This window comes from Zingiber officinale, chromosome 10B, assembly GCF_018446385.1.
Source record: "Zingiber officinale cultivar Zhangliang chromosome 10B, Zo_v1.1, whole genome shotgun sequence".
NCBI classification, from domain to species: domain Eukaryota; kingdom Viridiplantae; phylum Streptophyta; class Magnoliopsida; order Zingiberales; family Zingiberaceae; genus Zingiber; species Zingiber officinale.
In genome coordinates this window covers 31,184,636-31,256,724 of record NC_056005.1, presented here as the reverse complement: position 1 = coordinate 31,256,724, position 72,089 = coordinate 31,184,636, and the positions used below count along the sequence as shown (strand labels likewise).

Sequence of the window (72,089 nt, the reverse complement as noted above, 5' to 3'; positions counted from 1 at the left end):
ATTCATGGGAAACACATTCCAATCGATCGGCTGATCAATTGGGTCTCTGATTTCTTGAAATCTAATTTCAGCAAAATTCAGAAATGTCCTAAAAATTCTATAAAATTCTAAAAATCATGAAAACTCATGTAGACATTATTTAGGGTGTATACTTTCATGGAAAAATAATTTTCTAAGAAAATACTTCGTATTTTCAAATATTGACACAAACATGGAAACTTGCAAAAATTTCAATGTTTCTTCCAAGTTTTTGCCTAACTATTTAATGATGATTACTATCAAAAGATAGCCTTCACCAATGTTTTTCAAAAGCATTTTAAAATCATTTTCAAAACCAATTTTCAACCATGTTCTTTGGGCTCAATACACATGATTTGTACATTAGCATTCCCAATAATTGGAGTACACATAACTATGTGATTTGATGAAACCAAAACTCAAATATGTTAGGGTCGAAATGTGCTAGAGGGAGAGGGGGGTGAATAGCTCATCACGCTCGCCGTAGCTTGCTTCTTGATGATGATATGTAGCGGAATGTACAAGAAACAAAAATACAATGCTAACACAAGGATTTACTTGGTATCCACCTCAAGAAGAGGTGACTAATCCAAGGATCCACACGTGACACACACTCCACTAGTAAAAACACTCCTTTACGGTAACGACTGAAAGTGGAGAAGCCTGTACGAGACTCACACACAAAGCTACACTAGAAGAACAAAATACAAGTTGATAAAATAGTAAACCTTACAAGATTTACACGGTAGAAACCCTAGCTTGCCTTTCTTCTTGCTTGTTATTGCCTCTTGAACCTTGGAAGTGCACCAACACTTGTTTCCAAGAGCCTCCAAGAACTGGCTGTGAGCAGTGGAGAAATCACTGTAAAGATCTGAGATGAATCGGGTCAGAGATCTACTGAAGAAGACGCTCGTAACGGCTTTATCCAGCACCAACGGTCGGATCCCAATCAATTGAATTGATCTCAATCGACTAGGGAGGTTTTGGATCAATCAGTCAATCGATCCAGAGCACCTCTGTGCTCTCAGAAATCATTTGAATCGATTGCCCAATCAATTCAACATGTCTTGCACGATTTCCAGGGCTATCGCTCGATTTTTCAGCCTCCCAATCGATCGGGTGACCGATTTGGAGGGCTTCTGTGCCATTACGTCGCTCTCCCAATCGATCACTTGATCGATTGGGAGAGGCTTTTGTCACGGCACCAGTCCAATCAATCAGCCGATTGATTGGACATGATTCAATCGATCGATTGATCGATTGAATCAATTTGATTTGCCCTAATCAAGTCCCAAGCCCCTAAAACCCAACATCTGGTCAACCATGACCTGTTGGGACATCATGCCTAGCATCTGGTCACCCTCAACCTGCTAGGACTTCCTCACCAAGTGTCCAGTCAATCCCTTTGACCCACTTGGACTTTTCTCCTCGTGCTAAGTATCCGGTCAACCCTTTGACCTACTTGGACTTCTCAATACCAAGTGTCCAGTCAACGTTGACCCACCTGGATTTCCACGTGCCTTGCTTCACTCACCAGGTCTTTCCATCTGTCTTGCTTCACTCACCAGGACCTTCACCTAGCTTCACTCACTAGGATTTTCATACTGCCTAGCTTCACTCACTAGGTCTTTCACTTGGCTTCACTCACCAGGATTTTCCAACTACCTAGCTTCACTTACCAGGACTTCTCCTCTGCCTAGCTTCACTCACTAGGTCTTTCACCTGGCTTCACTCACCAGGATTTTCCAACTCCCTAGCTTTACTCACCAGGACTTCTCCTCTGCCTAGCTTCACTCACTAGGTCTTTCACCTGGCTTCACTCACCAAGATTTTTCAATTGCATGACTTCACTCAATAGGACTTGCTAGTCAAGTATCCAGTCGGTCTTGACTTACTTGACTCTACTTCACATCTAATTGGTCAACCTTGACCAGAGGAGAATTGTACCAACAATCTCCGCAAATGAACGATTGCACCTGCAATCTTCATGTCTTATCAATCTCTATGTATTGTCAAACATCGAAACCCAAACATTAAGACTCAAGCTTGAGCCTTCTCAAGCTTAGTCAACCAGGTCAACCTTGACCCAAGGGATATTACACCAACAATCTCCCCCTTTTTGATGTTTGACAATATCTTTAAGTTAGGCTAATCTCATAGCCTCAACTTCATTTTATGCTAAGGCATGAATGAAGGTTTCCTTCGTTCTCCCCCTTTCCTAGAGGGCAAACTCCCTCTTTAGGTAATGAAGGTCTAACTTAAGCCCTACAAAATAGATGCACTAAATCAACATCTTGAGTCTTATTCATCATCCTAACATCTCACTTGTATCTAATGTGCACTAAAATACATACAAGTCATCTTATAGTCTTTGTGAGATGTAGATTTTGGTTTTGTCCTAAACTAGAGATCATGCATATCTATCTAGGCATTTTAAGAATTATGAATATCCACCTAGGATGTCACTTGTTAGTAAATGTCATTGTCCTTAATTGCAAGGCAATTAAAATAATGCATGATGATTTGATGGCATACATCAAAAAGAAATAATTTTTTAAAAGAAAATATGCTATTACTACATGATGTATGTATGACATGTCATGTTATTTTTGTTGTTTTTCATAATAAGCATGAATGTAAAGTATGATGTCATGTCATATGATGGGCAAACAAAGCATGACAATTAGCATAAATAATATACCTAGATTATCTATCTAAGTATCTTAAATCCTTAGCTAAGCCTAAAATTAATCTTAGATTTACCCAATTTTCTTAACAAAGATGCCAAAACCCAACTTGGTATTTCTTTAACTCTTGATTAATTGTGCCAATTAAAATTAAGTACCATTTCTCATATTTTTGGCACATTCTACTCTTCCAAAGAGTAAACATTTAAATGAAGGCTTAAATTTACCCTTAACTCCTTAAGAAAATGTCAAAATCCCAACTTGGCAATTGTTGTGCTTTTCTTATTTGTGCCAATTAAAATTAAGTCTAATTCCTCAAAGCATGGCACATTTTACTCTTCCAAACAGTAAACAATTAATCCATTTTATTTTCAAAGGTTAACTATAACCTTGAAAATGCTCTCCAAGTGTCAACTTCATCAAGGTTGGGTTAACTACCCTTCCAATTAGAGTTGACACTCTCTAACCCATCTAAGGGGTGGAGAAAATGCTCCTAGGAACCCAACATCTATTGGTATTCCTTGAATGCTCTAGGTACTCACTAGGGATAACTTCCCTAGATACCTTCCTAATGACTTTTTTAGGCTTCTTAGAAGCCTTGGTCACTTCCACTATGTCAACTCTAGGGATTGCTTCCCTTGTAGCTTTTTTGGTGATTTTCTTAGACTTCTTAGAAATCTTAGTCATATTTGTTGTTGCAAAGATACTCATAGGGATAACTTCCCTTTTATCCTTGACTTGACTCCTAGACTTAGGATTTGTTCCATAGGTGTATGGAACTCTATGATAAGAAGCTACATCCTTCTTAGCCTTAGGTTTATATCCCAAACCTCTATGACTATAGGATGACTCTTGTTTCTCTAAACCTAGGTTTTGATTCTTGGACCCTTGTGTTTTATTTGTGATTTTTCCATGGGTCCTCTCCAATTTATCAAGTCTTGACCTTAAGACTTGATTTTCTTTCCATAACACCACAACCTTAGATTTTTCACTAAAACCTTGATTTTTCTTTTTCTTAGACAAATACTTAGAATCCTTAGGGTTATTGCCTAAATTATTTTATACCCTTCTAACCTTAGGTTGAGTGGTTTTAGCATGATAGGCTACATAATTTTCCTTAATTCTATCATGCTTCCTATTTTTTATGGTAAATAGCATTAAAATGATATAAATTAGAACTAGCATCCTTTTTATTATGATTTAAAGGGATAAGCTCAATAAATGATACCTTGGGTTTTACCTTGGAAGCTCCCCCTTGACTTGTGCTTCCTCCCTTAGGCTTGACCGATTTCTTCCTCTTAGGGCATTGAATCTGATAATGTCCTTTTTTATTACAAGAAAAACACACAATGTGCTCCTTGCTCTTCTTTGTTGTGAGGGTGGTATCTTTGGGCTTCTCCTTTCCCTTAGGTGTCACTTGACCCTTCTTCTTGGCTAATTTAGGACACTTACTCTTGTAGTGCCCATGTTCCCTACACTCAAAACATATAATATGATTTTTATTTTTTAATTGAACTAATTATACCTTCACGTGTAGGGATGACACTTGATCCTCTATTTGATGTCTCTTGATTTTTGGAGGATGCACCATCTTCTTCTTCACTTGATCTGGAGGTAGAAGCCTCTTCTTGCTCCGGTGTTAGTGAATGACACTCCCCCTCAATCCTAGAAGTGGAGCTCTTTTCATCTTCATCTTCTTGTCCATTGAACAAAGAGTATGCTCCCTCTTTACCTTTTTCATTGTGCCTTGTTGAAGATGAAGCTTCTTGGACTTCTTCTTCAAAAGTTGAGCATCTTTCAACTTCGGAGTCCTCTTCCTCCTGGTCTTGATCCAATGAGTCACCCTCTTTGGATTCTTCTTAGTTTGGTACAGCGGAGGGGATCTCATGAATCTTTGCTAATTTTCTCCAAGCTCCTTGGCATCCTTGTATTCTCCAATTTGAGTCAAAATGTTGCTCGGCAATATGTCGACCAATACTTTGGTCACTTTGTCATTGGCCTCGCTTCTTTGGATTTGTTCTTGAATCTATTTGCTTTTCTTGAGAATCTTGCCTGTTGACTTAGTTGGAGCTTCAAAGCCTTCCATTAGAGCAAACCATTGCTCTATCTCCATCATGAAGAAATTCTCGATTCTTGATTTCCAAGAATCGAAACTTGTCATTGATGTGAATGGTGGAGGTACCCTTGTGTCGAATCCAAGTCCATCTTGGAATTCCATTTGAAGTTACGCTCTTGATGAATTCTTTGACTTTGAACTTGCTTCAACTTCTTCTCCCTCTAGCTTGTTGCCCCTTCTGGCAATGATTCCGGTGAAGAGATACCTCACTCTGATACCACTTGTTAGGGTCGATTTGATGCTAGAGGGGGGGTGAATAGCTCGTCACGTTCGATTGCTTGCTTCTTTAATGATGATATGCAGTGGAAAATACTCAAGCAATGCTAACACTTAGGATTTACTTGGTATCCACCTCAAAAGAGGTGACTAATCCAAGGATCAACACACGACATGCTCTCCACTAATAAAATAACTTCTTCTTGGTCGTAGCCAGAGGTAGAGAAGCCTTGTACAAACTCACACAACAAAATACAACACACGCAAAAAGAAAAACACAAGAATACAAATGAAAACCCTTTCTTCTTGCTTGCTTGTTGCTTGTTGTTGCCTCTTGAACCTTGGAAGTGCACCAGCACTTGTCCCCAAGAGCCTTCAAGAACTGGTGGAGAAGTAGTGGAGAAATCGCGTGAAATTGTCGGAGAAGAATCGGGCGAAAGGCTCCTAAGAAAAATGCTCGCAACGGCTATATAATGTGCGCTCCTGCAGCTCCCAATCAATTGGGCTTCGCCTCAATCAAATGTCACGTCACATCCCAGCCATCGCAGCCGTCCATCTCCTGCATCCTACACAACGGTCGAATCCCAATCAATCGGCTGATCGATTGGGGAGGCTTGAATCAATCAGCCGATCGATTCAACCTCCCTCGTGTCCACGCACGAGAAACAACCCCCAATTGATTAGCGTTGACCAATCGATCGACTGATTGATTGGGCAGCTCTCTGTGCTCACGACATTTGCTCCTAATTGATCCGTCGATCGATTAGGGTCATTGCTTGTCGCAGCACTCTCCCAATCGATCGACTGATCAATTGGGCTTGGGTAAATCGATCAGCCGATCGATTGCCCCAATCTTGACTTTCCTAAACTCAAGTCTAAGGTTCCCAAACCCAACATCCGATCAACCGTGACCTGTTGGGACTCTTTGTGCCTAGTATCCAATCAACCTTGACCTGTCAAGACTTCTTCATCAAGTGTCGGGTCAATCTTTTGACCCACTTGGACTTACCATCTAGTGCCAAGTGTCCGGTCCTCCATGACCCACTTAGACTTACCATCTCGTGCCAAGTGTCCGGTCCTCCATGACCCACTTGGACTTTCATTAGATGTCTGGTCACCCTTGACTCATCTGGATTTCCTCGTGCCAAGTATCCGGTAAATCCTTTGACCTACTTGGGCTTCCCAACACAGGTGTCCGGTCAACCTTGATCCACCTGGATTTCCACGTGCCTAGCTTCACTTACCAAGTCTTTCCATCTGCCTAGCTTCACTCACTAGGACTTTTCATCTGTCTAGCTTCACTCATCAAAACTTTCACCTAGCTTCACTCACTAGGGTTTTCGCCTAGCTTCACTCACCAAGATTTTCCCACTGCCCGACTTCACTCACCGGGACTTTCACCTACCTAGCTTCACTCACTAGGCCTTTGACCTGGTTTCACTCACCAAGATTTTCCCACTGCCCGACTTCACTCACTGAGACTTTCACCTGTCTAACCTCTAGTTAGGACTTTCCCAGTCAAGTATCTAGTCATCCTTGACCTACTTGACTATTCTTCACATCAAACTGGTCATCCCTTGACCAGATGGAAATTGTATCAACAATCTCCCCAATCGGAGGATTACACTTGCAATCTCCATGTATTGTTAAACATCGAAAGCCAAATATCTAGACTCAAGCTTGAGCCAACTTAAACTTAGTCAACCTGTTCAACCTTGACCCAGGGGATATTGCACTAACAATGTACTCTACATCTTTCGACCCAACGAACTTAAGCAATGGCCTTGAGAAAGCCCGCTTACAAAGTTGATCCCTGATCAACGTAAATCATTCGACCATCTTTTTCAATAGGTGAGCTGCTTCCTGATCGAACAGTGTGCTTCAGGAGCGGAGGAATTCGACCAATGACGTCCTCCAGTCATTTGGAAAGGAAATTCCCTTCATTCGGTTGATATGTGCCATCAGTAAGACTTGTTCGATCGGATGGCTTATCACGACCGAGGATAATGAACTAGCTAATTTAGCTAGTTTGTATGCTGCTTGGTTGTCTGATCGAGAGATTTTTTGTATAATGACTTCTTGGAAATTTGCTCTTAGCTTCTCAAAGGCTTCTGCGTACAATTTGAGTTGGGCACTGCTTATCTCAAACGTCCTTGATAGTTGTTGAGCGACCAACTGAGAGTCCGAGTGAATGAGGACTTTTGTGGCTTCGACATGTCATACTGCCTGTAAGTTGGCTATCATTGCTTCATATTCAGCTTTATTATTGGTGACCCGATAATCCAACCTAACAAAAATTTACATCCGATCCTCACCTGGTGAGATCAATAATATATCAATCCCACTACCATGCTGAGTGGATGAACCGTCGACATATATTCTCCAAGTTTCTTTCAGCTTGGCATTCTGGACATCTGTGACGAAATCAGCCAAGTCTTGAGCTTTGATCGCCATTCAGGGTTGATATTGTATGTAGAATTTGTTGGTCCCTTTGGAGGCCGGCAAGAGGGGAGGGGTGAATTGCCCTACAAATTAAAACACGAACCTTTCTCGAATTTCAACTATATAATGAACACTTGTAATAAATAAATAAAAGAGACTAAGTAAAGAAAAACAGACACCAGAGTTTTACTTGGTTTGCAATCAGGGGATTGCTAATCCAAGGAATGTAAGCGCACTATCTGATTCTCCTCTGGGCGGAGTAGCCTCTTACAGCGTTGAACGTACAAGAAGAAAAGTAAAGCACACAGAAGTTGATTACAAGTTCGTCGTTCTGATTAATTGATTTGCTTCTGGACCAAGGCTATATTTATAGCCTTGGTCGGGGCGCCTGGAAGGGTTCCGGGCGCCCTGGGGGATAAAACTTTATCCCCCAACGTTCAGATCGAGTTTGACTCGATCTGGTCAAAAATCTCATTCCGGGCGCCCCGGATGGTTCCGGGCGCCCCGGAGGGGTCCGGGCGCCCCGGACCCCAAAAGTCAACTCTGGTTGACTTTTTCCGTCTGGTCGCTCCGCTTCGGTTCAGCTCGTCTCGGTCCGGGTCTTCTGTTCCGGCTCCACTAGCTTGGGTGATCTCGGCCATCCGGAATAGGGCTCACCCGAACCCATGTTCCGGCCTTCTCCTCGAGCAGCCTTCCTTCCCGGTTTCTCGTCCCTCGAACGCCGCGCACGTTCTTCTCGTCCACCGGTGTACTCTTCCGCGGACATCTCATCCCTCGGACGCACCGAGCCCGTCGGCTCTCTCCCGTGTCGTCCTTCTCGCTAGCCGCGTCTTCCGCTCGACTTCCTGTGTTCCCAAGTTCCTGCACACTTAGACACAAGGGTTAAACAACGCAGGACCTAACTTAACTTGTTTGATCACATCAAAACACCTCGGGGTTCCAACAATCTCCCCCTTTTTGATGTGAGCAACCCAAGTTAAGCTAGGGAAAAACAGATGCAATAAAAACAATTTATTTGTAATTAAGTCCAAAGATATTTCATAAAAAAAAGTTTATATACCTCCCCCTAGACTTAACATTCTTCTCCCCCTTTGATCACATTAAAAATAGAGGTTCTTTAAACAAGTCTAAAAAAAATTTAAGTGAATTTTCATAAAACTTTCTAAGGCAATTAATATTAATTTCTAAGGCAATGTTTCAAAAGAGAATATTTAGTAAAAAAAAATTCTAAGTCAATATTCAGAAAATTTTAACGTGAATTTTTATAAAAGATTTCTAAGGCAATTTTCAAAGGAAAATGTCTAAGACAGTATTCATAGAAAAATTCCTAAGTTAAAAAAAATATCTAAGTTAATTTAAAAAGATTTAAGTCAATTTCCAAAAAGAATTTCTAAGTCAATTTTCAGAAAAATTCTAAGTCAATAATTTTCAGAAATTTTCTAAGTCAATTAAAAAAAATTTAATTTCAAAAAAAAAATTATTATAAATTATATAAATTGAATAACTCTTTTAAAGCATTAGGTAAATTAAATTAATGCTTTTTCAGTTAGTCAATTAAACTTTTCATTTCGATACTTGGCTTCCAGGTCGTGGCGAGGCACTAGGCCTTCTTGATTAATGGAGCAACAACCACTTCCTTAGACAAAGCCTCATAATGAAATTAGTCGTTTAATTTCCATGCTGAAAATGCTAAGTTAAATTAAACAGGTTTTTGGAACCCAGTAGAGGTTCCTACCTACAGGGTTAACCAAGTATTTCCTAGGTACATAGATTTTTGATATATTTCTAATTTGACTTTGATGAAATCTATAATACCAATTTAAACCTCTATAATTTCTAAAAGTAGAAATATTTGAACTTTTATATTTTTTCAATCTTTCTATTTCTTCTTTTAGTTTTTCATTGTGAATTTTCAATTTATCAAAATCCTCTATTAGACATGATTTTGCTAAAATTCCTTTTGTTTCCAAAATTTCATTTTTTAATTTGGCATTTTCTTTTTCTAATTTATACATGGATTTAGTCATTGCCTTAATGCCAGAGTAAAGTTGATCAGGGGGTAAGAGGCATACCTCACTTACCATGTCAGACTTAAAGCCTGAATCTCCCCCTGCTTCGCTGCCTTCATCCGAGGTCGCTCCCTCTTCATCGTTGCTCGATTCTGATATACTTTGTCCATCGTAGCTTGCCATCAGTGTTATACCGGCGTATTCTTGAGCTTCTGATTCAGATGAAGAAGTGTCATCCTAAGTTGCTTTTAGGTTGTGTTTCTTGGGAGACTTCCTTTTGTCCTTTTTGAGTTCTGGGCAGTCTTCTCTTATGTGTCCCTCCTTCTGACACTGGTAGCATCACACCTTTCTTCCTCCTTTTTGATTCTTTTTATTCTGCATTTTAAATTTATTAGACCTAAAGAATTTTTTAAAATTTCTTACCATGTGCGCTTCTTGATCGTCTTCGGAGTCTGACTCGAGTTCATCCTTCTGAGTTGTGTTCAACGCTATAGTCTGGGTTGTATCCTTTTTCGTTCCTGCACATCTAGTTTCGTGTAATTCAAGAGTAGAAAAACATTCCTCTAATGTACTTACCTCCAGGTCCTTTGAGATGTAATAGGCGTCGATGATTGACGTCCACTCTGGAGTTCTGGGAAAGGCGTTGAGTGCGTAGCGTAAGGCGTCCCGATTTGTTACCGTTTCACCGAGGTTCTCGAGACCAGTAACTAGTTCTTTTACCTTTGCATGTAGACCGGCTACTTTCTCACCTTTCTCCAAGTGGATGTTCATTAGTTTGTTTCGGAGGATGTCCCTTCTAGCGAGCTTCGCTTCGGATGTGCCTTCATGGAGTTCTAGAAACTTCTTCCAAAGTTCTTTAGCTGATGAGTAGCTTCCGATGCGGTTTACTTCCTGAGGCGGTAATACACTTAGCAGGTGATGTTCCGCACGGCTGTTTGCTACAAACTCATTCTGCTCTTTTTTTGTCCAATTGCTTTCTTCTTTTTCTTCACCGTTCTGATTTGTTGGAGCTACAAAACCGTATTTCATAATAAAATAAATTTCAATCTCGGTTTTTAGAAATACCTCCATACGACGCTTCCAGTCTGTGAAGTTCCCCTCGAATTTTGGTGGAACGATGCTTGGTCCGGCCATCTTTGTTGCTTCGATCGGCGGTTAGTTCTCCTGAAGCGTCCTTGCTCTGATACCACTTGTTGGTCCCTTTGGAGGCCGGCAAGAGGGGAGGGGTGAATTGCCCTACAAATTAAAACACGAACCTTTCTCGGATTTCAACTATATAATGAACACTTGTAATAAATAAATAAAAGAGACTAAGTAAAGAAAAACAGACACCAGAGTTTTACTTGGCTTGCAATCAGGGGATTGCTAATCCAAGGAATGTAAGCGCATTATCTGATTCTCCTCTGGGCGGAGTAGCCTCTTACAGCGTTGAACGTACAAGAAGAAAAGTAAAGCACACAGAAGTTGATTACAAGTTCGTCGTTCTGATTAATTGATTTGCTTCTGGACCAAGGCTATATTTATAGCCTTGGTCGGGGCGCCTGGAAGGGTTCCGGGCGCCCTGGGGGGATAAAACTTTATCCCCCAACGTTCAGATCGAGTTTGACTCGATCTGGTCAAAAACCTCATTCCGGGCGCCCCGGAGGGGTCCGGGCGCCCCGGATGGTTCCGGGCGCCCCGGACCCCAAAAGTCAACTCTGGTTGACTTTTTCCGTCTGGTCGCTCCGCTTCGGTTCAGCTCGTCTCGGTCCGGGTCTTCTGTTCCGGCTCCACTAGCTTGGGTGATCTCGGCCATCCGGAATAGGGCTCACCCGAACCCATGTTCCGGCCTTCTCCTCGAGCAGCCTTCCTTCCCGGTTTCTCGTCCCTCGAACGCCGCGCACGTTCTTCTCGTCCACCGGTGTACTCTTCCGCGGATACCTCGTCCCTCGGATGCACCGAGCCCGTCGGCTCTCTCCCGTGCCGTCCTTCTCGCTAGCCGCGTCTTCCGCTCGACTTCCTGTGTTCCTAAGTTCCTGCACACTTAGACACAAGGGTTAAACAACGCAGGACCTAACTTAACTTGTTTGATCACATCAAAACACCTCGGGGTTCCAACAATCTCTCCCTTTTTGATGTGAGCAACCCAAGTTAAGCTAGGGAAAAACAGATGCAATAAAAACAATTTATTTGTAATTAAGTCCAAAGATATTTCATAAAAAAAAGTTTATATACCTCCCCCTAAACTTAACATTCTTCTCCCCCTTTGATCACATTAAAAATAGAGGTTCTTTAAACAAGTCTAAAAAAAATTTAAGTGAATTTTCATAAAACTTTCTAAGGCAATTAATATTAATTTCTAAGGCAATGTTTCAAAAGAGAATATTTAGTAAAAAAAAAATTCTAAGTCAATATTCAGAAAATTTTAACGTGAATTTTTATAAAAGATTTCTAAGGCAATTTTCAAAGGAAAATGTCTAAGACAGTATTCATAGAAAAATTCCTAAGTTAAAAAAAATATCTAAGTTAATTTAAAAAGATTTAAGTCAATTTCCAAAAAGAATTTCTAAGTCAATTTTCAGAAAATTTCTAAGTCAATAATTTTCAGAAATTTTCTAAGTCAATTAAAAAAAAAATAATTTTAAAAAAATTATTATAAATTATATAAATTGAATAACTCTTTTAAAGCATTAGGTAAATTAAATTAATGCTTTTTCAGTTAGTCAATTAAACTTTTCATTTCGATACTTGGCTTCCAGGTCGTGGCGAGGCACTAGGCCTTCTTGGTTATTGGAGCAACAACCACTTCCTTAGACAAAGCCTCATAATGAAATTAGTCGTTTAATTTCCTTGCTGAAAATGCTAAGTTAAATTAAACAGGTTTTTGGAACCCAGTAGAGGTTCCTACCTACAGGGTTAACCAAGTATTTCCTAGGTACATAGATTTTTGATATATTTCTAATTTGACTTTGATGAAATCTATAATACCAATTTAAACCTCTATAATTTCTAAAAGTAGAAATATTTGAACTTTTATATTTTTTCAATCTTTCTATTTCTTCTTTTAGTTTTTCATTGTGAATTTTCAATTTATCAAAATCCTCTATTAGACATGATTTTGCTAAAATTCCTTTTGTTTCCAAAATTTCATTTTTTAATTTGGCATTTTCTTTTTCTAATTTATACATGGATTTAGTCATTGCCTTAATGCCAGAGTAAAGTTGATCAGGGGGTAAGAGGCATACCTCACTTACCATGTCAGACTTAAAGCCTGAATCTCCCCCTGCTTCGCTGCCTTCATCCGAGGTTGCTCCCTCTTCATCGTTGCTCGATTCTGATATACTTTGTCCATCGTAGCTTGCCATCAGTGCTATCCCGCTATTCTTGAGCTTCTGATTCAGATGAAGAAGTGTCATCCCAAGTTGCTTTTAGGTTGTGTTTCTTGGGAGACTTCCTTTTGTCCTTTTTGAGTTCTGGGCAGTCTTCTCTTATGTGTCCCTCCTTCTGACACTGGTAGCATCGCACCTTTCTTCCTCCTTTTTGATTCTTTTTATTCTGCATTTTAAATTTATTAGACCTAAAGAATTTTTTAAAATTTCTTACCATGTGCGCTTCTTGATCGTCTTCGGAGTCTGACTCGAGTTCATCCTTCTGAGTTGTGTTCAGCGCTATAGTCTGGGTTGTATCCTTTTTCGTTCCTGCACATCTAGTTTCGTGTAATTCAAGAGTAGAAAAACATTCCTCTAATGTACTTACCTCCAGGTCCTTTGAGATGTAGTAGGCGTCGATGATTGACGTCCACTCTGGAGTTCTGGGAAAGGCGTTGAGTGCGTAGCGTAAGGCGTCCCGATTTGTTACCGTTTCACCGAGGTTCTCGAGACCAGTAACTAGTTCTTTTACCTTTGCATGTAGACCGGCTACTTTCTCACCTTTCTCCAAGCGGATGTTCATTAGTTTGTTTCGGAGGATGTCCCTTCTAGCGAGCTTCGCTTCGGATGTGCCTTCATGGAGTTCTAGAAACTTCTTCCAAAGTTCCTTAGCTGATGAGTAGCTTCCGATGCGGTTTACTTCCTGAGGCGGTAATACGCTTAGCAGGTGATGTTCCGCACGGCTGTTTGCTACATTCTGCTCTTTCTTTGTCCAATTGCTTTCTTCTTTTTCTTCACCGTTCTGATTTGTTGGAGCTACAAAACCGTATTTCATAATAAAATAAATTTCAATCTCGGTTTTTAGAAATACCTCCATACGACGCTTCCAGTCTGTGAAGTTCCCCTCGAATTTTGGTGGAACGATGCTTGGTCCGGCCATCTTTGTTGCTTCGATCGGCGGTTATTCCTCCTGAAGCGTCCTTGCTCTGATACCACTTGTTGGTCCCTTTGGAGGCCGGCAAGAGGGGAGGGGTGAATTGCCCTACAAATTAAAACACGAACCTTTCTCGGATTTCAACTATATAATGAACACTTGTAATAAATAAATAAAAGAGACTAAGTAAAGAAAAACAGACACCAGAGTTTTACTTGGTTTGCAATCAGGGGATTGCTAATCCAAGGAATGTAAGCGCACTATCTGATTCTCCTCTGGGCGGAGTAGCCTCTTACAGCGTTGAACGTACAAGAAGAAAAGTAAAGCACACAGAAGTTGATTACAAGTTCGTCGTTCTGATTAATTGATTTGCTTCTGGACCAAGGCTATATTTATAGCCTTGGTCGGGGCGCCTGGAAGTGTTCTGGGGGGATAAAACTTTATCCCCCAACGTTCAGATCGAGTTTGACTCGATCTGGTCAAAAATCTCATTCCGGGCGCCCCGGATGGTTCCGGGCGCCCCGGATGGTTCCGGGCGCCCCGGACCCCAAAAGTCAACTCTGGTTGACTTTTTCCGTCTGGTCGCTCCGCTTCGGTTCAGCTCGTCTCGGTCCGGGTCTTCTGTTCCGGCTCCACTAGCTTGGGTGATCTCGGCCATCCGGAATAGGGCTCACCCGAACTCATGTTCCGGCCTTCTCCTCGAGCAGCCTTCCTTCCCGGTTTCTCGTCCCTCGAACGCCGCGCACGTTCTTCTCGTTCACCGGTGTACTCTTCCGCGGACACCTCGTCCCTCGGACGCACCGAGCCCGTCGGCTCTCTCCCGTGCCGTCCTTCTCGCTAGCCGCGTCTTCCGCTCGACTTCCTGTGTTCCTAAGTTCCTGCACACTTAGACACAAGGGTTAAACAACGCAGGACCTAACTTAACTTGTTTGATCACATCAAAACACCTCGGGGTTCCAACAGAATTTTCATCCCCTTGAACCCCCCAACAGAATGGGATTGTAGGAAGAAAAAATAGACTCTTTCTTGAAGCCTCTAGAACAACGTTGGATGTGCCTAAGTTAGCGGACTCTCTGAGTGGCTAGCACTAACGCATAAGCCAACTTTTCAAGACAAGTGTAGCGGGTTTCTGCATCTTTCAATATATGGCTCAATAAAATACACGGGTTACTGTTCGTGGCCATTCTGCCTAACTAATGTCATGTCAACCACATACTCGGTGGTCGACAGATAGATCTAGAGCGGCTCACCAGGGCTCGGCTTAGCTAACACAAGCAAGGAATTAAGGTACTCCTTGAGCTCTTCCAACGCCTGGTCGTACTCCGTGTCCCATTGAAACTTTGTAGCTCGGCGCAACACCTTGAAGAACGGATGACTTTTATCAGATGACTTGGAGATAAACCTGGACAACACGGTGATCTGTCCGGTTAGCCGTTGGGCCTCCTTCAAGCTGTAAGGAGGAGGCATGTCTTGTAGCGCCTTCACCTTGCTCAAATTCTCCTTATTGCCTCGTTTGGTGATAATGTATCTGAGGAAGCATCCACTCTTCATACCAAATAGACATTTGCTCGGGTTCAGCTTTATCCCATATTCCCTTAAGGTTTGACATGTTTGTTAAATATCTGCACATAGATCTGTAGCTCGAAGTGACTTTATTAATATATCATCGATATATACCTCCATGTTGCAGCCGATCTACCGCCGAAATAGCTTGTTCATGAGCCTCTGGTAGGCGGTGCCGACGTTCTTTAGTTCGAACGACATGACGTTGTAGCAGAACGTTCCGTCGATCGTGATGAAGCTGACTTTTTCTTGATCCTCTTGGGTGAGTGACACTTGGTGGTAGCCCTGATACGCGTCGAGCATGCAGATCAGCTTGTAGCCCGCTGTAGAGTCTAACATCTGGTCTATTCTGGGTAGCGGATATAAATCCTTCGGGTATGCTTTATTCAAGTCACGAAAGTTGATGCATACCCGCCATTTTTTGCCCAACTTAAAGAACATCATGGCATTAGCGAACCAGCTTAGGAATTGGACTTCCCGTATGTGACCGGCCTCCAATAGTTTCTCTATCTCTGCCTGGATGATCAAGTTTTGTTCCGCGCTGAAGTCCCTTTTATTTTACTTCACAGGCCGAGCGTCCAGTCAGACGTAGAGCTTGTGCTGAGTCACACTAGGCGAGATGCTAGGAAGCTCGTGTGTCGACCAAGTGAACACATCATAATTTTATCTAAGGAAGGCGACCAGCTCTACCTTCTTCGCACTTTCCAGATTGACAGCTATAAAGGTGGTTGTGTCCGACTAGTTGGGGTGGATCTGAACCTCCTTATTTTCTTCATAAACTAGTGTAGGAGGCTTCTCCGTAATAGCGTTCACCTCCATGCAGATTTTTTTGAGCAACCCTTGCTTCTGATTTGACCATCTCGACGTAACATCGTCGAGCGATCAACTGGTCACCCTTGACTTCACCGACCTTGTTATCTACCGGAAATTTGATCTTCTGGTAATAGGTGGACACTACCGCTCAGAACTCATTGAGGGCAGGTCGGCCCAATATAATATTGTAGGCCGACGATGTGTCGACCACAATGAAGTTGGTGGCCCTTGTCCTCTTAAGCGGATCCTCCCAGAGCGAGATGGCCAGGTGAACTTGCCCAATCGGCAACACTTCATTGACTGTAAATCCATAGAGTGGAGTTGTCATGGACAGCAGTTCGTTCTGATCGATTTGCAACTGATCGAACGCCTTCTTAAATATAATATTCACCGAACTCCCTGTATTAACAAAAGTTCGATGAATATTATAATTGGTGATTACCGCTCAAATGATCATTGTATCGTCGTGTGGGATCTCTACTCCCTCTAAATATTTGGGACCAAAGCTGATCTCGGGTCCTTCGACCCTCTCTTTGCTGCAGCCCACAGTATGAATCTCAAGTCATCGAGCGTGCAACTTTCTTACTTAGTTGGAATCATCGCCGGTCAGCCCACCAGCGATTATTCATATTTCTCCCCGAGCGGTGTTGATCCTGTTCTCCTCTTATCGAGTCGAATGCCTCTTCCGCTCGGCAGAGGCTTGGGCAGGACTTGGATTGTTCCTTCGCTAGGGTTGATGGTGGCATGGTTAGACTATTGTCCTTTTTTCTTCCGTTCGGACGGTTGATCAGCACCTGTGTCACTAATCAGGGGTTGGGGATTGATAGTGATATCCCCACGGAGCCAGCTTGCTAGCTGTTAGGTCGTAGCAGACCCGGGTGGTGTATGTCACCGACTGGTGGAAGGAGCAAAACATCGACGTCCACATCTTGCCTTTTGCAGCCTTTGGGCAAACGGCTGCCACATGCCACACAACATGTGTCCTGGGCTCGTGGTGTGGTGGGGTTTCTCCCGACTGAGGCCCCTTAGGGGGTTGATGACTGCTCAGCTGCCGTTGTTCAGATGCTCCTGTGGGTTGGGCGGGAATTTCCTTCTTCCTTGCTGCCTGAGCTTCTTCCACGTTGATGTATTCGTTGGCTTTCTTTTGTAGGTGGCCGAAGTCCCTCGGCGGCTTTCGAATGAGCGATCGAAAGAACTCTCCTTCAATCAGCCCTTGGGTGAAGGAGTTCACCAACACGTCCGAGGAGATCGCCGAGATGTCTATTACCACTTGATTAAAGCGTTGGATGTAAGCCCTCAATGCCTCTCTGGGCCCTTGCTTAAGCGAGAACAAGTTCACTCTCGTCTTCTGGTGGCGGTGGCTGCTAGCGAAGTGGTGAAGGAATACCGCCCAGAAGTCCTTGAAGCTGTGGATTGATCCCTCCGACAATCTCTTAAACCAGTGTTGTGTCGATCTGGAGAGAGTGGTGAGGAAGACCTGACATTTAACTCCATCGGTATACTGAGAAAGTGTGGCCGCATTGTAGAATTTGGCTAAGTGGTCATCTGGGTCGATGGTTCCGTTGTACTCTCCGATTGCCAGCAAAGTGTAGTGTTTTGGCAGAGGGTCGTTCAGAATCCCCTCTAAAAACTGCTGATTGATCCGCTCAGGTGAATCATCCTCTCTGGGTGCCTTCCCCTTCCTTGCATCCCGAACGGACACGTCTTTTGAGGAAGACCCCCAGGTTCTTGTCCACTTGGCCCCGTTCCTCCAATGGGGTCCTGAACAGCGTTTGGTGGAAGGGGATAAGCACATTGGGCGCGCCCCCATACATGCCAGCCGGCTTCTTGCTATATTACCCTGAGCGGATACTCGGTCCGCTAGATCACCCTTCTTAGCCGGTCAACCTGCAGCTGAGGCTGCAGGCTCTTGCGCTTAGCGTTTGGCCATCGCCTGTGGTTGCTATTGTTAGGGTTGAAAAGTAGCTAGAGGGGGGGGTGAATAGCTCGGCGCGATCTCGTGCTCGTCGTTGCTTGCCTCTTGCGATGATGTGCAGCAGAAATACAAGAAAACAAACACACAACGCTAATACTAGGGATTTACTTGGTATCCACCTCAAGAAGAGGTGACTAGTCCAAGGATCCACACACTCACACACCCTCCACTATAAAAACACTCCTTCTCGGTAACTATCGAAGGCGGAGAAGCCATACAACCTCACAATACAACAATGGAAAGAAAGAAGCAAAATACAAATGAATCTTACAAGATTACAATGAAAACCCTAGCTTCTTCTTCTTCTTGTTGCAACTCGCCTCTTGACTTGGATGAGCCTCCAAGAACCTTCAAGAACTGGCGGTGAGGAAGAAAATATCACTGTGGAGAAGTTATATGATCGCCTGTGGAGAAGAGAGGAAGAAGTATATAGAAAAATGCTCGCCAACGGCTTTATCTGTGCCAACGGTCGAATCCCAATCGATTGGATTGCTCCCAATCGATTGGGGAGGCTTTGGATCAATCGGTCGATCGATCCAGAGCACCTCTGTGCTCTCTGGAATCGCCCTGAATCGATTAACCGATCGATTCAAGACTTCTCGTGCGATTTCCAGCGCTCCAATCGATCGCCCGATCGATTGGAGGCTTCAATCGATCAATTGATCAGTTCTGAAGCTTATTGTTCGTTCATAAACTCTCCCAATCGATTGACCAATTGATTAGGGAAGTTTCGATCGATACACCGATCGATCCACAGCTTTTCTGCACAAAATCGCGTCGCTCAATCAATTGACCAATCGATTGAACCCCCCAATCGATTGGCCAATTGATTGGGAAGCAGAAATCTGTACAGAGCTTGGAATTAGCTTCGTTTCACATCCGAGATCACCTCATTCCGATATCTGAGTGAAAAGTTATGGCATCCGGAAGTTTAATACATTCGAACTTCCTAGTTCCATGCCAACTCCCTATTGGACTTACGACCACTAAGAATTCAGTTAACTTTTGACCCATCTAGACTTTCTCTTTGCCAACTTCTCGTTGGACTTCTGATCACCAAGTATGGTCCTTCTTGACCCACTTAGATTTACCGTCTCATGCCAAGTGCCCGGTCTTCCATGACCCACTTGGACTTTCACCAGATGCCCGGTCACCCTTTACCCATCTAGATTTCTTCGTGCCAAGTATCCGGTCAATCCCTTTGACCTACTCAGACTTCCCAACACCAGATGTCCGATCAACCTTGATCCATCTGGATTTCCTGTGCCTGGCTTCACTCACCAGGACTTCTCATCTGCCTGACTTCACTCACCAGGACTTTCCTTCTGCCTAGCTTCACTCACTAGGATTTTTCATCTGCCTAGCTTAACTCACCAGGACTTTCACTTCTGCCTAGCTTCACTCACTAGGTCTTTCACCTGGCTTCACTCACCAGGATTTTTCAGTCAAGTATCCAGTCAACCTTGACCTACTCGACTCTCCTTCACATCTGAACTGGTCAACGTTGACCAAAAAGGGAATTGTACCAACAATCTCCCCACATGAACAATTTCACCTGCGATCTCCATGTATTGTCTCCATGTATTGTCAAACATCGAAACCTAAACATCAAGACTCGAGCTTGAACCAATTCAAACTCAGTCAACCAGGTCAACCTTGACTGAGGGAATATTGCACCAACAGCTGTTGCTCCACTATCTTCGTCGCTCGGGCTTGTATTAGAATGTCGAGCTCCTCTTGCATCAATGTCACCGTTGTGAATCGTCCAGTGTCTTCCATCTTCCTATTCGGATGCAGGTTGTGTTCCCATAGATGACGCTAAAATGATCCTATCCGAAAGCGTGAAGATAAAAAGCTAAGATGTGGCGGCTTAGCTGACCGGACGTGGACTTCGCTCCAATCTGCAAAACAAACGGCGTCAGTGCCGGTCCAAGGAAGGGGTCCCCAGCGTTGGCCCTCTGATGCCAAAGTCAGTCACCTGAATGTGGAGAAAAATGAAGAAACAGTAGCAACAATATAACTCAAGAATAGCGCATACCTCCGCCGGTGATAGACCCCGTTTATATAGAGCTCTGGTGGGTAGTGTGGGCACTTCTCGAGGCATGGGCACGCTCTCCCATGTATCCCATGAAAGAGCCTTGTCAGGAAATTACCTCTGACACAATATCTTAACAAGACATGCATATCCCTAATGCGACACTAGAAACTTCTGCAGTATGATCCGCCTGTCGACCATCCCTTGTGTTAGCGGCACTATCTCCCAAAAGGATGTCGAGAGATACTATAGTGGTCCCATTGCTTGGCCGAGCAGGATAGCAGCTCGATCGAGACTTCGCTCCATCTATGGCCAGGTCCCGCTGCTTGGCCGAGCAAGGTATCTGCTCAGCCGGGACTCCTCCGCTTTGTCAGCCTCCGTGATTCTTCTATGCAGTGACCATGTAGTACCATATCTTCCCCTGTTCAGACCAGATATACAGTCTCCCTTGGCATCCTGCTACTCCGTATTGAGCGTCGACTCAAATACATCTCCGTCGATCGGGGGCCTGACCGCACGATTGACCATTGCAATTGTCCTCCGTTTAGCCCTTTGACACTCGGGCGTTGACCACCTTGAGTTTGACCTCCAACCTAGCAGTTGACCTCGTGCCAAGTAGACCTCCCTCTATTGTCACATCAATGGACTTGATCGTTTTCAAACACAATTATTAAGATTTTCTTCAACTAGCGGTAGTACTGATTCAAATTTATTTTTATATTCGGATAATAAATTAAAAGAATCATTAGCTAAATTTATTTTTACAGAACATCTTTCTTTTAGTTTTAAATCTAAATGCACATTTGAAGATTTTTGTAAAGAATCTCTTAATCTATGTGCTAAACATGTTCCTAGGACTACACTTAATCGTACAATTAAAAAAATAGTAAAACAAGAAAAGAAGAATTTAATTGATGAATTTAGTAAATTAGATAATAAAATTTCTTTATGTTCCGATATTTGAAGTGATCATTGGCAAATACATTCGTATATGAGTATGACTTGCCATTGGATTGATAACTCTTAGAACACCTAAAAAAAGATTGTTAGCTTATAGAATTTTTGATAAATCACATAATGTTCATAACATCGCACAATTATTATATTTAATTTTAAAAGAATATGGATTAACTCATAAAATATTTTTAATATCATTTAGATAATGTTAGTTGCAATACCGCTTGTATAGATAATCTAAAATTTATTTTTCAACCTATTATTGGTTATTTATTTTTTCATGTTTGTTGTGTATGTCATGCTTTAAATTTATCTATTCAAGATAAATTAAAAATTTTAGAAAGTTATATTAAACCAATTAGAATTGTAATTTTTTATTTATGGTTCCATCCATTTATAATGAAAAAATGAGGTAGGTTTTGTAAAACTAATGGAATGAGACCTAAAAAATTTCCACGTGATGTACCAACATATTAGAATTCGACATATCAATTATTATAAGATTCATTTCAATATAAAGAATTACTATGTTCATTTTTTTTTTGCACAAAATAGTAATACTAATATATATTTATTTCACAATAATGGAATATTTGTAATAGTATTTGTAAAATTTTAAAAATATTTAGTGATATAACCGAACAATGTTCTGATATTTATTATCCCAGTGCTTAATTAGTTTCAGAAAATTTTTCTAATATAGTATTAGTTTTAAATGAATATATTTATATCTTAGTTATAAAATCTAAATGGAAAATATTTTATTTTATTTCTAAAATATATTTAATTACATTTGCTTTAGATGTTACATTTAAATTAGAAATTTTATCAAAAATATTAATTTTATATTATGCTTTAATTCCAATGAAAGATTCATTTTCTCTTAATCCATTTAATATTATATATAATATTAAAATTTATTTAAATAATATATATATAATATTAGAATTTATTTAGATGATATTTATAAATAATATTATGTAAAATATGGAACACAAATTAATATTTCTGGAATACAACAAACTATTAATAGTAATTTAAAACTTATAAAAGCACAACTTTTAAAAGAACGGATAAAATATCCATGAGGATCTTCAAGTTTCACTTAGGAACTTGAGAATTATTTTATAACTTCTTTTGATTTTAATGAATCAGAAAGTGAAAATTTCGATATCTTAAAGTGATGGTCATAAAAGACTTAAAGCTTTCCCGTCCTTTTCGTGATCGTCAAAGAAATTTTAGTTTGTCCAGTATCAACTGTTACTGTGGAGTAGATGTTTAGTGTCGATTGCAATATATTAGATGAATGACGATCAACTTTATCTCCCGACTCATTGGAAGTTCAAATATTATTGAATGATTAGACTAAAGTCGAGAAAAAAATCTAAGGAATATAATTTTTAGATAAAGAAGTTGAATAATTTGATATTGAAGAAATGAATATAATAAGGATAGAAAATAAAACTAAATGATACTATAAAAGGATAAAAATATAAAAATATACGTGGGATTTGATTCTCCGCTATACTAAAAGCATACTATTTAAATACGTATTATCACGATGAACCGTGAACTGAAACAGAGTCGAACTATTACCGCAGAACCGTCAAATCGTGTGTTCCGCCACCTAACCCATCTTCCACCTTTCTCCCTCTTTTTCGTCCATCGTTCGTTCGATTTTTTTGCGGCTTCGATTGGAGCTCTAGGTGGGCGGTAAGGGAAGGCACAAGCTTCCGTAACAATCAACTCGACCAAATCGCTTGCTTCGCTTCTAATAAAACTATAATCTTTGCCCTATTGAATTCGGGAGAGGAGAAAGTTCATCATCTTCCTTCGGCGTTCCCGTCTGAGCTTTTGATTTCAGGTCAGTCGGAAATTTTCTTCCTGCTCCACCCCCACCCGCCAAAATTTTAGTAGTGGTTTCATGTTTCTATTCGAGGAGTAGATTGGTTGTTTAGTTGAAGTATGATTATTCCGTGATTCTTGTTTACACTACTTCTTCTAACGCTTTCAATCCCTTCATATCGAACCAAACTTTAGTGCATTGGGATTGGTTAAGGCTAAATCAAATTGGAAGGAGATAAGGAATAGGAAAACTACATTGGTTATATTGTGGGATTAGTGATGTTCTCATACCCATGTGGATACCTTAATTTTTAAAACCTAATAAAGATTGGATGCATTTGATTTATTTCTTCAGGTATATTTTTAGATCTTTTATAGGATGGCTCAAATAGAACTAGTTGCATTCTTAATATTTTTTTCCTCCTTAAAATCAGTATTATAGGGTCATCTTCTATGCATTTTTTACCAACCAAGAATTTAAGGCATTATTTTAACACAGTTGGAATAATCAACTAGTTTAAGTACAGCAGTTTCAACGAAATGTATGTGGAAATAATTATCATCTAGTTCAAGTATTGCAATTTTTTTTTTAATTTTTACCTGGCAAGTGCATTGAACTTTTATCAATTGCTTTGATATAAGTCTAACTCTAAGGGACGTGAGCCACCTGCTTCTTGCTGGGGTGTTTTGCATTGCATCCAGTGAAAAATGTCAAGCATAGAGGAGGCTCTTTGTTTTGACAATGTGCCAAGATTGAGCATTATCAGTAGGCTTCAACAATGCACCTCCACTGCCTGCAGACCGAGGGTTGATGAGAAAGAAGTTGGTAATTGCCTAACTGAAGCCAGAGAGTGTAGCTCATCCATCTAACAGTTGCAAGTAAGTTTGATGGTTGGACCATGTTCTGTATGATTAAAGGTTTTTCCTTTTGAAACACTCACATTGAATGATGAAATACTGCTTGGCAAAAGGATCATTGATATATTTCTTATCTATACTAGTATGCATACCAATGCATCCATATGTGACAGATTGACTCCCATAACCTTAAAGTAAAGAATCAGTATTGCAGGATGGGTTATTATGGAAATATTTACCCAACTAAAAGCTTATATGCGATTTTTATTTATTTATTTATAATGAAATGTCCCACTGTCTTATTAAGTCCTCTCTCTACTTGAATGGATAATTGGCGATGAGTATTCACTACTATGTTGTAGGTGCATCACTAAAGTTGGCTATGTCATGTTAAGCATGACTAGGAAAGGTCATTTGACAAAATACAAAAGAAAAATTGATGATTTGCTTACTGAATATCTGATAGAATTATAAATCTCAAATAACAACCACAGTATTATTTTGTTACCAGATGTTCATGTTGCACCTTTTAAATTGTTTCAACGTCATCATACTTGTGTTCCATTGTTAGAGTGAATAGGAGAATTTGGTACATCTTTTTTTTATATTAGATTTAATCTTGCATTATACTTCTCGGAGTTTTTTGTTCCCTTGTTATTCTGAAATTACATAATCATAGTTCAAAATAAATTTCTCCTTTGTTTTTTAACCATTACTGTTTTTTTTTGGTCTGATTCTAATCAGCCTCAACTCTCTTCTTCTTACAGTGAAGATTATGGCTGGAGAAGGCAAACGAGAGATAAATTTTCTAGAAATTCCTTGGTTTGGTTATCACACAAGGATGGGAATCAGGCAGTATTCAGCAAGGTTTGTGATTCATGGTTTCTGCAGAACCCTTCCAATGAGTTGCCTTGGAATAACTTGCATATGTGCATTTTTTTGGCTAGCAAAATATCTTTATAAAATGTAATGGAAAGATGGATAATTTCAGCTTATTTTAATGTTTAGATTAATGTCAATACGAGAAAATGTTACAAATTTAGAATAATCCTATGCATTGATATGCATTGAGCAGAAATGGTGTAGCCTTGAAACAGAACAATGTTGGTGCAGGGTTTATGCTGGAGAATATTCTTTGCTTCCACGTTTTTTTTCCTTTTATAACAACTTAATTTTCTGGAAACAACCTCTTACAAAAAGCAGGGTGAGGCTGCGTACAATGGATCCTTCCCCATGACCCTGCATGGCGGGAGCTTTGTGCACCGGGCTGCCTCATTTTTTTTTAATTTTAATTTTAATTTTTTATAACAACTTAATTTTCATATTCTTTTATTTGAGTTTTGTCAATGGCCTATAACTCTAATGTTATGGTTGGCCGTAGTTACTTGTTTTTGTTTGACATTACATGTTTGAAATAAAATACTAGCAAATTGATAAATGTCACATTTGCAGTGTTTTGGTGGAATGCCAAGATTTGTGAAAATAGTTGAAGTTGGTCCTAGGATGGTTTGCAAAATGAAAACCGCATAATACCTGCAGCTGTAAAGGTTGAACTCATAAAGAAACTGGCTTCATCTGGTTTATGCGTTGTTGAAGCCACAAGCTTTGTTTCTCCAAAATGGGTGCCACAGGTAACAGTTCCAATATAGTTATAAGTTGTTTTTGGTACTTGCAACTTTTTAGTAGTGATAAAGCTTAAATCTATTTTTTTCAAAGGAACTTGGAAAGGTTTGCATCTAATGAAGTGACAAACAAGAGAGAATATGAAGCTAATATCAGTTGATAGTTCTTAAAGTGAACATTTTAAGCTCATATAAATGATATGCATATTGTTTATTTAATTTCTCAATAATCTTCAACGTTTAAAATATCTGATTGAGGTAATTAACATGGTTTTTCTTTCATTATATATTGAATCTTCAAATTTTGATGTTCATATTTCACTGCAGCTAGCAGATGCTAGGATGTCATGGAAGCAATTCATGATGTTCATGGTGTCAGTTTGTCTGTCCTGACATCAAATCTAGAAGTAAGTTCAATATTTATGTCTGAATCTCGGGTTGCAGGGTAGGATCTCATAATCTGAGGAAGTGTTTATAATTACACAAGCATTGTTCGGGGATTTAAAGCAGCCATTGCAGCTTGGGCAAAGGAAATCGCAATATTTGTATCAGCTTCTGAGTCCTTTTCCAAGTCCAACATTAATTGCAGCATTGACCAGAGCCTTACTCGTTATCGTGAAGTCATTGCTGCTGCTAAAGAACTCAACTTACCTGTTTGTGGGTACTACTTGCTTCCCTATCCAATCCATAGTTATCAATAATTACCATTGCTAAACTCAATCTTAACCAAAGAATCCCATTTGTTTTTATAGTTTTTAACTTATCTACTTGTCACCGATTAGACCTTGCCAATTTTGTGGGTATCCCTTGCCCCTTCAACTTCTTATGTACATTAGTGTGGCATTTGCAATATTCTCATTGATTTTTTTTGACACATTTTATGTGCCTTAGACTATTTTCTGAAGTTCGGCACTCATTCTTCTGGTGCATCTGAAATGCACCTCCATTAATCGATAGGTATTTATCCTGTGTTGTGGGATGCCCCACAGAAGGACCAATTCCTCCAGGAAAATTAGCAAATGTGGCAAAAGAACTCTATGATATGGGCTGCTATGAGATCTCACTTGGTGATACCATTGGACTCGGTACTCTAGGTAAGATTTGCCTATTTTGGCTTTCTTGAGACGAGCCTTAGATTCTAGTAACTGAAAATCTGTTGAACTTGAAACATCAATACTATGTTGACGGTAAGTTTATCCACAATGTAACAATTCAAACACGATGCTAGTTTAACTTGGATTTTTCTACCAGGAAGGTACCATGATCCCAATGCTTGAAGCGGTGACATCCCTCGTTCCAGTGGACAAGATTGCTGTCCATTTTCATGATACCTACGGCGAAGCACTCCCAAACATTCTGGTGGCCCTCCAAGTAAGTGAATCCTCTAAAGTCAAGTAACACAATAGGAAGCACGTAGCTGATCTCAAATAGTTGGCACTAACATGGTTTGCTAATGACGATGAATATGACTTTTTGTCTCAATCGATAAATTTATAGATGGGAATCAGTGTAGTGGATTCATCTGTGGCTGGTCTGGGTGGATGCCCCTATGCAAAGGGAGCTTCTGGGAATGTTGCCACTGAAGATGTAGTATACATGCTACATGGTTTAGGCATACAAACCAACGTGGATTTGGGGAAGCTTATGGCTGCTGGTGACTTCATTTGCAAGCACCTGGGGCGTCAGTCTGGATCTAAGACTGCCTCTGCACTGAGCAAGGCCAGCTGATTCCTCAAAGATTACCATGTGAGATTTCAAAACACACATGAGTCTTTAGCTATTGTTATCTATTTCACTATTTACCCTTAACAAGGGGTTGATATTCGATGTCAAAACATTTGCAACTTTAAATTCGAAGAAAATAAAGGAGAAATCAGTTTACCACTGAAGTCTCTTCGTGTTAAGTTGAACTTGACAGAACTGATGGTTATTGGTTGTGTGAACTAGACTTTTTGAATTTATGCTGGAAGAGCTTTTATAGTTAATGTTTATGTTATATAATCTTTCTAAGATCAAGTACAGAGATGACGTATCATCGGTGTGCACATGCATAATTTGATTGATTATTCTAAAATTTGCATAACACATAATAGAAGAGTCAATTATTTTTTATTAGATAGAAATATATTGGTGAATTAGCATCAGTTCATGGTTACAAAAGATGAATACGTTCGTCCCCGTACTTCCGTCAATCCGTCACACGGTTAATACGGAGGAGATAAATCACGGGTGACTACTAATTTTTGAAATAATGACTAGCACATAAGGGAGGTATTTACCTCGACTTTGTCAAAATTTGAACCCCAGACCTCATGGTGGCAACACTTTATGTGCTAGCCACTAGACCATCCCAAAGAAACAATTAGCATCAGTTCATGGATCATGATTATATAACCTAATAGTTAAACATATGCATCTTAATGTAGGTGGGTCAATACATTATGCTTATACCATAATGTAATGCGGTTTGATCGACACGATAGTGATAGTGGTGAACTATTGAAGACGAGTTTTTTTTTTTAAATATTAAGGTGATGGATCGACTCAAAAATACATTTATAAAATTATTAACAACCCACGTTTTAGCGAGTAGAGTCTCATTGTGTTAAGACTCCTTTTTTTTACTAGGGGATAGAGTGATTAAAAAATAGTAGTATGTCTAAAGTGATTTTGGTTATTATAAAATTAAAATAGGACAAGTTTTTTCTGAAAAATTTAAAAATGACTTAGGTATAACTTCTAAATTAGTTTTAAAAAATTACAATCATCAAATTTTAAATAAGCTACAATGAAGACCGTCAAATTTAATTTGGAATTAATTCTGATGGTCTTGTTGTTGGAACATACTTACCCTTTATCTAATCTTTTTAAATATCTAGAATTAATATTTTGATCACGTATTCCTTGGAATTAGATTTGGATCCGCTCACTTCTTTACTATGAGAACTCAAGAGAATCAAGCAAGGTTGTGGGATGTTCTTGCAGTCAATCTCAAATCCTGTTTGTTACTGCCAAAATTAGCATTCAACAGAGAATACTAGATGGAGGGGAAATTATGATTCCTATAGCTCATTCTTGGACTGGCTCATGAATTTATAGAAATGTTTTTAAGTCAACGTTGTTGATATTTCCGAAAATTTTGACAGTGAATTTAGATGGAGGGGAATATCTATTTGCCTTTCGAATGCTGACGGTCCTTTTCCTTAGGGAGCTCTTATTTGTTGATGTTTCATTGAATCTTTGGGAGCTATGCTTCATATCTTTAGAGTTCCGTTTAAAACCATAAATATCCAAACATTTTTGCATAAAAACTGCATGCCAATTTGTCTCAAGAACATGTAAACATGATCACAATGTACCTATATGATAGACCCGTTTTGATGCTTCCCTCAAACCCTTTTATGATTTCATCAAATATATACATATTTGTTAGTGTTGATTGTTCTCTCAAACCCAATTTGGATGATCTAGTGAAGGCTACAAGACGACCTTTTGTTTTCTGACCCATCATCTTTGTCTCCATTGGCTTCTTGCTCAATGGTTGTCTTTTCTAGCAAATGTTGAATGACATGAGTGGATATTTGGATGCAAAGAAAGCATTGAAACTTCATGGGAATTCCTGAACAAGGTTTGTCTCATTTAATGAGAATTTAGAAATGTTACATGTTGAGTAGCATTTTGAGGGAATTTTCTCGCAGACAAGGACTATTTAGGAAATCCAAAGACTAAAAAATGCTGCCTAAAGCAAGCTATTTTGAAACCCTAGAAAAACACCATTCAAAGGGAGTGAGGTTTGATTGGCCCTATTAAATGAGAAAGTTGAGTCCTATGAATACTTATGTGTGCCTTGCTCGGTAGCTTGTGTAGATAGTACACTTTTTTTCTTCCAAATAATTGTTTAGGCAATGTGAATGCTGAACAAATGAAAGAATTTTAAACTGGAAAGTTGAAGGTCATAAAAATGCAAATCTCAATCAAGAAACCTATCGTCCTGATTCAATTATCTCTAAGAATATATAACCCAACAAGTCTCTACCTTTCACTATGCACGGCGCCTAATCTTACCGTGCAACACCCACCCTCATGAGGCCAAGATAAGCAACAAATCGGTAGGCAAAGAGCATGATGACCAGCGCTGCCGCTGTCCAGACTCTATCACCAAAACCGACCATCTTGATCGACGGGAATTCCGAAATCGGGCATCTCACAGTGGGCGTGCACTGGTATGTGTCTTCAGCAGAGTACTGAGTTATTATCTGAAGCTTGAATGTGTAGTAGAGGAGAGAGATGTACTTGATCCACGCAATGAAAGGCGGAATGTTCTGCACGTAGAATCCCCCGGCGAGCAAGAAAGACAGCATGAGAACTGATCCGAGTGTCGTTGCAGCTTTCAGATTCATGACGAGTGCTCCGAGTGCGAGTCCGAAGCCTTGAGCTGCCAATACACCCAGGAGCAAAACACCAAGGTTCGCGCAGAAGTTAGCTGCCAATGGCTTCAGGCCGCCCATCCAGTACGTGATTGTGATGAAAACGATCGGCAGGATGAGTTCCATCGGAAGATCCCCAGCTATTCTCGCCACAAAGTAGGATGAGAGGCGATACATCCCGGAGGATCGTTCCTTGGCTAGCAATGCTCGCTCTGGCGGGAAGGTGAATATGGCTTCAAAAACTGGATAGAAGACCCAGAATCCAGCAACAAAGAAAAGAAGACCCACCTGAAAAAAAATGATACATGCAATTTGGAGTTGTGAAGAGTTAGACGACAGGTGGATTGATTGATTGATTACCTGGTCTTGAACATGTCCTTCGGATTGAAACCATAGGATTCCTGAAAGCAGGGCCACTGCTAACACTTGTGCGATTTTTCGCAAGGAGAAGGCTTCGTGTTTCCTTTCCTTGAGATCCCTCTGCAGTAGCACTGTGAATTGGTCCCACCAAGTAGTGCACCATTCACTTGTCATCTTGCCAGGATCATGTTCGCTGGAATGTTTGCTTAGATTTGAAATCTCCTCGCGCACCTGATCATGCAAGTGTTGTTTATAAGCAGCCACCAGAGCTTGTTTAGTAGATGCTCTTTCTCCTGTTGTTTCATCTGAGGATACTCCTACGTACGGTACGGTCCAAATCCATTATGTAAAATCATGAAAAAATTCAAGTAAAATGTGAAATTGAATACAAAGTTTGTAAATCGACAAGGATGTACGTACCATTAGCAAGATCTAGAAGGAAATCAGCAGGATTCATTGTCAGAGTTGGTGCGTGACCCATTCGAGCAAAGTAGGCCATTGCCTCGGACCCTTTGCCGAAGTAGATCGGGTTGCCATCCGACAGCAGCAAGATCTTGTGGAACATGTAGAAGAGGCGGCTCGACGGCTGGTGTATGGTCATCACCACGGTCTTCCCGCCGCCGGTGAGTTCCCACAGCGTCGACACGATCCTGCCGGCTATGGTGGAGTCGAGCCCTGAGGTGGGCTCGTCCAGCATCAGCAGGCTGGGGTCCACCAGCATCTCCTGCGCGATGCTCACCCGCTTGCGCTCGCCGCCGGACACCCCCCGCACCAGCGTGCTGCCGACGATTCCGTCGCGGCAGGCCGTGAGGCCGAGCCGCGCCAACACGGCTTCCGCCCGCATTACCTTCGCCGCCCGCGGGAGCGTGCTCGGGAGGCGGAGCAACGCGGTGTACATCAGCGTCTCGGCGACGGTGAGGTGCGGGTGGAGCACGTCGTCCTGCGTCACGAAGCCAATGTTGCGCTTGACGGCGTTGGAAAACGGGCAGCCGTTGTAGGCGACGCTGCCGGATATGCGGCTGTGGATGATGCGGCCACCGAGGACCGTGAGGAGCGTTGTCTTGCCGCTGCCGGATGGGCCGAGCATGGCGAGCATCTCGCCGGGAGCCACCGCGCCGGAAATTCCCTTGAGAATTTCGCGCTCGATCTTGTTCCTATTCTTGATCTTGTACGCCACATCTTCAAACTCCATGATCGATCATAAACATCAAATTTAAAAACATCAAAAATTTTCTCAAACAAAAGATTGCAGATTTAATTTGCACGCACGATTAACAAACTGAAACAGATAAATTTAATTTAGGGCACGCAATACCTTGAGAGTAATAGGATGCTTGGCCTTGTGAAAGATTTCGGTATCGTCGGCGGCGCCTTCGATCTCCATCTCCATCAATACTGAAAACACTTTTTTTTTTTCCTTTTTTCTATAGACTCTAAAAAAAAATCCTTTTTCCGATAAATATGTATAGATTAATCAAGCTATGTCTAAATAATTATCCTCATTGTAGTTGAATAAATCAACGGAATTAGCAAATAAAGAAAATTAAAAGGGAAGGGAAGGATAACAATGCAGGGCAATATTAATTAATACAATACAATAAATATAATATGGGAACACGCTTCGTGTGTGCATGGAACTAATTGGGAATCGATACGTAAATCTTCATAATTACTTGATTCATTAATGAGATGGATCTTCTCTATTTCTGATTGCATGCAGATATGATGAATTCGAGCTAGTATTGATGAGTTTAAAAGGTTAATTAATAGTCTAAAAAGATTAATGATAAATTGATTAAATTTTATAAGCATTTTTTTAGAAATTATTAAAAAGGGGATTTGTAGTTTTATTTATCATTTCTCATTTATGATAGAATATTATAATAAAATCAAATCCAAGGTGGAAAAAAAATTATGAAGACAATAAATACAACATTAATAATAATTTTTAATTTTATAAATCCAAATTAAAACTTTGTACAATCTGAATTTAAGGGACTCCAAATTTTACCAAAAAAAGTTTTTACTGATGTTTATCTAAAATCTGAATTTCGATTTTTTAATCAAAATTTTTTAATAAATAAAATTAAAGTCAGCAGATACATTAAAAAATTTTGTATTTTAAAATTATTTTTTGTTCAAACTAAAGTTATATATAACAGATTTATATATATTTTTTCTATTTCTGAAAAATATAGGGTATATTAAGAAATTAGTATGTGAATGGATAGGTTTTTGGTCGTTTGCCTATTCATTAACTTTAATTTACGCGTCAGATTAATTGGCAAACAAAACTTCAAATGTCAAAAATAGATTATCAAAAAAGAGAAAAAATAATTTTATATATTATAAAAAAAATGTTGGGAAAAAGTCTTATAAGGAATACATGTAATAAATTTTACATGTCACGTTTATATGTTAATATTTACATTAAATACTTTCAAAAGACGAACAATCCCAATATTATTTTAAAATTTTAAAATTATTTTTAAAATACTTTTGTAACTTTATATTTTTCAAAATTAATTACAAGAAAAATTTATACTTTTAGTGGTTATTTTTATTTTTAAAATTATTTTACTCTTACATTTACTATATAACTTATTCTCTACTTTTTGTTAACTATTATTCTTTCTAAATTAATATTGCTTTATAAAGCATTAACTCTTTTGAATTTTAGAGCTAAACTTTTTAAAATAAGAAAACTATGAATAATTCAATATATTGGATCTATAGATCATCCACAAAGGAGCTCCCTCACGAGGAGGGAGCTCTTTTTAATTAAGCTTGGATTTGAAGAGTGGTTCCATTTTATTTTTATTTTTTAAAAAAAAATTAAAATGACGTTTATAATTTGATAATGAATTTTTTTGAAAAAAATATTATAGAAATGAATGAGATTTTTTACTTTTGATATAGTATTAAATGTTGTAGGGATCATAAAAATTTTTATGAGAGCTCCTACCACTCGAGATGTCCTAAGTAATGTTAGAGTGACGTCTTTTCCAGAGGAGAAATGAAAGGAACTTATGTTAAGTGGGATAGAAGACAGTGTAATCTTTTTCCAATTTTTAATCCCATTTAGGGATGTAATCAAGCCGAGCCGAGCCGAGCCGAACTCTTGAATGTTTGAGCTTTGTTCGTTTATAATCGAACCGAGCTCGAGCTTTATTTAACGAATATATTCATAGCTCACAAGCTTATTCGAGCTTATTCGAGATTTTATCGAGCCTAAACGTGTTTAATAAATATAAATCATAAATTTAAATATTTATTAAAAACTAAATTATATAATTAGAGAAAATTATAATATTGTTATTAAAATTTATAATTTTATTCTAATAAATAAATTAAATATATTTGTCTATATTTTTCAAAAGTAGAGTATAAAATTTATAAATTCAATATTAAAACTATTATTTTTTTATTTAAAAGTTACTTAATGAGCTTAACGAACATGTTCACGAACTAACGAGCCGAATATTACGAAATTTGAACTTGATTTGTTTATCTTAACGAGCCTCATTAAACGAGATCAAACGAGCTTTTATCGAATCGAGCTTCGAATAGCTTACGAACGGTTTGGTTCATTTACACCCCTAATCCCATTACAGCTTTGTTATCTATTTATTATTTTTGAAAATCAAAGATATATTTGGAGGAAAAACAGGAACAAGGAAATTCGTTGGTTGTGGACTTCCTAAAAAGAAAAAAATTATTTCTGTGAGATTAATTTGAAAAATAGGAGGTTGCTTTATTATTATTTTTTCTTTTGACTGAGTCGTAGTAAAAGATATTAATTTTACATTTATCATATTCATTAGTACTGATTATAATAATTATATTATTTAATCTTTCCATCAACAGCACCACCTTGTTGTCTCTCTTTGTTCCCAATCGTTTCTTATTTCTCCTCTTTCTCAATAATAGCAATCACATCTACTCTCCTCTTCCTCAATTCCACCTAACAATAGCAGCAAGGGTGTTTCCAACCACCAAACAGTAGTTTCTTTTTTCCCCTACTTTCTTCACAGTAGCAAGCAACGATGAGGGCGGTCTTCAATATCACCATCTTCATCATTAGGAAGATCATCATTGTTCCATCTTCTCCCGCAACAGAAGTCCAACAGCCTTCACTCCCTCCTCCAAGCGGCAGCACACAGCAACCATCGTTATCGGAGACAATCACGTCTGGGACAATGAGTTATTTATTTTCGATGTAAAAAACACACATTATAAGAAAATTGTCTATTAACGATTGAATTAGCGATGAAATTTAAATTTCATTGATAATGATATCGTTAAGTGTCTATCGACTTATTATTCTATTAAATTAGTGATTGAAAATAATTTTCCTTTTTAGCAATAGAAATAATTTACTGCCGCTAACTTTCCCTCCCTCCCTGTTTCTATACATGTATCGTCATCCTTTTATTCCTTCGATTCTTGAAAACCTGTTTATTGATGATTTAAAAATTCTATTTTTAAGGAACATTTTAGTTGGATTCTCCTTATTGATGCAGTTATTTGAGCTGTATGTATAAACTCATATATCTAAGTCAGTAAATTGGAGAAGAACAATATTAACATTTTCTCCAAAATCTATAAAGGCTACATGTTCATTTTGATAACCTGAAAATGCCATGTCATTTGCTAGAAGTGTTCATGCTATAAAAAGTCTCTGGCATGTTTTCTCATCATCTTGAATTCTTGAGTTTCTAGCAATAATTTTTTTGATTGGAATTATCCACTAATTTTTTTCAACATACAATTATTAAATATGTGAATGTTAAACAAGATGTGGAAGAAGAGACTTCATTGTGAATTTATTTTTAGTCCCACTTTCACAATTTTAGTATTGGTTTATATTATTTTACATGCATGAATGATATGAATAAATATATGGGAAGATACTTTTTCTCATGAGTGGATATATAGGGGTGTAAATCTAAGACCCGGATTATACCGAACTAAGTTGACTCATGTACTAGCATAACTTGTACGCATTGTTCAAGGGGTGCAAGTCTAGGGCCCAGATTGCACTGAACCATGTTGATTCGTGTGCGAGCACAACCTGCATGTGCCGAATGCCGGATCGGTCGGAGTAAATTTACCCAAGTGGAACAACCAATATTTTTCCATGTGGATTCTTTTTTCTGCTCAAGAAGGTAACGGAAGCATTAACCATTTTTTCGTAACCTCCAGGATAGTAATAGTCGGTCATTGATGGTCACCGGCTATCATTAATCCATGGGTATTGAATGACCATTACTCGCCATTCAATGCTGGGAAGGGATGGTGCTCCTATATAAAGGGAGACCAAGGTCTTAAGCAAGACACACAGAAAAGAAGTAGTAGCTATTCACCTCCATTCCCCTCCTCCTCTGTCGTGCAATTCTTGCTCAGTAGAGTGCCCATGATAGTAATCGAGTACCACTAAGTTCATCACGACCACCAGTTCTTGGTGGTAATCATGGTTAACCATTGTATCATAGGAAACAGATGACCCAAGTAAACCTCGAAGCACAGCCAGAGGTGGGTTGAATCTGTTTCAAGGAAACTACGACCATCGCAGGCCTCGGTCTATTCACCCGCTTGGCCTCTCTGCTCGGTCGACCTCTCGCTCACTCGGTCGCCCGCTCGACCACTCGACTTCTCTGCCTGCCCAACCGCTCATTGTCTCATTCTCTCGATCTCTTTCTCCGCTCAACTGCACGCCCGTCCGACCATTCACTTGTTTGGTCGCTTTACTACTCTGCTCGATCGACCACTTACCTGCATCTCTCGTTCGACCACACACTCACCCGGTCGCTCGATTTCTACTCGGTCGGTCGAATACTCCCTCGGTCGCTCGCCAACTCGGCCTCACATTCGATCAACCTCTTGGACTGCTCAGCTTCTCAGCCCGCTCTACTGAACTATCCGGTCGGACTCTCTGTTCCACTGATTTGCCCGCTCGGCCTCTCTGTCTGCTCGACCAGTCTACACTTAGCACTTGGCAGAAACCAACCCCCGTTGGCAGCCTAAGATTATCAGCTCAAGTCATTTCAACAGATAAGTTGAATTTAATTTTGTGTATTTAAATTCGGCTAATTCCTTAGAATCTCTAGTAGATTGTTCATCCAATATTTATCACATTTTTCGTAAAACTTAGAGTTAAAGCAGCGGAAATAAGACATTAATTAAAACAATGCTAACACGATTATTTTTACTTGGTTTGGAGCCTTTAAGGGATCCTACTCCAAAGCCCACAATCGTTGATCATTTACGTTGGATTTTTTTTATTTCCAGTTGCAGGAATTGAAACTTCAGGGCATTTTGAATTGGATCATGTGGAGTTGAGCTTAAGAAAGAGTTTCATTTAGCACTAAAATGATTAAAACCCGAATTCAGAATGATACTAGACAGGAACATCATAAGAGTTTGGCACAAAAACAGGTTTCTGTCCAGCAGTGACATTTTTTTTTAGAGTTTGAATCATCAGATGTTCGAGGGGAAGTAAAACACCAACCGTCAATAGAAGATAAGGAACTTCTCTTAAGGTTGTAATTGAGTATGCAACTGCAGTAACTTGGGATTCATTCAATTGGCATTGTTCCTTTCTTCTTTTAACAAATTACAATTACATGAACTTGTGTTTGAAACTCTAAAAATCAGTCTTCTTACCTCCTCAAACAGGAATCAATTCTGGTATGATTTTAATTCAATTTACAACCTGTGCATATCAGATTCTGGTTTAGCCTCAAAGATCCTGCGCATCTCAGATTTACAATCCAATTTCATTTTTTTTTAATTTAAGGCTAGTTTCTGTAATCCATAACTTAAGACTTAAGTGTCAGAATTAGGATTTCAGGGTAACTTCTAGCTCAAAACATAAAGAATTCACTTGGAAGAAAGTGTCATTGGTACTGAAATGATAGGAAATTGAATTCGAGCTATTAATAGTCTTAAACTGCATTAAGAATTGGCACCAAGTATTCTGTTTCTCCATAATTCAATTCTTAACATCTCAATTCCAGAGTTAAAGCTGATAGTTCCCTTGCTGCTCAAGTCTAATTCATTGAGAAAAAGATCTTTATCTAGTCTTAAATGTCAGGAACTCACACCATCATTTTAAGGCTTCCTCGACATCATTGACAGCAAGGGAATAAAACTAGTTCCAACTTGGCAAGTCTAGCAACAAGATTCAATAATTCTATTCTTTTCAGTGCTTTGGTTCTTCTCTTATGCAGTAACTACATCAGATAACAATAAGGTGACAACTCAGCTTCAATCAATTTCAATCCTTGAATTCAAATTCAGATTTTGGAATCATACCAAGTAATTTCAGAAGTGAGACTTTTTCCTGAATTCTGAATTTTCAAGTTCAGTTTCATACTTTTGATTTCAAAGCAATCTCAGTTTGGGAAATAGAGAATTAGGCTCAAGAAAAGGTATCATTTAGCACTGAGATATTAGAAGTTTAAATTCCAATTGTTGCTGATCAGGAAACAACACAAAGAGTTGGCACTAAACAAGTTTACAATTCAGAATTCCAGAATTCAAATTCAGATCTCTGCAATTGAAACTCAATCCCTGAATAGACCAAAATTAGGATTCAATCTCAGTGGAGTTCCGAGAGCCTAATAGCAAGTCTAATTCTTTCTCCTGATTGTTGTTCTCATCTGATTATTTTTTCTCTCTTTCAAATTCCATAGCTCCTTCCAATCAATTTGCTGATTTAGAACTTAACACTTGGAAATGATAGCTAAACTAATGTAGCATCCAGCTAATCAACCAAACTGGATTCAAAATTCCAATCAAACTGAAATAAGAAATCTCAATGAAAATTCTACCTCAGAAACTGTTCAACATCATTAAACCTCCAACAATACAACCCTTTAATTGATTCCACAATTCCAGAATTTCCAATCAATTTGTAATAGGAAACCTCCATGAACTTCCAACATATGTAATCCCTTCAAAATCTTCAAATATATCTAAATCTTTACCCCACACTAAAATTTGTCATTCTTACTCATCAAGACAATCAATCCAAAACTCTCAATGGAATTAAGACAAGGCGAGGTGACAAGATAAATTTTTGTTGAGTGAGTTATTCATCTAGAATTTGGAAGGAATAGAAATCAAAGAATAGAAAAAGAATTATCCTTCATCATGTTTATGCATACACATGTTATTGTGAATTTGAAATGAAGCAAAACAAGTTCTAAAGTTCGATTGTCATGAGTGCATATCACACAAAAAGAGAATAAAGTATAGGCATGTAGTAATCCTCTCTAGGTAATTTTGACAATTAAACTCAATTAATCAAAATATAATCCATCACTACACTAACCAATAACATCCAAGTAGAGCATTCAATCATGTCAAATGACTTAGAAACTCGACAGTCAAACTTAAAAAGCTTTTACGATTCTCAAGATATTACTAGGAAACACATGGAAATGTTTATACAAAACCAAATGCTATATTGACCAAACAAAATGCAAACTATGAAAGCAAAATATGTAAACAAAGTATGAAAGCAAAGACCAGTATGAAGTAAAAAAGAAAAGCAAAGAACGAACTCCCTTTTATTCCTAGCAGTTGAAGACGATTCAAAAGTAGAAGTCAACTGATAATGGAATCGTCCAAGTAGACGAGAGAGCTTTCCTCATAGGGTCAATGTCGTAGTGGATTGCTCCCCTCATCACTGTCTCCTCGATGATCCCTCTAGGTGGTTGGAGAAGGTTCGGGTGTAATCCACTCCGAGAGTGGAATGCTATGAGTTGAGGTTAGCACCTCTCCTCCCACCATTTGCTCTTTGATAATTCTTCCTGCAGGTCGGAGATGGTTTAATTGGAGTAACCACTTCGGAAGCCTATAGAATCGAAAAGTACACATCTCCCGCACACATGCAGGGAAAGAAAAAGATGGAATAACATCAATCTCTACAAAGCATGGATCAAGAAATGAATTATCACAACCAATAAAATCAATTACCGGTACCTCTATGAAATTTTCTGAAAGATTACAAGAGATACTAACTTTGCAGTGCTGAAAGGTACTTGAAGGTTCTAGAAAAGTGACTATGGCCTACTCTTGGTTAGTGGCTCTAGCTCAGGCGGTGGAATAATCGAAGGAATTGATTCTTGGACTTTGCTTCCACAACACAAGTCCCTACACTTTCATCATCAACACATGCATCAACAAGCTCAGCTTTCTCTTTAACATTACTAACAATACTTACATCATCAACAATATCTACAACAACAATATTATCTGAGTCAGAATCATCTATAACTATAACATCACAACATAGAAAACTAGAGGAGTCATGTAGAGTAGTGAAATTAAGGTCAAGACTATCACAAGCTCCTCACTAAAGTATTGTGCTTATCGCTGGCAGGCCAGAACATGAGGTGAGACCTAGGAGGTGCTTACCTCAAGCCCACTTTCTAGAGGGGCCCAAAAATTAGTCCATCATTTATATTAGTATGATAAATTTAGAATTCTTAATTTGCTATAAACTTTGTTAAATATTAGAGTTTAAATTAAATAAACAAATTGAATTGAGGGACATGAAATGAAAATGAGGAATTTAAATTGGATTAGGTCCGATCTAAGACCATCAAGTAGGCAGGGAGATAACGATTATATTGGTTCAAATCGGAGTTGATTTGGACTTAATTTGGCCAAGTTATGGACGAACCAAGTTCATGAGTTAAATCAGTTTAGTTGGTTTAAAATGAATTAGGGTATTTTTGAGAAAAATTTATCTCTCCTCTTTTTTGTTGGTGCTAGAAGCACCAGCTAAATAAACCTATATTTTGATATTAGTAATGGTTTAAAGTTAAGGGTTGTTGTGATCTAACAAACTTACTTAAGTGTGCAGGCAAGTCCTAGTTAAGGCTAGGAAAGAAGTTCTGGTCAAGGGGATTGGGCACGAAATCTTGGTCGAGTGGACTAGGTGAAGACTTGACAGATCGAGAATATTGGGAGTAAGTCCTGAGGGGTCGTGAACACCAGGCGAAAGTCTAAGCGGGTCGAGGATCGAATGTCTAGCGGGAAGTCTCGGAAATCAAGATCAGATGCCAAGAAAAAGTTTAAACAGATTTGGAGAACCAGATGTTAGGTAAAAGGTAAACTCTCCTAAGAGGAGTAGATGAGGACGCCTTCCCCGTTGAGAGAATAGTAGACATTGGTCTGACCTATGATTTCATGGAAAATCTGAAAGTCAAGCCTGAACAGTCTGAGACTATCAAATAATATTGTTTAATATTATATATTTTTTTTGTGCTAACTATGTGATACAAAAAAAATCTTAAGCCTCAAAAAGATGATCCAAGTGTATGGAAGGATCCAAGCACCTCAAGCTGTTACAGACGCCTGAAAGGTATTCATGCCCCTTTATCACCTCGGCGCATGCAACAAGATAAAGAGGAAGCTTTTGGTTGGGCAGTACACGTCAGATCCAAGAGAGCTTTGCTTACTACTCGCCATGTTAGCGACCAAGGCACCTCAAAGGGATGGAGGCACTTGGACGAGGATAAGGCGCGACGAGCTCGGATCCGATCAGATTTGATTGAGGTGCCTCAAAGGAATAGACACATCTGGATTACCATTTATAAAGGAGTTCGACTAGCAACTTAAATCATCGCTGGTAACGACTCTGAATGATCAAACGATCTCTACGCTGCTCTGAACTTTGACTATGACACTGAATGATGCTTTGATGACAACAATCAATCCTTTTCTTCTGGTTGTTGGAATAATTGCAATTTCAATTAAGTATTATATTTCTTGCAATCGGAGTTCTCTGTACTTATCAAATTGATAGTGAATTACCCAACGTAAATGATCAACGATTGTGGGCTTTGGAGTAGGATCCCTTAAAGGCTCCAAACCAAGTAAAAATAATCGTGTTAGCATTGTTTTAATTAATGTCTTATTTCCGCTGCTTTAACTCTAAGTTTTACGAAAAATGTGATAAATATTGGATGAACAATCTACTAGAGATTCTAAGGAATTAGCCGAATTTAAATACACAAAATTAAATTCAACTTATCTGTTGAAATGACTTGAGCTGATAATCTTAGGCTGCCAGCGGGGGTTGGTTTCTGCCAAGTGCTAAGTGTAGACTGGTCGAGCAGACAGAGAGGCCGAGCGGGCAAATCAGTGGAACAGAGAGTCCGACCGGATAGTTCAGTAGAGCGGGCTGAGAAGCTGAGCAGTCCAAGAGGTTGATCGAATGTGAGGCCGAGTTGGCGAGCGACCGAGGGAGTATTCGACCGGCCGAGTAGAAATCGAGCGACCGGGTGAGTGTGTGGTCGAACGAGAGATGCAGGTAAGTGGTCGATCGAGCAGAGTAGTAAAGCGACTAAACAAGTGAATGGTCGGACGGGCGTGCAGTTGAGCGGAGAAAGAGATCGAGAGAATGAGACAATGAGCGGTCGGGCAGGCAGAGAAGTCGAGTGGTCGAGCGGGCGACCGAGTGAGTGAGAGGTCGACCGAGCAGAGAGGCCAAGCGGGTGAATAGACCGAGGCCTGCGATGGTCGTAGTTTCCTTGAAACAGATTCAACCCACCTCTGGCTGTGCTTCGAGGTTTACTTGGGTCATCTGTTTCCTATGATACAATGGTTAACCATGATTACCACCAAGAACTGGTGGTCGTGATGAACTTAGTGGTACCCGATTACTATCATGGGCACTCTACTGAGCAAGAATTGCACGACAGAGGAGGAGGGGAATGGAGGTGAATAGCTACTACTTCTTTTCTGTGTGTCTTGCTTAAGACCTTGGTCTCCCTTTATATAGGAGCACCATCCCTTCCCAGCATTGAATGGCGAGTAATGGTCATTCAATACACATGGATTAATGATAGCCGGTGACCATCAATGGCCGACCATTACTATCCTGGAGGTTACGAAAAAATGGTTAATGCTTCCGTTACCTTCTTGAGCAGAAAAAAGAATCCACATGGAAAAATATTGGTTGTTCCACTTGGGTAAATTTACTCCGACCGATCCGGCATTCGGCACATGCAGGTTGTGCTCGCACACGAATCAACATGGTGCAGTGCAATCTGGGCCCTAGACTTGCACCCCTTGTACACTATGCATGTGCACCCCCTGTACACTAAGTTGCCCTAGAGAGCTTCTTCCCATGCATTTGTTCACATCATCAATGTATGTGAATCAATATAAACCAACTAATATGCCTTGAAACTCTCAATGTGAGACTAAAGTCTCATTCACAATGGAGAGCTTCTTTCCTCTAACACCTCTTCTCCATTCACATATATCTAACAATAAAGTCACGAGCATTATTCACCCCCTCTAGCACTCTTTCTTCGATCCTACAATTGGTATCAGAGCCGGGTTGCTCTGATTTGGTACAACTACCGTTCAAGAAAAAAAAATTTCTTACGGCTTTATCAATTTTTTATTTGTCGCTCGCTTTTAGTTTTTTGTTCATAGTTAGAATTGGTGCAATCAACTCTTTTGACAATATTTTTTGGTTTCTTGTAAATTGTTCAAAATTGGTGCAACACCACTGGAGCCATTTTTTTTATAATTTTCTATTCTTCCCACACTACTAAATCCAAGACCAAGTCTTGGAACATTTCGTTATTTTTGTTTATGCGTGTGCAAGATTTTAAATGTCACTCCAAGAAGGATATAGTATAGCCTGCCCCCCACTCTTCACCAGAGATGACTTCAGTTACTAGAAAAATCACATGGAGTTCCACCTAAAGATTCAGGTGGATAGGCAGATTTCCATTCAAACTGGATTCTCAAACCTCTCGATGGACACAAAGTATTGGTGGGAAGGCTCATATATAAAGAAGAAGATAGAAGCTAATGCAAAAGCGACGCATATCCTACAATGTGGCTTAACTAAGGAGGAACTTAGCCGAATTTGTCTGTTCATCAGTGCGAAAGATTTATGGAACAAGCTAATCAAGCTTTACGAGGGAACTTCGGACACTAAGATAAACAAATGTTATTTTATTTTAAATAAATTGTATAATGTAAAAATACAAGAAGGAGAGTTGGCAATCTAGCTACAATCTCGAATCCAGAACCTCCTAAATGGACTTCATGTAATTGGACAACAAATAGAAAGCCATGACATCATAAGGTATGTGCTTAAAGCCTTTCCTAGGATTACACTGTGGACATCTATGGTAGATGCTTACAAAGTTTCCAAGGACCTTTTAGTTAATAGATTAGATGAGTTGTTTTTTGAATTTGAACTACACGAACAATCTAATGCTACTCTGGCCAAGAAAGGTATTGCTTTAATTATGAAAAAAAAATCAAGAACAAGGAGTTAAAGCCCAAACCTAGAACTAAACCCGATGTTAGTGCAAGGAGCACCAGACGATCAAACCTAAGTTTTGATTATAGAAAAGGGCTCAAAGTTAAGGTTTCTTGTTATCTAACAAGTTGAATTGAATGTGTAGGAAAGTCCTAAGTGATCTTAGGCAAGGGAAAGTCCTAGTTGAGGCTACGCAGGTGGAAAGTCTTAGCTGCGGTTAGGCGATGAAGTCCTAGTCTGAGGGACTGGGAAAAGCCTTGGCAAGTCGAGGACGGTTAGTATTAGCTCTAGTACCAATTATGAGATGATTGTAAAGGGCTCCTTTTGTATCATATTTCATTATTAATAAAAGGTAAAGTTGGTTATTATATTTATTTCAATTCAATGCTGAATGAATAAGTATAATAATGTCCTAGAGTAGGAGGTTCTAATATATAATATATCAATTGGTTAAATTGATAGTGAGATATTGTAGATATACATAGAATACTATTCTTAAATATTCCTAGGCAAGCATTAATATGCAAGGACAATATTAATGCGTTGAGACTAGCATGTAGGCCAACGTATGACTTAATCTCACAAGTCATGGATATGAGATATCAGGTTGAAACATGGGTATATATTAGAGAATATATACTAAATGACCCGCCATAAGAATATTTTATTGATCGTTATATAAGTGTCATAAACATTCTCATGTGACTATTAGTATGAATAGTTCTTAGACATGAAATCACTACTGTTCCTTACATAAGGCGTTGTATACTTTGGTATCGGTAAACAACACCTGTAACAGGGTGGACTATAAAGTCGATCACTGGGTATGCAATAACTTATGTGGAGGGATGTGAGTGATGTAGATGGGATCTATCCCTTCCATATGACGGAAGTGATATCTGTGGGCCCCTTGATTAGTAGGACACAAAATGCATGGTCATGCTCAAATAAGTCAATATGAGATATTAAGCTTATTTGTTTTGAGTGTGTCTACTTAGAGATCAAGAAACATAAAGATTAATAAAAGGATGACACAGTATATGCCTCATTGATCAATCTAGATATCAACGATAGAAGGACCAAGTCATAAAAGATAATAGACACGGAAAGATTATGTCAGATCTCAACATTCTCGCCACTTGGGTAGCAATGATACCTTGCTAGATATCACTCATTGCTTATATATATAAATATTGATTTGGATATATTGCCAACATTACGAGAACCTATTGGGTCATACACAAAGAACAAGTTGATTTGGAGATGACCTTATATGATGGATCATTGGATTAAATCTATTCTGAATTAGACTTATTGAGTCAAACTCAATTGGGTCCAATTATTGGATTGAGACTAATTTGAATTAGATTCATGGAGTCAATTTAGACTGATGTTCATGGAGTCAATTGGATTGATAAGGTTCAATGAGTTAGACTCATTGGGTGAACTCAAGTTCATTAATGAAGATGAATGATCAATTTTGAACCATTAGATTGAAGAGAGGAAGACCAAAGGCCAAAACCCTTTGGTATTCCTTAGATGGATATAAATATGATTTATGAATGGAATTTTCATTAGATGATAACTTGTTGTGTCCATTGAGATTCCTCCTCCTCTTCTTCTTCCTTCTCTTGGCCGAAAATCACCTTGTGGTTGCTAGCACAATCAAAGGTTGTTTCTTTCACCATTTCGTGAGTTTGTGAGACAAACGACGCTTATTCATGTGGATACCATAGATGCATGAACATGTGATTGTGTTGAGATCCTAGTTGTCGGGAGATCGAGTGCACACACTAAAGGTATAACCCCCTAATCAAACTTAGTATATGATAGTTTTTCCTTCGCATGGATCTTCTGGAGAGGATTTAGTAAATTTTCCGCTACGCTTTTTGTATGTTTAGTGCACTAGATTCCTACAAGGATATTGGGCAAAATCTTAGTGTTGAGGACACTAGGTGAAAATCCTGGACACCAGGTGGAAGATTGGGCAGGTCAGGGATCAGACGTTCAACATGAAGTCTTAACATCTCGGACATTGAGCAAAAGTTTAATCAGTCTGGAGGACTGGTCTAGCAAAAGGTAATTTCTCCTAAAAGGATTAGGTGAGAACGCATTCCCTGTTGAGGGAATAGTAGGTATCGATTTGACTTAGGATTTTTAAAAAATTTGAAAGTCAGAACCAGATAGTCCAGAGACTGTCAAATAGTTCTATTAATCATATTTTAGCATGCTAACTTTATTTTGTAGGGTATGTTTGATATTTTGGAATAATGTATCTTACAAGGAGTAAAAAGCACACAAAAGGCTCAGATGAACAGTGTTTAAGGTGCCTCCAGGGCTGTTGGAGGCACCTCGGGTGGCTTAGTTGGATGCCCGAACGGAAGAGGCATGCAGGCGCCTTCGAAGCGCCTGAAGGCGCCTTGGATACCGGATGGAAGGTACCTTCCATGAGCTTAAAGGAGCCTTTAAAGGGATAAAGTTCGTAGAATGTGGGAGTTATCGTCTCCACGGATTTGGGGATAAGGATCCGAGCTGGAGGCACCTTCAATGGGGTTGAAGGCACCTTCAACAACCCATAAAAAGAGTACTCGACTAGATGTTCAAGAACAACTCCATTTTATGACCACTTTCTTGCATGCTGCTCCAAAAGATGTTCTTGCGACTCCACAACATGACTCCAATGATCGAGTGACGTGACTCCGATGACTAAAAGCACGAACCTCTAGATCCTTAAAATTCATCGATATTATAACACTTAAATTGCTTGTACTTGCCATTTATGTATTCAATTTTTGCAAAGATTTTTGAAACTATAGTGATTGCCTAACGAAAGCGATCAGCAATCATGGGCCTTGGAGTAGGAGTCATCACATCTTCAAACCAAGTAAAACTCGGTGATGTTAGCTTGGTTGTTTTCTCCTTCCTTCCTTATTTCTTTTCCACTACATGTACTATTTATGCGAACATTTTCTGAAAGTGTGAAAAAGCTATGAGTGCTATTCACCCCCTCTAGCACGTCTCAATCCTACACCCGAATCTGAAGATGAGTCAGATTCAGAAGACGGTGAGGAAATAATCTCCAAACTAGTCAACCTAGATATATGAAAATACTTAAGAAAAAGAAGAAGATCCAATCCAAGGGAAAGATGTTGGTCCCATGTGGCCAGCAAGAGGAGGAGGAGGAGGAGGAGGAGGGGGGGGATTGGGGGAAACTTCTACTGCTATAAGCTTAGTAATAAATACACGTTAGTTAATTAAAAAATGAGACATAATGATTTTTACTTAATTTGCAACCAGCGAGGTTGCTAATCCAAGCCAATGGAAGCTCACTAACATTCTCTTTTCATCATAGGCAGAGAAGTTTCTTACAAGCGTTGAAAGCATAGAAATTAAAGATGAAATTCGTAATCGAAATATAGAGTGTGTTATTTAGAACTAAAGAACTAGGGCTCTATTTATAGTCCATTGGTCAAAAATAGTTATTTGCTGACGTAACATCTCTGGGCGCCTAGTTCTGAATTAATTAAATCTAAATTTTTATTAATTAATTTGATTAATTTTCAATTTTTTTAATTAATTAAATTTGAATTTTTTTTAATTAATGTATTTACTTTCAAATTTTATGAATTAATTAAAACTAAAATTTGATTAATTATTTTATTTAATTTTGAATTTTCTAAATTAATTAAATCCATTTTTTTAATTATTTTATTTAATTTCTAATTTTTTGAATTAATTAAATTTAAATTTTTTAGATTTTATGAATTAATTAAACCTAAATTCTTTAATATGTTTACAAGAGTATTTTTATAAATATCTAAATTATCATATAGATTTATAGAAAATTTTTCTAAACTATCATGTACATTATTTAAATTGCTACTGATAGGGGTATTTTAATAAATATTACTAACCTTAAGCGTAACTCTTAATTCTGTAAGTTTTTTGTTGTTTCGGACTCATGTTTGGATTTGACTTTAACTTTATCCTTCAATTTGGATAGATTCTCATTGTAAGATATGATAAATAAATAATAAATATTATTGGAGCAATAATCTTATAAATTTTTTGAGAATTTTTTAAAATTTAAACGGATTCCGTATGACAAATTTAAGGAAATAAATCAGTTAGGCCATATTAATACATGTTTAGAAAATCACATAAATAGGAGTTAATGGATTAATTAACCTAAGTATATAAACCTAGGTTTTCCCCATTTCCTCCACCTAAACCTTTCTTCCTCGACTCTTCATCGCGTCGCTCACCCTCCTCGCTCGTGTGTTGCCGTCGATCACTAACCATCGGCGTCGCCATCCACGTCGCGTTGTGCCGCCCCTTAACCTGAGTCCAGGACGATAATGTTGTCGGTCTTGTGTGAGCCGCTGGTGTCCTTCCCTTTCGTCGACAATTGCTACTTTTCCAAGAAGCCCCGTCATGAGATCTCTTCCCTAGAGATGCCATGTGTTGTTTCACCTTGTGTCTCACCACTAGATAGTCCCATGCCATAGATTCCAACCGTCGAGCCTCTCTCACTGGCATCTCTGTTCAATGTCATCGTCGTCGCGAGTTGTCACCGGCATTGATACAACCAACCGCCATCCTAAAGACTGTTGTTGCCTTTTGGCAGTGTCGAGGCCAGCCAGATGTCAGCACAGCCATGGTTGACTATTGCTCCTGTCGGCAACTAGCAGTATGCAAATCGTGTCCAAGCTACCTCATCTGTCACCAATTCAACCATTGTCACCATTTCGGCCATTGAGAATAGCTATTGTATCCACCGTAGGGAGCCAAAGGGTAGCGAATCTCGTTACTCTAATATTGTTGACCTATACTCTCTGATTAGAAGTTGCGATCTATGTGTGATTGATGGTTTTAGGTTGATGAAATGATATTGAGTACAGATTTTAGTGGAGAGCTTCCTCTTCATCATAGTAACCCCTGGATCCTTCACCGATTAGCTGTAGATCTAAACTTGGAGTAAGAGGTAGTTAATGTTGGTTTAATATAGAACTAAATTCATTTTGCTGCTTTGGATTGATTCTATTTCTAGAAATAGGGATTGTTACAGATTGACTATATTTGTTGAGATCGATTTGGGTTACTTGATTTATGATGCTTGATTTAATTAAGGTGATAAGAGAAAATAGGATTAAGAATTGGGAAATGGATTGATTGGTGGATCAAGGACATGCTTAATATCTAATTGATCATGTTAAGAAATTAAATATGCTTTGATCATGGAGGATTATCATTATTTAATTGAGTAACTCATACGTAGAGTTGATGTGAAAGAATTATGGATTGAGTTAACAAATGGATCAATTAATGAATTGGATGATTGAGTTATGATTAATGGAATCAGTGACTTGATTGATGATTAGGTTGATCTAATTAGAGTTTCCTAATCATTATAGGATTAGGGTTTATTAATTGTTTTAGTGTGGACCTTGGACTTGATTGTGATATATATTATAGGGTTTGGATTCTGATTTGAAGCAGACTTTACCAGGAGGATATTTGCCTGATCTACATTTAAGGCGAGTCCTTCTTACCTTGTTTCTTTATGGCTTTTTCCTTAGTGCATGATTATTTATTATTATATGTTGATCAAATGACAGTTACTTGTTTACCTTAGATCCACTCTATGTTTTCTTGCGATTGATCTTTGTTTCTTGTCATTATTTGTTTGTTGATATTAACATCTATGTAGTCTTATTGTTTTCATGCTCGAATTGGTTTTATGTATAGGATATACTAAACCCTAGTGTAGTTGTAAACTTATACTCATACATTGATATCATAGTATAGTTATATACTTTTATGAGTGTTAGTATGTTAGTAAGATTATACCATACCGTAGGATATCGGGTATCCTATTAGACCTTTGATTGTTATTTAGGCTCATGCCTATACGCTAGTGCTGTTAGACCGTAGGGTAGCTTGAAGAGCATTATCCTCGATTGGATTGTTACTACTTATTTTGTCGTTATGGCTCGGTTTATGTCTATATCCTGTCTGCCCACTGAACCATCTGGGGTCGAGTGTTCTCTCGCAGACAGTAGCCACTTATGCATCCTGTCCGCCCATAGGACCATCTGAGGTAGAGTGTTTTCCCACAGACAGTGACTGTTTACATACCCTGACTACTACGGGACCATCCGTGGTAAAGTGTTCTCTTGCAGTCAATAGATGAGATGTCAGATAGCTACCTCATCCTATCAGCCCACGGGACCATCCATGACAGAGCATTCTCCTATAGACAATGACTATTTATATACCCTGACTACCCACGAGACTTATTCATGATAGCATGATGTGCTAGTCAGGACTTGTTGTATATTTGTTATATGCTAGCTATACATCTATTTGTGCAAGATTTGGATGTACTATATGTGCTTCCAATTCATTGGTTATACCAGGTTAAGAAGGTTAGTGGAGGATTACGTAGTGTTATGCTTTTATTAGCAGATAACTGTATTTGTCATGTCCCGAGGGTATACTTGTCCGCCAAACCGAACGGTGCCCCTAGTGATAATATAGGAAATATAATATCGAACCAATTTAATCCAACATAAAACCACCAATGTAATATAACAACACCAAGTCACAAAATGATAATGTGTGTATGTATGCATATACATGTAAACATACTCAAAATTAGATACCGAAAGAAACTGCAACCATAAACAATAGGAACAATAATATAAAGCGACTCAACGAAAACCCAACTCGAGTGGGACTGGCAGCCAGGACCTCTGAGCGACACAACACCTCCTCTATCTGCTAACCTGAAAGTCAAGAAAAAAGTAAAGGGTAGGTGAGTATAACCACTCAGTGGGTATAAGAAAATAGTACATGAACAAATTACTGACAGGAGATCAAAGGATGCAGTCTTAGGTAAAATACTTACTAATCAACGTAAGTGTCTTAACATAATCATCGGGTAACCAAAAGTATAATCAATAATACTAACCTGCTTAACCAAGTATAACCAACAAATCGAGAGTACATACAGTACATCCAAACATGCACGAACAAATATATGACTAGCATATAGCAAGTATATAACAAACACTGACTACGGGAGAACATTCTACCATGGATGGTCTCGTGGGTAGTCAGGGTAAATGACTAGTCACTCTCCACGGGAGAATGGTCCACCACGAATGGTCCCGTGGGTGGACAGGGTAAATAACTAGTCACTATCTGCGCGAGAACGCTCTACTACGGATAGTCCCATGAGTAGACAAGGTATATATCAATGGTCACTAATGAGTCTCTCTCACCCACGCATGGGAGACAAGATATACTAATGGTTGTTGATGACTCGCTCAACCATGAATAGGAGACAATGGTCGACAAGATATACCAACAGTTGCTGACGACTCTCTCAACCACGAATGGGAGACAATCGTCGACAAGGTATAACCACCACGGGTCTAGTAGGATCCTCGAAATCCTATACTATGGTATAATTCTACTAATGTATAGGCATGAGCCTACATAATAAATAAGGGTCTACTAGGATACTTGATACCCTATATTACGATATAATCATACTAATATATGGGAAGAAAATAGAAAATTGTGCCCCCAAGTTACTAGTCACCTAGCATTAATATCTCGACTAATTCCATAATAGGATAAATATCAAGAAATCCTAGGGCTTGATTTAGAGGGGAAAGTCTAGTGGAATACACTACCCTTCTGCTAGAGAGTGATTTCCAACAAGTATAGGTCAGTATTGTTAGAGTGTATACTAAAAGCCTAGCTTTTGTAAACATTTGTTTTGAAATAAAGAATCACATTGGTCAAAAATGTCTACATTTATGCTAAGTGTAGTTGTTCAATTAATTTATATTGTAGATAACATGGTGTGTGGTATCACACACAGAAGATTATGTTATCGGTTCTTTATAAATTATAAACAGGAGCTCGCAACTAAGATGGAAAGGAACAAACCATTGGAATAGTCATAGTGTAATTAGGTATTAGTTTATCTTGACTAATAAATTACACTAGTACACTCTAAGTGTATTGAGCAGGACCATTTAAGATAAGTTCTTTTTATACTGACTTAATAAAAGAACAAGACCTTAGTTATTATGGAAGTATGTGCTCTTAATCCTAATATAATAATAAGCACATATATTTGGTATTTATTTCTTTAACTTATCAAAGGGTGAGATTTAGCTCGATAAATCAAAAGGCCCGATAAGTTGGGAAATGATATTACTTATAGTGTGTGTTGTTGATTATAGAAGGAAACTGTATCCTAATAATCTAGGTTGATAATGCCCCCAAGAGGAGCTCATAAGGATTGTCATGTTAAACTCTGCAGGTGGAGTTAGTCCAACATGACGATAAAGTTGAGTGGTACTACTCTTGGACAAAGATATTAATTGAAGTGAGTTGTCTGTAACCCATTTAATTAGTGGACATTCGACATCATAAACATAGGAAGATTAACAAACTCATAATAAGAAGGAGACCAAAATGTAATTTGGGATTGGTACGGCAGTTTAATAATAATTCTTTAATGGTATGAATTATTATTGATGAAATTAAGTTGAGTGTTCGGGGCGAACACGGGAAACTTAATTTCATCGGGAGACGAAAACCAATTCCTCTTCTCGGTCCCTATCGTAGCCTCTTATTTATAAAGTATTATATCCACCTATACCCACCTTTATACCCATCCTAAGGTGGTTGGCCAAGCAAGCTTGGAACCCAAGCTTAGGCTAGCCAAGCAAATAGGATGAGCCAAGTTGTGTGGCCGACCCTAGCTTGAACCCAAGCTTGGTGTGGCCGGCCACATCAAATTAAAAGGATTTTAATTTTTTAAAATTTTTCTTATGTAGATTCCATGATTTTAAAAGAGAGTTTAAAATTATAAATCTTTCCTTTTATAGGTTTCTACAAAAGATTAAGAAAATATTTGATATCTTTCATTATTTGTAGATTGAAAGGAAGATTTTAATTTTGAGAAAACTTTCCTTTTTTGTAACCATGTTCATGATTTAAAAGAGAGTTTTAAAATTATAAATTTTTCCTTTTATAAGTTTCTATAAAAGATTAAGAAAAGATTTGACATCTTTCCTTATTTGTAGATTGACAGGAAGATTTTAATTTTAAAAGATAACTTTTCTTTTTGGAAATCATCCACATGTTTTAATAGAGAGATTTTAATTTATAAAATTCCTTTTATAACCAACCATGAAGGGAAAAATTATTAGAGAAATTTTTATTTTAAAATTTCCGGAAACAAATTAGGAAGTTTTAATTTTGTGTTAAAACTTTCCTTGCTTGGAGCAATGAGGTGGCTAGCCATGATATTTAGGAAAATGAAATTGGTTTTAATTAATTAAAATTTTCCTTTTCATGGCAAAGAAAATAAGGAAGGTTTTATTTATTTTTTCCTTATTTGCCAAGACCAAGGAATATAAAAGAGGGGGTAGGGGTGCCTTCATGGGGGAGAATTCTATTCTATTTTCCTCCCTCTCTTCCTTGGTGGTGGTCGGCCCTAGACCTTGCTCTTCTCCTCTTCTCTTCTTCTTTAGTGGCCGGTTTCATCCCTCTCTTGGAGCTTTTGTTGGTGGCCGGTTCTACCTAGGAGAAGAAGGTGTAACGCCCGCCCTTCCATGGACACTCTGACTGCCCTTAGAGGGACGGGGTTACTTACATTCACCTAACATACTAATGCATATGAACTCATGGCAGCGGAAGACATACTTAAAAATTTTATCATATGCATTTGATTGTCTTAAACATGGCATGTGAATCATAACTTATTAACATTTTACCACATCATAATATTTCTCACATGAGTAAAATATCATAAGAGCATAACATACTAACTTAAACTATCATCAGAAGCATAAGGTCCAAACTTAGTTCACATGCACAATTTAAACAAATATAAATTTAAACTTAATTTGATCTATCCACCATGCCACTTCCACACACATCATCATTGCCCTTTCCTGCTGCTCCCCTTAGTTCATCTATTCCTTGCCTTTATCTGCAGTACAAGGAACATAAAACTATAAGCCCAAAGGCTTAGTGAGCTCCTTTCCTACTCATAAAACCATAGAGCACATAACACAACATAGCATGTGAAACATAACATAGCATAACATAACATAGCATGGAGAATCATAACATAAAATATATCTTATCATATAAGAAACATAACTTATCATAACATAGCATGAGGGAACATAACATAAACATATCATCTCATATAAGGAGCATAACATAGCATAGCATAGCATGTGAGTGCATATCATGGAACATATCATATCATGTAAGCATATATCAATAGACATATCATATCATGTGAGCATGTATCATAACTTACACCTGTTCATAATAATGCATAGACAATAATTCATAAAATATATGTGCATGTAGATGCAAGATGTATATATTTTTTTTAAAACATGTATCATGGAATGCATCATGTCTCTTTTAAAACATATCTTATACATACTTGAACATAATATCATCATGAGGGCCCGACTTGTACCACATACATACATAAATACGCGCAATCCCTAGGACAGGGTAGCTAGCCCCGAACCTACTAGGGATCTAGGTCCGTTCATAGTCCGTCGACCTAGGGGCGTACTAAGGAGCCCATCCCTTTTTATGAGGCCCGTTTCATAGACCATCGACCTTGGGGCTCTTATGGAGCCCACCCTCGGTACAAGCCATATAAAAATAAAATATCATGTCATACATTTCATGTCATCATGCATATCATAGCTTATCATACATGTCATAATTTCTTGTCATATCATGAAGAGAGCTCTTGATCCCATCTTAAGGGAAGCATCTCTTTGCCATACCATGAAGAGTGCCCTTGATCCCAACTTAAGGGAAGCAACTCTTAGGCTTTTCTTCTTACATAAGTCTTTCATACATATATCATGAAACATAACATGTTCATATCATAACATAAACATAACATGTGATCTTCATAACATCAAGCATGACATATCATATCATGAGCATAGCATATCATATCATGGAACATAGCTCATCTCATAACATAAGGCATAACATATCATATCATGAATATATCATATCATGAGCATAGCATATCATTTCATGAGCATAGCATATCATATCATGAGCATATCATATCATATCATGGAACATAGCTCATCTCATAACATAAGACATAACATATCATATCATGAACATAACATATCATATCATGAGCATACATTATGAGGAAACATAAGCATGCATAGTTGGGTTCAAAACTTTTCCCCAATCCTATTCTTCCAATCTTGGCCAAAACCTTACTAGCATGGATTTTAAACATTGGCCACCATACAAAGCATGAAACTTAACCCAACTCTAGATAATTAGTCATACATCATAAAGAAGCATAAACAAGCATGGTTAAATTTCAAGACCTTGCTCTAAGCCCATATACTTGCTTGGCCGAACCTTAAGGTGAGTTCTAAGCATTCATTTGTACAATATGTAGCATGGAAACATATCTAATCTTATACACAAGATCACCCAACATGTAGAGCCATAACCAAGCATAATTAGGTTAGAAAAACTTAACTCTAAGCTTACACTCTACCTTGGCCGAAACCTACAATTAGGGTTTCCATTCTTTTAGTGCAACATGTGACATAATGGCTTAACCTAGCTACATACAAGGTATCATACTTCATGAATGAACACAAACAAGCATGTTTAGGTTCTAAATTTTTAGTCCTAGGTCTCTTATACTCTCTTGGCCGAAACTTGCAACTAGCATTTTCATATTTTTCATACAACATAAAGCATAAAAATCTAAGCTACCAATACACAAGGGTTCATGCATCATGAAGGAGCATAACCAAGCATGTTATCATTTAAAAATCTTACTCCAAACTTCATTTCTATTCTTGGCCGAAACATGTGACTAGGGTTTCCATATTTCTCATACAACATGAAACATAAAAATCTAGGCTACCAATGCACAAGGGTTCATACATCATGAAGGAGCATAAACAACATGTTATCATTAACAAAACTTTGCCCTAAATTGCATTCCTAACCTTGGCTGAAACTTGAAAGTAACTTTCTCCAAACTTTATACAACATGGAACATGGAAAACTTAAGCTATCCACATATAAGAAAGTTTAACAAGTTTAGGAACATAAACAATAAGTTTCCCTTTTAAAGCCTTGCCCTAAACCCTATAACTCATCTTGGCTGAAACTTTAGGTTAGGGTTCTTAAACTTTTTAATATCATAGGGAGTATTAAGCTTAGCCAACAACATATAAAAGATCTCATATCACGAAGAAAACATAAGCTTGTTACCAAACAAAATTTGGATCCAAACCTTACTTTTTGATCTTGGCCGAAACTTTAAAAGTGAGGTTCTAGACTTCTTTTTTTTTCAACATGAAGCATAGCTTGTAAACTTGTTAACCTAAATGACCACAAATCTAACTTGGCCGAAACTTGAAAAGGAAATCTCTACGATTCCAATAACATTTACGTACTAAGAAAACCGAAAACTACTTGTACTGCAGTGAGGGGATACTCACATCCTCGCTTGTTTTTCCTTAGGGAAGAGACCTTGCTTGTGGAGCTTTTCTAGAGAGGAGCTTCTTGCTTGGGCTCAGGAATGGTGAGGGGGAAGAGCTCTTGGTTACGGTGAGGAGGAGGAGAAAGGAAGCAAAAATGAAGATTTTCCTTCATTTTCTCCTTTTATTCCAAATGAGAAGAGGAAGGAAAAATGAGTTTTTCCTTCTCTTTTCCTTTACTTCTCCCTTAATGAAAAGAGGAAGCAAGAGTCCTCTTTTCTTTTGAGAGAAAGAAGGCAACTCTAACTTCTCCTTCTAAATGAAAGAAGCTCTTTTCTTACTCTTAACTATATTGTCACTTCTTTCTCTAACAATATCTTCTCTTGGTCTATTGGTTAACACATACATGTATCTAGTAAGAGATCCAAGGTTCAAATCTTGGTCATCTCTTTTTGGTTCTATTTTTTTATTATTTTTATTTTTCTTTTTTGCAAATTTACACATAAGGCCTAATTTAAATCATGGTAAAAATAAATAATCTTGCTAGATATCCTAGGGGTGTTACAGAAGGAGAGAAAGGAGGTTTTGTTTCTAGCATCCCTTGGATCTTGGTGGTGGTGGCCGAAACTCTTCATCCCAAAGAGAAGTGCTTGGCCGAAACTTGCAAGAAGGAAGAAGAAGGGCTTGGGTGGTTCTCATCTCGGTAGATCGTTGCCCACACAACGTCCGAGATAAGAAGAGGAATACGGAAGAAGAACAAGAGGTCGTTGATACAAAGAAAGGTATAACTAGTAATTCTTTTTTGCATCATACTAGTTTTTCTTTGTATGAATTTCAAACACAAGAGGCTAGAGATTCTAGATTTTCGGATTAGATATTTGAAGTTGTGTTTCTTTTATTTTATTTTTTGAATTTGTGATTCGATTGTTCTTTTTGATTAAACCTAGAGTTATATAAGGAAATTAAATATTAGATTTCTTTAAAAGGCTTTGTCTAGGCGGTGGTGGATGATCCCATACCCAAGAAGGACTAGTGCCTCGCCATTCAGTCCTGGAAGCCAATTTTAGAAATTAATATTTAATTGAATTTATAACATAGGTGGATTTGGATCAATAATATTAAGCATCGTTTGTGATCCAAGTCTAAACCATTAAGAACAGATAAGTTAAATTTGGAATCAATAATGTTAAGTTCCGTTTGCGATTCCGAATTTAATTTCTAAAGAACACAATAGGTTGTTAGGAAAGGTTCAGGACTTGTACAAAAATTTTATACAGTGGAACCGGTACGATCTTCCTAGGACCAACCAACAATTGGTATTAGCACTAGGGTTTGTCTCTGTGTGTTTGGTTTTTAGTTTAATTATGCACATGTCATATATAATTTAGACAGGATAATAGTAGGATATGCTAACTCTATGGTTGCAGGCTCCAACTATTATGGCTTATGGTTATTGTGTGTGATTGGTGTTCGCTCTCCGCAAGTGTACGGAAATATCGCAAGTAATATAAAAGATTATCGTATCCACAGGGACTATTGATTAAGCACTAGTTAACTTCATACGATGAATTATCTAGACAATCTAAAGTTGTTAACAAACTCTAAAGAGAAATAGAAAAGAAAAGAGAAAGAATTATCGTCGTGAATGGAGGAATGATAGATTCTAGGATTTCGGTTTCCTTGTAATGCTAGGAAATGTAAATGATCCATCAAATCTTATTCCTCAATTGTCCATAATTTGTAGAAGGTCACCGGTTCTCTCTTGCAAAAGACAACCGGCCTAGGACTGAAATCTATACCTAATGTGATCAATTAGGAATGAATCCTATGTTGTCCTTACACATGCTTGCACCTGTCACGTGCTTCCCTCGGATAATCAACATAGAAATCATCACTCTTCAACCCATTAAGTTATAAAATATGAATGCTCATGAGTTCTATTCTACCCCCTTGAATGACCTTATTTTACCTTTAAGATATTCCCTCAAACGTCCTTACATGGGCTTATACCTGTCACGTACGTCCCTCGGAATATCGAGTGAGGAATTACCTCTACAAGATCCACAAGATATTCAAACATTCAATCGAGCATGGTTATTAAGTCCAATCACAACAATCCACACAAGATCAAATAGATACAAACATGAAAAAAATCATAGAAATAGGAAATTGGAAAATCCACAAGAGTTTTACATCACAATCACATCACAAATACTCCCTACATCATAGATCTAGAGATCTACTCCATAACAAAGGAATTACAATCAAGAGACAAGAAATAAAGCAATCTACAACTCAAAATATAAGGACAAGAGAAGAGAAAGCTTATCCATGTAGCGTCGATCTTCTTGGATGCAATCCTTGCTCCGGAGGTGGACGGATCGGCGAAGGAGGGAAGATCTAGGGTTCCCCCAAGGGGGAGAACCTTCCCCAAGCAATGGGGAAGAGCCCCAAGCTAAAGACCAGCCAAATATGTGAGAAAAGGGGAAGAAAACCCCTTTTATAGGCTTGGCACGGGCGCCACACGGCCCCGTGGCACGGCCGTGTGAGGCTCACACGGCCTGCACCACTTCCTTCTCTGCCAACCTCACATGGCCGTGTGAGGTTGGCACAGCCGTGGCCTACTCTTCCACTGCCCCCTTGTATAGCTGTGTAGATCTACACGGCCTACACTGCCTCCAGTTCTGGTACCCTTACACGGCCGTGTCTGGGACATGGCCATATTCTTCTCCTTCTCTATCAAAGTTACACGACCATGTGGATTCACACATCCATGCCATTCTTCTCCTCTGGAAACATTACACTGCCGTGTGGCTCACACGACCATGGGCCCTGTGCCTCACACGGCCGTGTGGAGCTCATACCCCCTTGCATGGCCCTTGCACACCCCCTTGCATGGCCCTTGCACACCCCGTGTCATGGCTCTGAATGGATGTGTTTCATTGCAATGTCTTTGAGACCACCAAGATGGGGTTTTCTCCAGTTGAAGTCTTCTTCAAAGTTGTAGATCTTGAAGTTATCTACAAATCAGTATAAAGAACAGTCCAAAACTCCAACCGAGCACAAAGTTATGGCCGTTTTACTTTTGGTCTACAGTGTAGAAAACCTCACATGGCCGTGTGAGGTTCACACGGCCCCAACATGACCCCTACACGGCCTTGACATGCCCCTGTGGTCTCCACATGGCCAAAACTTGGAAGAACTTAGTTTTTGCATTCCCGTGACACTCTGGAAGCTCTAGGCTTCATTTAAGCTCCGTTTTTGCTCCAAATCACGTCCTATCAATGAAAACAAGCAAAGAGCAGATCTCCAAACAAAATATAATGGAAGTATGACATAACAATGAAATATGGTGTAATAAACTTAGATTATGCCAATGAAATATAAGTAGATGTTCGTCAAAGCATGTATAAAAGTGTATATAATCTACGCACATCACACCCCCAGACTTAAACCTTTGCTTATCCTCAAGAAAAACCCACAATATAGATTCATGTGGTTAAATAGTGCATCATAATCTCTAGCAAATCAATCTAATCCTATCAAATGATTTCATTGGTGAGCAAGATACAAAAGTAGTTTGAGTATGACCTAAATAGTTATCCTCCATGCTCAGTGCAAAAGTGACATAAATTTATCAAGTTTCAATCCCTAAGTCTAGTCAAGTCGTCATAAAATTGTGTTCCTTATACTTCCGACGATAGGCACTTACCTGCCACACGCAAAGTTCATTCCCCACAAAAATGCTATGCATCGTCTACACAAGGTCTCAAAGGAATACTCAGTATCAAGAGAAACATAACATTCATTTCCCCAGTAACCTAACTCGGTCTCAAAAGGGTGAATTGCTAGTTTCCACTCACGACAACTATTTTTTTTATCCCTTATTATTTTTTTTCTTTGAATGTTTGCAAAGTATCAAACTTGAACAAACTTTCATTTTTTTTTTTTGGAATTGATTTTTTCAAATGAGCTTACATGATCTGAGTTTATCCAGTAACCAAAATGTAGTTGAGAGGTCACCATAGAAGCACAAGTACTAGTCCAATTCTATGAATCATGACTATTTTAGAGTTATCAACTGTAAAATACCGAAAATAGGCGAATATTAATAAGGAAATTTTTCGGAATTTTTGGATATTTTTCGGAAATTTTTCAGAGCTCGTACGGATGAGTTAACGGGGATAAAAACGGGGTCCGGAAAAGCCTGTTTAGGCTACCCCATTTAAGTGAGGAAATGTTGATTTTTCCTTTTTATTTTTCTTTTTTTTTTCTTCTTTATTTCTTTTCCCATGTTTCCTCTACCGTGCGCGCCTTCTTCTTCTCCCCGATCCGTGCCTTAACCACCCCGAGACGGTTCCTTCTTCCACTTCTCTTCCTCCTTCCTTCGGCCGAAGTCCATCGGCTCCTCCATCCGACGACATCACCGGCCATCTCTTCTCTCTTCGTTAAGGTGCCCGTGCCCTAGGTCCCCGACATCCGCTTCCCCTCGATGCATCCCCTTTCTTCTTCCTCATCGACGCTGGAGCAAGAGCTAACCGACTCCCTCTCTACCCGAAGCTCGTGACACGCCGATCTTTGCCTTTTTTTTCTTCACGCCGCTGTGCCCTAGATCTGCAGCGTGCCGTCGCCGCACGAAGCAATGTCAGTTGCCCCCATCACTGTGCCCTAACGCAGTGCCCGATTCTCTTCTCTTGATTTTTCTTCTCGACTCAGTGCCCTAGCACCGTTGCCGGCCACTAGGTCCGACCCAGCGCCACCATTGCCTGATCGCCGCTGAGCACCATTTGAGGGATATCTCGACGACACCCACTGCTGATCCAGCCGGTCTACAGATTACACTACCCTCTCTATCGTGGGCAGCCAATACTGAGGTAAGCCTCGCTGTGGATCAGTGATGCAGTTAGGGATACTTTGGCTAACTGATGATGTTGGCATTAAAAGGGATTCATCGATAAAGAAGAAGGAAGAGGTTGGATTGGAGAAATTAGATTTGGAAATCTAATTTTTCAGCAGCAGTGGCTTCATCGTTGCTCCTACAATAACTTCCAGTGGCTGCATTTCCTTGCCGTGTGTCAACAGGGAGCAACCATAATAAGGTAAGCTAGAGATCAGTTTGCAGTTTGTTGATGGTTTTGAATGATGTCATTTACTGGTTATGATTATCATGAGGAAATTGGAATTTAAATGTAATGTGTTGAGTTAGGGAACATTTGATGTGGAGGGCAACATCCTTTTACCCTGCTTTAGTCGGCATTGTGCGTGGACAATCCATAGCTCCAACCACAGATTTTTCAGCAGCTAGATCTCTGGCAAATTGAGGTAAGAAGTATGATATCAGATTTGATGGTGATGCGAGTTAATTTATAGTGGAAGATTGCGGTTGATTGTCTACCAGTTTTTGTAGCTTGGCCGACATTGTTCACTGGCGATCTACAGCTCCGGTCATTCTGTTTTGGGCAGGGAAACCCTTTGACCGTGAGTCATTAGCGACCATCCTGGATTTGGGTGAGTTCTTATGAATTTGGTTTAGATTAAGATGCTATGATTGATTATCATTATGGCAAGTCCTAATTTGAATGAATTAGGTTTATGTTATTGTTGATTAGGGTTTTTCCCTAATTTAGTGTACGAGATTTTTATTTAGCTATTTATAGGAATTTAGCTAAATAATCGTATATCTATTGGATACAGGATTTTGACGCGAGACGGGTATCTCGATGTCAGATTTGGACCATTTCTATTGGAGGCGGGTATTTTTGACTTATGTCATTTGATATGCTTAGTAATTAAATTAACAGGTTGCATTAATTGTGTTTCTTATCTGTTTCGGTTAATCACTACCCAGATCTTACATGCTTGATTGATTGATTGGTTTTGCATCTCAGGTATATTTTACCTGTTTATACATGCTTATAGGGGTAGTGATATACCATGCTTTACCATGTTTAGGACCTAGGTTTTATACCTTCTGTATACCTTTGGATTGTTTTGGATTCGTTGACCTATGATGCATTTTTATATATGTATGGATTAGGTCAGGATGTTTATATGGTTATTGCCATGCATCATTTGCATGATTGTATGCTGTGCGATAGTCCGATCCATTATTGTTGAGCACATCGCCAGTTACATGGATCTGCACACACCACCACTCATGGGTTAGTGGTCGATTCAGGCTGAGTGTGTTGCAGCAGGGACTCTGTTAGGCACTGTTGGTCCGCTCATGGGTAGTGTGACACAACGTGTTATCCGGCAGGGATTCCTCCCTGTCATTGTGTACCGGGAGTTGAGAGCATTGCGCTCCCCCATCTATGATTTGGGGTAGGAGGATAGGTGTACTCCGACAGCATCCCGTCCACTCGGTCACTCATCAGGAGTAGTGACGACAGAGTGCACGGTTGTCACAGCCCTACCCACTCGGCCTCACTTTTGTATGAGACGATCGACTGGCGTCAGGGGTGACCAGGACGCATCATTGGCATCATATGCATGATGCATTTATTGCTTGTGTTTGTGTTTGCTGCATATTGTTTGGATACCTATGTTTGACATGCATACAGGATTTCCTTATCCCTCGGACTGTTTGACCTTATACTCAGGACCTGGTTAGTACAGTATTCTCTTGTTTACTTCAGATGCATTTTTATCTTTCTTATCAGGAGACTGTACGCATGATTAGTGCTAGGTGTTGTTTCTTTACTTTGCATATCAATTGTACCTGCTGAGTGTTGGACTCACCCCGCCTCCATTGTTGATATTTTCAGGTTGATGCTGTCAGGAGGGAGTTCCAGTCGCTAGTCCTCACTGCACGTAGTGCTGGTCCTGCAGACCTCCAGGATATGTTTGGTTTTCTTTGGTTTCTTTCTGTTCTAGACTGTTTGAACTCGTTATATTCTGGATTTATTTGCTTATGGACATGATATAGATTTTATTATATCGATGGATTTGGATTTGGTTTTTATTCTACTACATGCCTGCCTGGATGGCAGAAGAGGTGAGTTCGTCGGTTTTGAGCTTTACGAGTGTAGTTGAGTAGGGTGGTTTTTGAGTCAGAGTATTATTACTGCGTGGTTGTGTCAGCCAGAGGCTGAATATATATATAAACTGCGTGGTGATTGATTTTTATTATTGTTATGATTCCAGCCGCCTGTGGCTGAGTATTTAGTGCTTGTAGAAAATTTTTGATTGTCCGCCGTACAGGGGAGATGCTGTCGAAATTTTCTCGGACAGGGACTCTTCTGGGGGCGTGACAATTTAGTGGTATCAGAGCGCTAGTTTTACGATCTTTGTTTTCGTATTTGGAACATTTGAGATAACCTGATACCAATTTGTTGGTATCAAAGCGCTAAGGTTTGGCGATACTTGTTTTGATTTTCAGTATTTGGTTGATATCAATTTATTGGTATCAGTGCGGGTTATGATACCTGCTTTTGATATTCTGGATTTTTGGGTTAGCCCAAGTTTGCGAGTCAAACTGGGTAGTTATTTTGGATTACATGGATTTTTCCATTATGTGTATGTGTTGGAGTTCTGTTTCGGATTATATGGATTTCCGATGTTTCTCGTTCGGAATTTTGAGGTCAGAAGTTGGGGACTGGACAACGATGGAATATCTCCAGACGGCATATAGGTATGATGTTTAATTTTATAGTTTATGTCAGGTATTAGCATTCTTTATTTAGTACCTGTCTGGTTGCTGTAGCACATATTACTTGTGATGGGTTAGCCATTGAGGATGGTTGACCTTAATAGAGATAAAAGATTATAATTTCTGGTGATTTTTCTTATCATACCATTAGTAGTGTTAGCTTCTGTTACTACTAGTAGGAGATGGAGGCACATACTAGCCTTTGCTATTGTTAGCTGGGTAGTGGATGATACCTACATATTCCTGTTGACTTAGCCAGGAGAGTTTTATACTCATATCTTTTGGATGTTAGGGTATCAGGTACGATGGAAATTGATCTTTGGGGGTTACCATGTTTGATCATTGTTGAGAATGGTTTGAGGTTGAGGGATATTGTGAGATCATATATTATGATATGTTGATTTCTAATGATTTATGAGAGTAAATGTTATGTGGTTGTTTGATGATCAATTACTAGATATTTGTTTTGATGATCTATTAGTGGATAACTATTTTGATGATTTATATTTGGGTTGTCATTGATGGTGACATAGTTAGTGTCATTTATAATATTCACAGGTTTGATGATTATGGTTGGTGATCAGATTATAAATTGGGTGCTAGAGAGTTTATGGTTGAGTGTGCCTATGAGATTTTAATAATCTGGTTAGTTGTGGTTAGTTAAAAGGATGATAAAATGGATAATTGCTTCCTCTGATATGGGACTATGTGGATAAATAATGATTTGATGTTTTGAATGCTAACTTGCCCTCATGGGGAGTAGAGACTGATTCATCTGATATTATGTGGGCTGATATTTTTTTTGAGGATGAAAATGAGAGTGTCTTGATGTTCCTAAATATTGACTTTTTCTTTTGGGTTGTACACATTTATACATATGATATTATATGGTTGGATATACCTTAGTTGCTTGTGGAGGATTAAGGTATTCTTGATTAGTTAGTAGATGAATGATTTAGTTTGTTGGGTGATCAGTAGAGGATTGCCATATTCTATTTTTAGAGTTTCGAACCTTTAGGTTATTTGTGCTTAGTTATGTACCTAGAGCACATTTGAGTACATGTTTTGTACTGACGTGAAAATGACTGATTTAGCCATATATCATTATCGGCTTGGATAGGTTATAAAGGATCGATGTATCCTATTCCATGAAGATTTTGACCATGGATTGTATATACCTGGTGGGATAACTTAGAGGGTGCTTTGGGATTTGTGACCCCGCTGATGTAAGGAAGTGTAGAGCTAATTGCTTAACACTTATGGGATACAATCGCTACTAGTGTAAACTGGGAGAGTATATTTGAATTTATGATGATAAAATTTTTCCCATTGGATATAGTCTTGGTAGTGTATGACATTGACTGGCAATGTTATACCACGGTGTGTATATTTTTCTTGTCCGATACCAGTTCCTTTGAACCTAGAGCAGGGTTGTTACTGGATGATTAGGTTGTTTTATTTAGGGTTGCTTTTGATTGATGTATTCATGCTTGATACATATGCATGAATTTTGTTTAGATATACCCGTAACCCATGAGTGTTGATAGCATAAGGTTGGTCTCTTTGATTGAGCTGGTATGCTGATTTTGCATGTCTATGTTGGATGTATATTATGATTGTTATGTGTTATAGGAGTCCTGTGGTAGACTGTCCATTTGCAAGTAGTATATGTATCCATGTTCTGATATGGTTTGAAAGTTCCTTGTGGATTATAGATATGTAGTTCGGTGTATGTATCTGGATGTATTATTGAAGATATCTTGTTGATTAAATCCGAGATGTAGTATAAGTACATCGGTGGTGTTTTGATGGAGGCATTTTGTCGATTTAATCTGAGTTGGGATATGTACATATGTGTTTGGTGTGGTATCTGAGGTAACATTTTGATTATGTTTGATTTGTGAGTGCACCTGGGTTTAGTATGTTTTATTGGAAGTATATGTTGGTTATACTCTTGGCATAGGTGAAGATATGTCATGTGAGTGTTGTTTGAGGTGTATTGTTGATTTTACCTATGTTGATTTTGCACACGTGTTCGGTATGTTTTGTTGGATGTATCATACTGAATATACCTGAGTTGTGAGTATGTTTGGTGTATAATAATTGGAGGATTTTGTTGATCATACATATGTTGTGTGAGCATGTGTGCTAGGTGTATACATTGGTAGCAGTATGATGATTTTACTTATACTGAATGCAGAATGAGGAGTGACTGCATTATGTCGTTTGTTGGATTAAACCATCAACTAATTTTCCTATCAGTGGATGACCCACTAGGATGCTGATAGAGTTGATGATGGATTTGATTAGTTACTAGGAAGTTATAGCCTAGGCTAACCACAGTGATTTGTGGTAGAGAGATCTTGTACAATCTCTAGCTGGATAGTTAGGTGCCTTGGGGTACTTATGTATTGTTTTGTGGTGGAGCGTTGCTCCCACATATCACAGATTGCTGGTAGCGGAGCATTGCTCCTATATTTATTGCAGATACATATTTCAGATTATTTGTGGTGGAGTGTTGCTCCCACATATTGAGGATTTCTTGTGGTAGAGCGTTGCTCCCACATATGTGGTGTTTCCTGTGATGGAGCGTTGCTCTCACCCTGGAGGATTTATTCTTTGGTGATTTATGTTATTGATGATCAGATTTTTTGATTTATTATTGGAGATCTTATGGATAGGAATGTCTGTGATACGAACATTATGTGTCTTGGTTTTTGCCATAAAGGCTTACAGTGCCTTAGATGTTTTCAGGGACTCGATGATCCTGGTATGTCGAGGATGTTTGGATAGGTTTCCATTATCTTTGTGGACGATGTTGTGATCTATTACGGATCCGAGGTGAGTCACGTACACTACCTTTGCATAGATCTAGAGATGATTCGACGAGAACATCTATATGTGATTATCAGTAGTGCTGGTTTGGATTGTCTTTTGTTATGATGTTTGGAACACACGGTCACTAGTAGGAGTGTACCGTGGTTCCACAGGAGATAGAGGTTGTTACCGTTAGGAGCAGCCGAAATCAGTGTAGGAGATCCGCACTTTTGTGACTCGCAGGATATTACAGACCTTTCGCCGAGGGTTTCTTCCGCATAGCTATGCTACTTTCACGCGTGACCATGAAAGGCGTGAAGTTTACTTGGACTGAGGATTGCAAGACCAGCTTCTAGGAGCTGAAGCGGAGACTAGTGTCGGCTTTGATTTTTGGTTTTTACCTTCTGGAGAGGACGAATTTGTCCTCTACACCGACGCGTCTCTACAGGGTATGAGTGCTGTTCTGATGCAGCACGGTAGAGTATTCTTATATGCTTCTCGATAGTTGAGGGAGCCTGAGAAGAAAATACTCAGTTCATGATCTGGAGTTGGCCGTTATTATTTTTGCCCTGAAGATTTGGCGGCAGTACCTGTATGATATTACATTGAGATTCTCACTGACATCGGAGTCTCAAATATCTGTTCACTCAGAAGGAACTTAATCTTCGACCGAGGAGATGGATGGAGTTCCTGAAGGATTTTTGATTGTACCATTAGCTATCACCCGGGGAAAGCTAATGTGGTTGCCAATGCGCTTAGCTAGAGGTCCAGAGGGACTTTAGCTTGCCACCGAGTTATGGTCACAGATTTGGTTCAGGATTTCTCTGAGTTAGACATTGAGGAGCAGGGACAGACAGAGCAGGGTATTCTTGTTACGATGATTGCTCAGTCGTCGATTAGGAAGAGAATCCGAGAGACCCAGTTGTTAAGACCTCTTGGAGCTCAACGTGAGGCAAAGTGGTCCATTTTATCAGTAGAGGATGTCAGAGGCATAAGACTGCCAGAAGAGTTATGCTGATCAGAGTCGGAGACTCTTAGAGTTCTCCATTTGCGACCATGTATTTCTGCGAGTTTTACCCACGAAAGGGGTGAAGAGATTTGACCTCAGAGGTAAGCCAGCTCCGTGATACATTGGACCTTTCTAGATCTCGGAAAGGATTGGAGCAGTAGCTTACTGGTTGGCACTATCGCCGTCATTGGCAGGCGTTCACGCCGTATTCCACGTATCTATGCTGAGGAGATACGTACCCGATCCGATACATGTGTTGATAGATAATCTCAGTTCCCTTCAGCTTGATGTCACCTATGAGGAGGTTCCGGTATGGATTTTGGACCGGAAAGAGCGTCAGTTGCGGAACAAGACTATTTAGCTGGTTAAGTCGGATGACAGCATCAATTGGACGAGGAGGCTACTTGAGAGCTCAAGGATACGATCTGAGCTCGATATTCCCATCTTTCCACTTGAGGTATGTGATTTATTCACCGTTCAGCATTTATACGCTTTACCTGTTGTTAGTGTTTGCTGATGGTAGATAATGAAATTTGGGGACCAAATTTTTTATTAGTGGGGGAGAATGTAAAATACCGAAAATAGGCGAATATTAATAAGGAAATTTTTTGGAATTTTTGGATATTTTTCGGAAATTTTTCAGAGCTCGTACGGATGAGTTAACGGGGATAAAAACGGGGTCCGGAAAAGCCTGTTTAGGCTACCCGATTTAAGTGAGGAAATGTTGATTTTTCCTTTTTATTTTTCTTTTTTTTTTCTTCTTTATTTCTTTTCCCATGTTTCCTCTACCGTGCGCGCCTTCTTCTTCTCCCCGATCCGTGCCTTAACCACCCCGAGACGGTTCCTTCTTCCACTTCTCTTCCTCCTTCCTTCGGCCGAAGTCCATCGGCTCCTCCATCCGACGACATCACCGGCCATCTCTTCTCTCTTCGTTAAGGTGCCCGTGCCCTAGGTCCCCGACATCCGCTTCCCCTCGATGCATCCCCTTTCTTCTTCCTCATCGACGCTGGAGCAAGAGCTAACCGACTCCCTCTCTACCCGAAGCTCGTGACACGCCGATCTTTGCCTTTTTTTTCTTCACGCCGCTGTGCCCTAGATCTGCAGCGTGCCGTCGCCGCACGAAGCAATGTCGGTTGCCCCCATCACTGTGCCCTAACGCAGTGCCCGATTCTCTTCTCTTGATTTTTCTTCTCGACTCAGTGCCCTAGCACCGTTGCCGGCCACTAGGTCCGACCCAGCGCCACCATTGCCTGATCGCCGCTGAGCACCATTTGAGGGATATCTCGACGACACCCACTGCTGATCCAGCCGGTCTACAGATTACACTACCCTCTCTATCGTGGGCAGCCAATACTGAGGTAAGCCTCGCTGTGGATCAGTGATGCAGTTAGGGATACTTTGGCTAACTGATGATGTTGGCATTAAAAGGGATTCATCGATAAAGAAGAAGGAAGAGGTTGGATTGGAGAAATTAGATTTGGAAATCTAATTTTTCAGCAGCAGTGGCTTCATCGTTGCTCCTACAATAACTTCCAGTGGCTGCATTTCCTTGCCGTGTGTCAACAGGGAGCAACCATAATAAGGTAAGCTAGAGATCAGTTTGCAATTTGTTGATGGTTTTGAATGATGTCATTTACTGGTTATGATTATCATGAGGAAATTGGAATTTAAATGTAATGTGTTGAGTTAGGGAACATTTGATGTGGAGGGCAACATCCTTTTACCCTGCTTTAGTCGGCATTGTGCGTGGACAATCCATAGCTCCAACCACAGATTTTTCAGCAGCTAGATCTCTGGCAAATTGAGGTAAGAAGTATGATATCAGATTTGATGGTGATGCGAGTTAATTTATAGTGGAAGATTGCGGTTGATTGTCTACCAGTTTTTGTAGCTTGGCCGACATTGTTCACTGGCGATCTACAGCTCCGGTCATTCTGTTTTGGGCAGGGAAACCCTTTGACCGTGAGTCATCAGCGACCATCCTGGATTTGGGTGAGTTCTTATGAATTTGGTTTAGATTAAGATGCTATGATTGATTATCATTATGGCAAGTCCTAATTTGAATGAATTAGGTTTATGTTATTGTTGATTAGGGTTTTTCCCTAATTTAGTGTACGAGATTTTTATTTAGCTATTTATAGGAATTTAGCTAAATAATCGTATATCTATTGGATACAGGATTTTGACGCGAGACGGGTATCTCGATGTCAGATTTGGACCATTTCTATTGGAGGCGGGTACTTTTGACTTATGTCATTTGATATGCTTAGTAATTAAATTAACATGTTGCATTAATTGTGTTTCTTATCTGTTTCGGTTAATCACTACCCAAATCTTACATGCTTGATTGATTGATTGGTTTTGCATCTCAGGTATATTTTACCTGTTTATACATGCTTATAGGGGTAGTGATATACCATGCTTTACCATGTTCAGGACCTAGGTTTTATACCTTCTGTATACCTTTGGATTGTTTTGGATTCGTTGACCTATGATGTATTTTTATATATGTATGGATTAGGTCAGGATGTTTATATGGTTATTGCCATGCATCATTTGCATGATTGCATGCTGTGCGATAGTCCGCTCCATTATTGTTGAGCACATCGCCAGTTACATGGATCTGCACACACCACCACTCATGGGTTAGTGGTCGATTCAGGCTGAGTGTGTTGCAGCAGGGACTCTGTTAGGCACCGTTGGTCCGCTCATGGGTAGTGTGACACAACGTGTTATCCGGCAGGGATTCCTCCCCGTCATCGTGTACCGGGAGTTGAGAGCATTGCGCTCCCCCATCTATGATTTGGGGTAGGAGGATAGGTGTACTCCGACAGCATCCCGTCCACTCGGTCACTCATCAGGAGTAGTGACGACAGAGTGCACGGTTGTCACAGCCCTACCCACTCGGCCTCACTTTTGTATGAGACGATCGACTGGCGTCAGGGGTGACCAGGACGCATCATTGGCATCATATGCATGATGCATTTATTGCTTGTGTTTGTGTTTGCTGCATTTATATGCTGCATATTGTTTGGATACCTATGTTTGACATGCATACAGGATTTCCTTATCCCTCGGACTGTTTGACCTTATACTCAGGACCTGGTTAGTACAGTATTCTCCTGTTTATTTCAGATGCATTCTTATCTTTCTTATCAGGAGACTGTACGCATGATTAGTGCTAGGTGTTGTTTCTTTACTTTGCATATCAATTGTACCTGCTGAGTGTTGGACTCACCCCGCCTCCATTGTTGATATTTTCAGGTTGATGCTGTCAGGAGGGAGTTCCAGTCGCTAGTCCTCACTGCACGTAGTGCTGGTCCTGCAGACCTCCAGGATATGTTTGGTTTTCTTTGGTTTCTTTCTGTTCTAGACTGTTTGAACTCGTTATATTCTGGATTTATTTGCTTATGGACATGATATAGATTTTATTATATCGATGGATTTGGATTTGGTTTTTATTCTACTACATGCCTGCCTGGATGGCAGAAGAGGTGAGCTCGTCGGTTTTGAGCTTTACGAGTGTAGTTGAGTAGGGTGGTTATTGAGTCAGAGTATTATTACTGCGTGGTTGTGTCAGCCAGAGGCTGAATATATATATAAACTGCGTGGTGATTGATTTTTATTATTGTTATGATTCCAGCCGCCTGTGGCTGAGTATTTAGTACTTGTAGAAAATTTTTGATTGTCCGCCGTACAGGGGAGATGCTGCCGAAATTTTCTCGGACAGGGACTCTTCTTGGGGCGTGACATCAACCATCAAAAATAGGCATAGTGTATAGAGATTATAAAACAAGGACAATACTTAAACTCTTATAGTAAAAATATTGCTCACTTCATGCTATCATAGATAGAAAAAGATAGATCAATAAATATACTAGCACCATAAGTAAATTATAAACCACATAAAATCTAGAATAAACGTGCTAGTATTTTGCATTAAGAAACAAATAACCATGATGTGATGAATGATGCAACTAGCAAAAATTTTATTAGGCAAAAAAAAGAAACCTAATGCATCTAATGCATCCCCCCAGACTTAAGTTTTTCATTGTCCCAATGAAAACTAAAAACAATGTGGAGGAGATTAAAAGTAAGAGAAGTTACCAAGTGATGAGCTCCAAATGGTTGACATTCATGTGCTTCAAGATACACCTCTATCCATTGCTCACATTCCTCCAAAACTTTGAAATCTACAAAACAATGATAGACAAGAAAAATTAAGTAGAGGGTATGATTTATTATCAACGAAATAAAAAGAAACTAGAATGAAACTAAAACTAAAATGAAAACAAGATTGAACTTGGGTTGCCTCCCAAGAAGCGCTTGTTTAAGGTCATTTGCTCGACCACCTCGTCAAATTCATCTAAATCTCGTTCTTGGAGGGGTAAGATATTTTAGAACCTTCTTACCAAGAGTTCTCAGTTTTTCAACAAATAAGCTCTCCTTCAAAGGTTCAACACTATCTTTACCTTGTGAACCCTGTGCAACATATGTCCTACCACCATCATGCTCAAAAAAGAATTGATTAGTAACAATA

General features: G+C 39.1%; 2 protein-coding genes and 1 long non-coding RNA gene across 5 annotated transcripts; 2 read left to right on the top strand and 1 right to left on the bottom strand.

The window, feature by feature from the left end:
• Positions 1 to 22,693: 22,693 nt before the first annotated feature.
• Positions 22,694 to 26,700, top strand: LOC122030249. 3 transcript variants are annotated; one of them, XR_006125363.1, is made up of 7 exons: positions 22,694 to 22,976; positions 23,600 to 23,836; positions 24,583 to 24,682; positions 25,268 to 25,446; positions 25,765 to 26,098; positions 26,395 to 26,531; positions 26,689 to 26,700. It is a non-coding gene; the product is annotated as an uncharacterized LOC122030249 (long non-coding RNA). The 3 variants fall into 3 exon arrangements; XR_006125365.1 differs by lacking the exon at positions 26,689 to 26,700 and having other exon boundaries at positions 23,660 to 23,836; XR_006125364.1 differs by lacking the exon at positions 26,689 to 26,700 and having other exon boundaries at positions 23,612 to 23,836.
• Positions 26,698 to 27,165, top strand: LOC122029063 (hydroxymethylglutaryl-CoA lyase, mitochondrial-like). Its single transcript, XM_042588022.1, has 2 exons — positions 26,698 to 26,808; positions 26,935 to 27,165. Exons 1-2 carry the CDS (start codon positions 26,698 to 26,700, stop codon positions 27,163 to 27,165), a joined length of 342 nt encoding a protein of 113 aa, XP_042443956.1.
• Positions 27,166 to 29,498: 2,333 nt separating this feature from the next.
• Positions 29,499 to 31,416, bottom strand: LOC122029062 (ABC transporter G family member 9-like). Its single transcript, XM_042588021.1, has 3 exons — positions 30,645 to 31,416; positions 30,225 to 30,541; positions 29,499 to 30,152 (listed from the first exon to the last, which is right to left on the bottom strand). Exons 1-3 carry the CDS (start codon positions 31,414 to 31,416, stop codon positions 29,499 to 29,501), a joined length of 1,743 nt encoding a protein of 580 aa, XP_042443955.1.
• Between the last annotated feature and the right edge of the window lie 40,673 nt (positions 31,417 to 72,089).

Bases quoted from the DNA above. Each gene is read 5' to 3' on its own strand.
- LOC122029063 (XM_042588022.1), top strand. From the start codon at position 26,698: ATGATCCCAATGCTTGAAGCGGTGACATCCCTCGTTCCAGTGGACAAG. The intron at 26,809-26,934 runs GTAAGTGAATCC...ATAAATTTATAG, and splicing joins ACATTCTGGTGGCCCTCCAA to ATGGGAATCAGTGTAGTGGA.
- LOC122029062 (XM_042588021.1), bottom strand. From the start codon at position 31,416: ATGGAGTTTGAAGATGTGGCGTACAAGATCAAGAATAGGAACAAGATC. The intron at 30,542-30,644 runs GTACGTACATCC...TACCGTACGTAG, and splicing joins CCTTCTAGATCTTGCTAATG to GAGTATCCTCAGATGAAACA. The intron at 30,153-30,224 runs GTAATCAATCAA...ATTTTTTTTCAG, and splicing joins AAGGACATGTTCAAGACCAG to GTGGGTCTTCTTTTCTTTGT.